This window comes from Portunus trituberculatus, chromosome 27 (assembly GCF_017591435.1).
Source record: "Portunus trituberculatus isolate SZX2019 chromosome 27, ASM1759143v1, whole genome shotgun sequence".
Classification (NCBI taxonomy): Eukaryota; Metazoa; Arthropoda; class Malacostraca; order Decapoda; family Portunidae; genus Portunus; species Portunus trituberculatus.
Genome location: NC_059281.1, coordinates 1,330,740 through 1,402,828, shown reverse-complemented (window position 1 = coordinate 1,402,828; position 72,089 = coordinate 1,330,740). Strand labels below are relative to the sequence as shown.

Genomic DNA, 72,089 nt, shown 5'->3' with positions numbered 1-72,089 from the left:
AATGCTTCACAGTGAGAAAAAGAAAAAAAAAAAAAAGAATTTTGCTTCCTCAATCTTTTCAGAATGTTTTGGAAATGAGTAAAACATGTCATTACATAAGACCAACGGGTCACACAAAAGAAATTTAACTGCATAATAAGCACAAAACACTAGTACAATCAAGAAATATTTCCATGGTGGAAAAAAAAGAAGTCACTGTGCCAAAAAGTGGCAGCATATCTGCATCTAAAGTCGCTTCCTTCTATGAAGTCCGTTTATGGTGAGACAATCAATCTTTGTATGTACATGTATCTCTCTTATTTCCCATCCATGTGCTGTTTGAAAGTGATATGTATTTCAAGAATGCTGTATATAGTAAGGGGAGTCACATAGTACAATGTGTCAATGTTTACAATTATAACAACAATTTATATAAATTTCATGACATGTGGCAGAGGTTTTTACCAATGTTGCCAGTGTGGTGGTGGTGGTGGTTGGTTTGTCCCATTGACTCCCTCAACTGGTTCAAGTCAAATCAAGTGTCATGGCTCACGCCTCACTTCCTCTCTGGCTGCCAAACAAGATCGAAGGTACAAGAACCCTGACTTTTACCTCATATAGGTGGTGTGGGAAAAGAAGTAAAGAATGAGTAATGAATTATATATATATATATATATATATATATATATATATATATATATATATATATATATATATATATATATATACAGTGGAGACTCAATACTCGAACGTCTAAATAGTCGAACGTAGAAGTTTAACTTAATACTCAAAAAAATACCTATTAGTCAAACGTCCATCCACGTGGCTGTAAACAAAGGGTCTCTCCCTTCCCGCCACCCCACGCGCCCCACCGGTCCACCACAGCCAGTTTATCCTTTGCTGTCGTAAGAATAACATTGTCCTGTGCTTTCTCTCCGTAGTTTTTTTTTTTTTTTATTTAAAAGCTTACAATGGCACCAAAGAAGTTTGTTAGTGGTGAGAATAAGCCTACAAGAAAGAATGTAGTGACAACCATCGAAAGGAAAAAGGAGATTATTGATAAATACGAGAAAAGAGGAAGAATAACCGATCTTGCACCTGAGTACTGTATGGCTAAATCTACAGTAGCCACAATACTGAAGAAGACAGCTCATTAAAAGAGCTGATGTGGCGATTGGTGTGAAAAGACAATTTAAGCAACCTGTGGCAGTGGAAGCAATGGAAAACATTGTTGACTGGATAAACCAAAGACAGATTCTTTGTCAGAGGGCATAATTTGTGCGAAGGTTAGGCTGCTGCATCGTGATCTTTTTTTTCTGATACTACATCTCACTCCAATGATGATTTTAAACTAAGTAAAGGGTGTTTTGTGAATTTCAAGAAAAGAACTGGAATTCATTCTGTTGTGAGGCACGGGGAGCCCCCAATGGAGGGTGGGAGCAACAGTGATTCACGGTGTCTGATTCCGCCACCTCTCCCACGCGCCTTACTTCGACACCTCAGATCTCTCGCCATATTGCGGGGAAACAACTTTTGAATGAGAGTGGTATCAGAAGGGCTTTAGAATTAACAGTTTCTACAATAATATAGAGCGAAGATAGTGATGTTCTGGGCTCTGATACGGATATAGGAGGTTCAACCACCGACAGGGAGGACATTCCACCACCACCACCAGCAACTCCTATTGTATGTATTTTAAATATGATTTTACAAAAAATATACAATATACACTTTGCGAACATTTTGAGAGAGAGAGAGAGAGAGAGAGAGAGAGAGAGAGAGAGAGAGAGAGAGAGAGAGAGAGAGAGAGAGAGAGAGAGAATCGCTTATCGCTTCAGGCTGCTGGACCTGATCGGACACAAGGCCACATACACCGATGATACCACCTCATTCAACCTGTAATATTTTGGTAATCATAGCATTTAGAGACTTCTGGCTTTTTGCACTGCAAAGAAGAAGAGTTGCTTGTGGGCAGAACATCATTTGTTCTCACTCGTTTATTGAATTTCCAAGTGTAATCAGTATGTGAATACAGGCTATTTTGTGTGTTTCTCGCCAAACCTCCCAAGTTAACGCCAGCTAAAAATCCCAACATCCCCGAGTTTTAGGGGTTAATTGTGATGAAACTGGCCTGTTTTGGAAAAAAAAAAAGTACCAAACATGATCTATATAACAAAGGAAGAGAAGTGTGTTTGCTTGGACAAAAAGCCCATGAAAGACAGCTAACCCTGCTTCTGTGCGCCAATGCTAGTGGCAACTGCAAAATTAAACCGCTGCTTTTTTTCTAAACTTGGGTTTGGCAATGGCTGGAACAAATTACCTGATTTATAGGTATCAATAGTCAAACTTTTTAATACTTGAATGGCCATTTGGAATTAATTAAGTTTGAATATTGAGGCTCCACTGTATATATTAATTGTAAGATTAAACGAGTACTTACCATGTATGAAGTTTGATCGTAATTTCACAAACATTCAACGACGTCACAGTGGTGTACAATGAGATGCTATACTACCATTCCACCGTCAGTCACTTTAGAGAGGAGGTTTGAGGAAGCAGTTACAAATTACTGCAAGGACCCTTCGCCCTAAAGTGAGGATCACAAAACAGACAGGGTAGGGAGGGAGGGCGTTGTACACCACTGACGTCGTTGAATATTCGTGAAATTACGATCAAACTTCATACTTGGTAAGTACTCATTTAATCTTACAATTTGACGTAACGAATTTCAACTGACGTCACAGCGGTAGCCAACGAGAGCTTTAGAGAGGTTCCTCAAACCTACTAAAATACAAAATCCAGGGAAAAAACGAAAAGCAATACTCAGAACGCTGGTAAGGAAATGACCAAAATAGCAAACATAAGACCCATCACATGTATTTCAGGACAGTATAACAAAAAATCCCAAGAACCTTCCACAGGGTACAGAACATTTTTTGTCCCTAAGTTTTATGCCACAACCAAGTACATATATTGTATATATATTTCTTGAACATTATGGGACCCAATCCCAGAAACTTACAGAAAAAATTCTTTCCCCACTTGCAAACCTAAGAAGGGGGTCACAAACCCTTACAAAATTTAACATGAGAAAAGAACAAATGCATTACGACAAAACTGCCCTAGCAAACTGGACCTGCTGGGCAAGAGGCTTCTGATAGTGTCAGGTAAAAGTAGACTCCCTCGCCCATCCAATGGTGGGGACTACTGTAGCAAGAGGCAACATCCGGGCTGCCTTACTGGAAGAGGCTGATCTAGTAGAATGGGGAGAGAAGACGGTAATGTCAATGCCAACAGCTCCCATCACATCTCTCACCCAACGACACAATGTATCCCGGGAGGCAAACTGAACCAGAGGTCGTGTAGTCAGGAAAAAACCCGTAAGTGACCCATGGATGGAGCTAGTCTTATCTAGATAATGCTTGATGGTGTCAACAACACACAAGCGGCTCTCATGTGGGTAGGCATAAAAAAAACAAGCCTGACATGTGGACCCCAGGACGAGAAGTTTTTAATAAGTCTCCAATCCCAAAAACAACCCAAGACTCTGTGACAGACATGTTTCTAAGATCTAGTAAATGTAAGGTCTGGCCGCAGTGGCCTGACAACAAAAGCATATGAATAACTAGTTTCCTTGACAACTGAAGAAGAGACAAGTCCACAGTAAGGCCAAGACCACAGATATAATCCAACACTACCTGAGGCTCCCAAGTTGTATGGGAGCATGGAAGAGAAGGTCTCTCTATGAAAACTGCCTTCATAAACCGCGAGACTAACGGATGTTGTCCTGCAGGATGACCATTAATAGTAGCAATAGCAGAGATGGCCGAACGGATTGTATTCATGGAGCTGTATCCCCGACCTGTGCTGTATTGATATTGTAACAAAAGGTGATCCAACAGGATACTCACAGGTGGCTGAAACAGATCAGTTTCCCTTCGGAGGCAAAACAACAACTAGCTGCTGATATGCGGCCTATATTGTGCCCTAGTACTAGCTCTCCAGGAACGAAGGAAAAACTGGGCAATCTCCTGCGAAAGGCCACGACGCATGAATGCTGCCCGGAGAGCACCATCGCTGTCAAAACCAACCTCCGAGCTCAATGGTGTGTTAGAGTTGGTTGTTGAGGGAGAAACAGAGGACAGTGCGGAAGCAAAATTAGATTGGCTGCCAACAACTGAAGGGCCGTTGGAAACCACACTTGTGTCGGCCAGAGTGGAAAAATCATCAGAGCTGTCGCTTTGTCGTCCTGTAGTTTCCGGAGAACTCTGGAGACAATGCTGAAAGGTGGAAATGCATATAAGCTCTTACCACCTCAATCCAAGGTGAAGGTATTAGTGCACATAGCAGATGGGTCTGGCTTCCAGGCAGGCAATTGAGCATTTAAGCAAGTGGCAAAAAGATCGATAGCTGGAGTATAAGGAAAGCTGACAAATTCTGTTAAAAATATCGGGTTGTAACATCCACTCACCATCCATCCTTCTAACTCTGGACTCCACGTCAGCTGTCACATTGTACAAACCCTGTATATGCTGTGCTGACAGGGTAATATTCCTAGATGCAGCCCACTAATAAATCTGCACTGTAAGGGCATGAAGATTAGGTCTTGTACTGCCACAACGATCTATACAAGCAACTGCAGTAGTGTTGTCAGAACGGAGTCGAATATGGGAGCCAGACCTATCCCTACACAGGGACTGCAAGCCCAACAGAATGGCCTTCAACTCTAGGATCTTTATATGATCCAGCTCTTCCTGGGCCCAATGACCTCCAGTTGTGACGTGTCCCATTGAAGCGCCCCAACCAGTCAGACAGGCATCTGTAAACAACTCACAATCTGGGGAAGAAGAGAGGAGAGACTTCTCCTGAAAGTCTATATTGGCCACCCACCAAGCGACCAAATGTTGGGCATGACAATCCAAAGTAATAAACCTGTCAAAATCACCACAGGACCAGGCGAGACCCTGGTCTCGAATCAACTCCAGATACCTGTAACGGAGAGGAGCTAACTCTACTGCAGGTGCAGAGGCCACTGTCAAACCAATAAAAGATGATAAGTCCCGTAAAGTGACATTACCCTTAAGTAGCAGCAAGCCTTGTTCCTTAATGCGCTCCTTCCTACGAGATGTTAAGGTGGTAGTCATGGCGACAGAGTCCAACACCACACCAAGGAACGTAACCTTCTTTGTAGGCTCCAGAACCGACTTCCGCACATTGACAGTGAGACCCAAGGAATCAAAGAAATGCAAGGCATAGCTGACCTGAGCCTGTAAAATCTCTACTGATGAAGCAATGAAAAGACAGTCATCCAAATAACATAACACGACCATCCCAAGGGATCGCAGGTGGGAAAAGACAGGTTTCATTAACTTTGTAAAATGCGAGGGCAGAAGATAACCCCTGCAGGAGGCAAGTAAATCTGTAATAACGGCCCTTCCACATAAACTGTAGCCATTTCCTGTCCTCAGGCCTAACATAAATGGAGTAATAAGCATCCTTAAAATCCACTGTAACAAAGAAACAGTTAGGGTAAATTAAAGGTATGACATCCTTCAATGTATCCATCTTAAAATGTAAGTAAGGTACATGAAAATTAAGGTATTTTAAATTTAGAATGACTCTTGCTGGGCCAACTGGCTTGATGATAGGAAAAACATTTGAAAAGAAACCATGAACATCAGGTAAACAAGGCTCCACAATTGACTGAATAAGGAAGTGATGTTAAGCATTGTCCAAAGCCCAATCATTGGCTTGAGACAGGGTTAGAGGACAAGGAGGTACAGTCTGAATAGGCAAAGACACAAAATGAAGAAATTTCCCCTTCACCACATCATAAATTCAGGAATCTTGAGTCAGAGACCTCCACATGGACTCAGCAGAAATAATCTTACCTCCTCTAAAATCATCAGTATTAACTAATTGTAGAATTGAGGAACTCACCAGAGGGGTGAGTGCTGGTGTAGTTTTGGCCCGTGCATCCCCCTCCCCTGGGGAGGCCACTGGCCGAAAAAAGGCCGGGTCTGAGAACGTGGGCGGGACTGGTAGTGAGCTTGAGAGGGACGGTGTGATGACCGTGAAGAGGAAGAAAACCTCTTGCCAGACGTCTTGGAGGCCGGCCCAACCGACCTGCCTTGTGGATCTCCTCACACTTGCGGGTCACATCAAAGGGAAATAACTCCTGCTGACCCACCTCACACTCCCATTTGCAGAGATCGACCATGGCCGAGTCACGGACATGGATTCGGGCCACATCCTTCCGCAACTGGTTGAGGTAATTCACTGCTGAAGTAAGAAGGCGCAAACAACTATTAAGGCCATCTAAATAACACGACAAGCTCTTACCCTTCTTTTGTCCAATATCATTAACACACACAGCAATGGGAACTATTGCCTTTGTCAACAGGCAGTTAGTCTGGAAAAGCTTGGCATCTACCAACCTTCCATTCACACTCATGGCCTTGGTTATAGCCGCGTTTGTCACAGGCATCGTGAGGTTCAGCACATTACTCGGGAGCTTGATCTTTGCACACGTTAACTTCACACTTTCGGACACAGGCCGTCGGCGAAGGCTGGCGTTGAGGATAGTGGCCAAGCTGTCGGCTAGCGGCTCTCCCTTCTCCTCCTCACCATGGAAGTGGCCAGAAAGGTCACCCAAAGCCCTCCGAAAATCTTCATCCACATCATCGTCACGGGTGAGGTGGTCTAAACCGTCAAGAGGGGTCCGGCTGGCTAGCAGGGGCAACCCCGCCTCGTCTTCAGACGACGAGAGGGCATGAAAACCACTAAAGTCATTCCCGGTGTCCATAGATGCATCCGGCGGTGCGGGGGTCCTGTTCAGCTTGTCAATAAGGCCCGACACTAGACCAGACAGCCTATCCAAGGCAACTGTCCTCAAACACAGCAGACTCTGACGTGGCGCCTGCCGAGCTTGGCCCCGGGAGTGACGGTGGTGAAGCGCAAGGCGGAGGAGTGGAATCATCCACTGAGCACCGTTTCCTTTTCTTCCCATCTGAAGACAACGAAAGGGAGGGGGACAGAGGAAAAGACTGCTCCGTGCCCGACATCACACTGCTCAATAAAAGAGACAGAGACAAGATGGTCATAATACACCATATGGCGTCACTGTAAGGCGGCATTAACCCCCGTACAAACTCCACACTGCTTGTCTATCAGAAAAATGTAGTCCATTGATGTGCTTTTCACCCACAGTCAACTTAGGACTGTATAGGAGAAAGCTTGGCCAATGAGACATTGCTTGGAGTAGAACGGAGCAGGAGCGGCTAGATGTGTGACTGCGAGGAGGTAGCAGCCGACTGACGGTGGAATGGTAGCATGGAATCTCGTTGGCTACCGCTGTGACATCAGTTGAAATTTGTGACGTGAAATGGATATCATATCTTAGTATTCATATGCTCATGCCATGAGGATAACCTCGACTCCGTGGCAATGAGTGATAGTGAATTACTAATGAAATACCACAGTATTTCATTAGTAATTCACTATCACTCAGTGCCACGGAGTCGAGGTTAACCTCATGGCATGAGAGTATATGAATACTAAGATATGATATCCATTATAGCAGGCAATAGAGGAGTGGAAATTTATATTTGTTATTTTTTGGTATTCCATGTAAGATTTCACTTTATGCATTACAAAACAATCCTTTCTTAGGGGCAAGGTTTGTAAAAAGCTAATAGAAATGTTTTGTGAACATAAATGCATATATAAGACAGTAACACCATCTTGAGAGGTGGTGTTCCCAGCAACCTCGTCACCGTCCCTCCAAGTGTTCATGGATGCCATTTTGCGGCAGAGGTTGCTCTGATGTTGATAAAGAATCTTGGATCCAGCTCCTGGTGCTGGTATTGGCTGGCTCTGTCTCACTCTCTCCCGCTCTGCAGTACAAAGAGGTTGACCTGTATTTCTGCTCCGCTTAACAACGTGTTTTCGCCGCTTAACACATTACCAGCGTTAGTGCAATATGCTAGACTCTGCCTCACCACGAAGAACTTTGATCCACTCTTGCACAAATTACAGTGGAACTATCAGTGAGAGAATTTGTATGTAGCTCCTCTAACTTCCAATGATTCATATAACATCATAAAAGTAGTGGTACACCGGTGGCCCAATATGCTGTTAAATGTGTGTATATATATATATATATATATATATATATATATATATATATATATATATATATATATATATATATATATACAGTAAGGTCCCGGGTTACGTCGGTCTCGAGTTACGTCAAACTCGCACTTACGTCAGTCCACTATAAGGCAATTTAAGATTTAAAAAATTGAAAATTTATGAATCGTAAAGCGCGGGGTTTATTGTTATTGTTGCCCGCCAGGCGTCACTATAGTCCGACTCAAATATGAAGGCCGCTGAGGTGGGGGGGGGGAGACCTAACGGGGATTCCCCGGCTGCGGCGTTGCCAAGCATCATAGCACATGTTTCGATCTCATTATTAACTTACATCTTAATGAACCGTTATAAAAGTGTATTCCTCTAAATTTCTAATAAGGATGTATAGAGAGCTTTGAATATTGTTTTAGTGTAATGAAGACAATGATTTTGTATAGATATCACAAAGTGTAGCACCACTGCTCTCCAGCGTTGCTACTTTTCAAAGTTGGACATGGGTGAGGTCAACCTCCCTGACCGCTGATAATCCCCAGGTCAAATCGAGTCACTCCTCCCCTCCCTGTCACTCAGGATGGAAGGTGAATATCTCGTCCGCGCTACTCGCCCTCGCAACCTTCAATGTCAAGAGAAATTGATTATTTACAGCGTCAACAAGTTCTGCTTAGAGGATTCTTTTATTATCAATGTGGAGGACACTTCTGACGAAGAACTGTCTGATTAAATAGCTGAGAGAGGATTATGCCTACAGGGTAAAACCTCTATAAAAAAAAAAACGCACCTTAACTCTGGGTGTGGTGTGGAAAAAGAATAAAATAAAACAACAAAAAAGATGCATGTCTACTTGTCTATTTTAGAGAGAGAGAGAGAGAGAGAGAGAGAGAGAGAGTGTGTGTGTGTATGCCGCGTCACAGGAGAAGCAATACGTAAACTGTTGAAAGACTCGCGCAAGTAGGATTACACACACACACACACATGCATGAGAGAACTATATAGTAATAAGAAACAGGAGAAAGTAGTAACAACCCACAGAGAGAGAGAGAGAGAGAGAGAGAGCGGGAGAGATGGGCGTTTCTCCACACCAGTGTTAATCCTATAATTGGGGCTGCGACGTTTGGCGACGCCGCAACCGGGGAATTCCCGATAGGTCTCCCCCATCAGCGGCCTTTATATTTGTGTCGGACTATAGTGGTTATCCGCCACACCGCCCACCTCACGCTTGAATACAATAACACTCTACATACCTCAGTTCCACCACACCGTCGCCCCTGGCAAGAGTGTTCCTACATCTGTGTTTGCTGACTATCTTAGTATCTTGCTCAATGGCACCAAAAAGAAAACTCCTGAGTGATAGCAGTGATGCTAAGAAAAGGAAAACCATTACGCTACAAGAAAAAGTGGACATAATTAAAAGACATGAGAAGGGAGGCAGCAGCTGTGTGTGAGGGAGTGAAGAAGAAAATGGGAAGCCCGTTACCATGACAATGGGGAAGTTGACGACCTTGAGGGCTCACACACCTATCACAACAATAACAACTCCGGAGCCTTCGCCTGGGCCACACGACACTTGCAGCTGACTTGCACCGTCTGCACCTGTCTGCTGATCCCTATTGCCCTTTCCTATTGCATTTCCTGCCCCGCTGCCCACGCTTCTACTCCCACCGCACTGCACTACGCTCCCAGCTGTCCGCCCTGGGCATCACAACATTCGACCTGCCCACCCTCCTGGCGGCCTCAGGCGTCCACCCCTCTGGCAACATGCAGTCCTTCGCGTTCGCGGCCCTAATCAACAACAAAAACAAGCTTGTGTTTCATATTCCTACATAGTTGTAAATAATGTACTAATATAACAATATAACCTTTTACTTACCTGAATAACCATAAAAAATTATTGGTTGAAAACTCGATAATATGCTTTGAAAGTACAAAAACTCGAGTTACGTACAAAATCGACTTATGTCATGTTTCAGGAACGTAACTCTGACATAACTCGGGACCTTATATATATATATATATATATATATATATATATATATATATATATATATATATATATATATATATTTTTTTTTTTTTTTTTTTTTACCCATGTGGTATGTTGAGGACCAGCCCAGATTGCACCCCCCCTATTTCCATTATTTCCTATGCGAAAATTACATCCGCTTAACGAATTTTCGTTCTACGAACAGCTTTGACACTCCCTTTCCTGTTTGTTAAGCGAGTATTGCTGTATAGCAAATCACGGAAATCATGAGATTCTGCAAAATGTTTGTTTGGGCTATCATATTGTCATCACAGCTGATTGCAGCACAGATCAGGACAACTGGTGATACATGATAAACATATTCAGGAAGGTCAGCGTGTGCTGTCTTTCTGTCAGTCACACGCCATTACTATAGCAAACATGAACCTTTGTTTTATTCCAGCTGATTCCAAGCCTCCCTTCCCATCCTACACCATCACCTAGGTGTGCCATGTAGCTTACCACCAAAAGGTAAATAACACCAATTTTACATAGTTAAATTTTTATTTATTTAGGTAAAAATTTAGTGTCTTGGAAGAGATTAAAATGATTTACATTGTTTCTTATGGAGAAAACTGTTTTGGACTTGGAACAATTTGGACATTGAACAGCCTTCTGGAATGAACTTTATATATATATATATATATATATATATATATATATATATATATATATATACAGTACCCTCCCGAGTTTAGCGCTATCCGAGTTTCGCGATCCTCGAGTTTGGCGCTTAGTCCTAAATTCTTACCATCCCGAGTTTGGCGCTGTATCGCCCCGAGTTTCGCGCTGCTTTGACAAGTATCGGTCGCGTTTACTTCCGGGCGGCGTCACGTATGCTGCCCCAAGACTCCTGTAGTTGGCTGACTGAGCTGACCACGTGTGCACGTGTCCTTAGCCCTCTTCCACCAGCATCTTGATAGTTCTTATATGCAAGCTAATTAATTGTGATGTCAGGAAATAAAGGAGGCACTACAGCATGTGGCTCAAGAAACCTACTGCAAAAGGAAGCAGGCCAGAGAGGCAGGGTAAGAAGAAAAGACTGTTAAACATGAAGGAAAAAGGCGAAGTGTTGGATAAGCTTGATGCTGGAATGGGACCTGTTGCCGTTGGAAACTTGTTCAACATTAGTGAGTCTACTGTTAGAGGAATAAGAGCGAAACGTGAGGAAATAAAACGTTTCCTGAAAGACGCCGAGGAGCTCTGTGATTCAAGTTGCTCACATCACGCATCCTACAAGCAAGTTGATGGTAACAACAGAACACTATTTGAAGAAATATATTGTTGACAAAATTACCGAAATGTGTGCATATCTTCTGGTAAGGTAAGACAGAAGGCAAGAGAAATATATGCTGCAGTGGCACGTAAGTTAAACATTGACAATCCTCCACCTTTCTCTGCTAGTAATGGCTGGTTCTCAAGGTTAAAAAGACACTGCTCAAGAGGGCACGATGTCTGGGTGAAGCAGCAGACGCATCTACAGAAGAGGTGGAAAGTTTCATTGGTGTCTTGAAACAGATGACTGAGGACGGCGGTTACGATCTCCATCAAATATTCAACGCCAATGAAACGAATTTGAAGGCTTTGCACTAGCGGACCATGCCCCAGAGTGAGATTATGTGCTGTTAGAGTTCTTATTATTTCTTTTCTCTTTTTGTTCTTTTCAATAAAGTGTGTATCCCAGTTTTTTTCATCTTAACAAGAGCATTCTTCACTGAAACTGAATACACCCACCAATTTATCGGTATTTTGAAATAAGGGAGTAAAGTGGGGAGGAAAAAAAATCAGCTTCGTCCGGGCCAGAATGAATAAGCGTTTTACATTGTTTTCAATACCCGAGTTTAGCGATCCTCGAGTTTGGCGCTATATCTTAAGAAGAAAGCAAGCGCTAAACTCGAGGGGTATATATATATATATATATATATATATATATATATATATATATATATATATATATATATATATATATATATATATATATATATATATATATATATATATATATATATATATATATATATATATATAATTCATTCCAGAAGGCTGTTCAATGTCAAAATTATTCCAAGTCCAAAACAGTTTTCCCCATAAGAAACAATGTAAATCATTTCAATCTGTTCCAAGACACTAGATTTATATATATATATATATATATATATATATATATATATATATATATATATATATATATATATATATATATATATAAACAGTGGAACCTCTAGCAGTGTACAATTTAGTTTGGTAATCATGTTCACATGTGATTTTCATATTACACGAGCAGTAGCTTCAGGAATGTATCCCTCACATAAATGTGTGTGTGTGTGTGTATTTACCTATTTACCTATTTGTGTATTACAGGGCCCGAGCTAAGCTCTCTGTGTTCTGTCTCCTGTGTGTGTGTGTGTGTGTGTGTGTGTGTGTGAGAGAGAGAGAGAGAGAGAGAGAGAGAGAGAGAGAGAGAGAGAGAGAGAGAGAGAGAGAGAGAGAGAGAGAGAGAGAGAGAGAGAGAGAGAGAGAGAGAGAGAGAGAGAGAGAGAGAGAGAGAGAGAGAGACTTGCATATAGGCTGGCAGGGATACAATCCTCCAATCTCAGATTACTTGAAGGCCAGGTTCTTGTATCTCAAGGTTCAACTCGTCTCTCTACATCTTAGGCCTATGTTGAGAAACACTCTGTTCTCACACCATGATTATTTTCAAAGGCCACAGAGATGATTAATCAGATTTCCAAGAGATCTATCAATACAATAAAAGTTCTGTCTTTTGGCATTTACCAAACTGAATATGTCAAGATATGATATGAATTTTATAAGCTAATAAACGAGAACATAGGCTATTTACATACATGTAGAAACCACAATTAATATATCCAAGGCATATTCATAAATGAATTACTAAAACTTTTCAGGGCACGTCCTAGGAAACAAACTAATTCAGCCTTGGCAAACTGATTTTTTTTATTTCCCTCACAAAACTTTCTCAAACTTTTTTCTCCTCACAACTTCTTTCATCTCCAAAAGCTGCAGCATTTCTCACATTTAAAATGATCTGCTGGTCAATCTGCTTCTCAACTATTACAAAGACAGTGAAAAGATAAACATAGTAATGTAATTTTTTTCTCATATATTTTTACTCTGTGCCTGTTACACTTTGCATCAGTAATATTCCTTTTCTCTCCTCCTTGGTCTCCTTCTCAGACCTTTGCTTTCATGTAGAAATGTTAATTTGTCACTAGAAACATTAAAACTTGTGTTACTTCAACTACAGCTTTTTAAAGGTAATGGAGGAGCCCTTAAATGTGTGCAAACCTAAATGTTAGGGACCCTTATGTAGGTACCTTCAGCAGCAGTGGATGCCTCACGCACACCCCACCCACGGATCATGACGGTTCTTTCTCATGACAAATTGAATCTTGCGGTTCATGTCCTCATTGTATATTGCTTTGGCCTTCTCATAGTTGATGCGCCGCCGAGTCTGAAAAAAATAATAAATAAATAAAGTTGTCTTCCCAAACAACAAAGCATCCTATTCATTCCGTAAAAAAACATAAACTCTATTTCCAAGTTTCTTGCTCCTCTCATATAAACTGCTAACAACTCAAATTTACATTTGGGATAATGTATTAACACATTAAGGTCCTATGCCAAATAATAATGCTACAATAATGCTATTTGGTACTAATGGTATTAATAATGAGGTTACTGATGTTCTCGTCTCTAAAAAGTTTATTGAAAATTACCAAGTATATATTCACTCACTATTTTTGATTCAATACTGAATTCCCTTTAGACTGCTTTGTAAAGAAAAGACCCAATGAGGAGCAAGTTTCTAAAGAAAAACAGACAAAAGGCATATCCAAAGTTAGAAATGTGTCTTGGGATCACTGTTTTTAAAGAATTCAAGTCACAGTATTATCATCACTTGATAATCTTTTCTCTTCTCTTTTACACTTATCTAAATTGTAAAGAGATTCTGTGAGGTTCCCAAAGTTTCTGCAGCACCACTTCCTCCTGTAAAATCACTTATTTCTGTCCTTATAAACATCTGATTGTGGGAAAAATGTGTCTGCACAGCCACTTTTTTTTTTTTTTTTTTTTTTTTTTTTTAATGTTATAGCCTATAGCACCTGTAGGTATATTTGAAGAGTATGGGAAGTGCTGTCCAGCTTCCACCCATTAGCAGCACAGGCAATTATATTTATAGTGGTACCCATATTAGAGCCCATATCACCACCTAAGCATATCTTTGGTAAAAGGCAATTACACTTTCATCTAAAACCTGGGTATCATGGTAATATGTACATAACTTTAAACCACTCAACAAATGACATGGTTCCAAGATGGCAAGTGGTGGGATTCGAACCTATGCATAGACATATGCCCGATCCCATGCTCACCACCTTATCCACTACACAACTGCCTCCCTAGTCTACAAATTTTTCTTTCTTTTTTTATGTAAGGGAGGAAAAACTTGTCAAGGGCAACAGAAACAGTGATAAAAAAAAAAAGGCCCATTTAGTTGCCAGCCCCCATGCAGGTCTCAGAGAGTTAGGCAAAAGAAATGGATAAATGTCTTAAAACCTCCCTCTTAATTTGATGACCCCAAATGCCTTGACACCTCCCTCAACTTTTTCTACATTAACTTCTGCAACATTCACGGTCTTAGATCTAATTTTCAATCTGTGGAACACCACCTCTCCTCTACTAAACCTCATCTTCTTTTCCTCACCGAAACACAGCTGTCTGAGGCAACTGACAGTAGCCCCTTCTCTGTCCCCTCTACTTTCTCTATTCTCATTTTCATTCCAAAGCTGGATGTTGCGTCTATGTGCGCAACAACTTAACTTGCTCTCGTGCCCACGCTCTTGAGTCTTCTGAATTTTCCACCATCTGGCTACGACTTAACAGTGACTCTCAAACTAAATTCATCTGTGCTGTTTATCTCTACCCTAACTCTTCTGACTATAGTAAATTCTTCGACTACTTAACTTCTAAAGTGGAACACATTCTGTCCCTCTACCCTTTCGCTTAGATTTCCATTCTTGGAGATTTCAATGTTCACCACCAGCTTTGGCTTTCCTCTCCCTTCACTGACCACCCTGGTGAACTAGCCTTCAACTTTGCTATCCTCCATGACCTAGAGCAACTGGTGCAACACCCTACTCGTATTCCTGACCATCTTGGAGACACGCCCAACATTCTTGATCTCTTCCTCACCTCTAACCTTTCTGCTTATGCTGTCACCCTTTCATCTCCGTTGGGCTCCTCCGATCACAATCCCATTTCTGTATCTTGTCCTATTTCTCTAATCCCTCCGCAGGATCCCCCAAAGCAAAGGTGCCTCTGGCGTTTTGCCTCTGCCAGTTGGGGGGACCTGAGGAGCTATTATGCTGATTTTCCCTGGAATGATTATTGCTTCTGTGTCAGAGACCCATCTCTTTGTGCTGAACGCATAACAGAGGTGTTAGTGTCTGGCATGGAGGTGTACATTCCTCATTCTTTTTCTCAACCTAAACCTTCTAAACCTTGGTTTAACTCAGCCTGTTCTCATGCTATACATCAGGGGCGGGCAACCTCCGGCCCGTGGGCCACATCCGGCCCTCGAAGGCTTAGCGTCCGGCCCGCCACCCTGCTAGGCTTTATTAATGCAATCCGCCCGGACCTCCCACTAAAAGTAGAGAAGAAACTCTAATAAATTTTAAGTTTTTAAATGAATAAATTATACTATTGAATTACTTTACATTTCATTATTATTATTATTATTATGATTATTATTATTAGTAGTAGTAGTAGTTGTAGTAGTAGTCGTGTGTGCATACGTTTTCTTTTATTACTATAGTATTCCATGCATTTGTCGTGAGATTTCGTTTTTCACTCCGGCCCGCGACCTCCATCCAAGAGTCTCATCTGGCACTCACTCTAAAAAGGTTGCCTGCCCCTGCTATACATGATAGAGAAGTTGCCCACAAAAGGTACTTGAGCCTTCCATCTCCTGAATCTCATGCACTTTATATCTCTGCCCAGAATTATGCCAAGTCTGTTCTTCAATTTGCCAAACACTCTTTCATAAATAGAAAATGTCAAAATCTTTCAAACTCAAACTCTCCTCGTGACTTCTGGCATCTAGCCAAAAACATCTCAAATAACTTCACTTCTTCATCTTTCCCTCCTTTATTTCATCCTGATGGCACCACTGCCATCTCTTCTGTCTCTATAGCTGAACTCTTTTCTCAAACCTTTGCTCACAACTCCACCTTGGACGATTCTGGGCTTGTCCCCCTCTCCTCCTCCCTCTAACTATTTCATGTCTACAATCAAAATTCTTCGTAATGATGTTTTCCATGCCCTCACTGGCCTAAACCCTCGGAAGGCTTATGGACCTGATGGGGTCCCTCCTATTGTTCTCAAAAACTGTGCTTCTGTGCTTGCACCTTGCCTGGCCAAACTCTTCCAACTTTGTCTATCAACTTCTACCTTTCCTTCCTGCTGGAAGCTCATCTACATTCAGCCTGTACCTAAAAAGGGTGACCGTTCTAACCCCTCAAACTACCGTCCTATAGCTTTAATCTCTTGCTTGTCTAAAGTTTTTGAAACTATCCTGAATAGGAAGATTCTCAAACATCTGTCACTTCACAATCTTCTTCCTATAGCTTTAATCTCTTGCTTGTCTAAAGTTTTTGAACCTATCCTGAATAGGAAGATTCTCAAACATCTGTCACTTCACAATCTTCTGTCTGATTGCCAGAATGGCTTCCATCAAGGTCACTCTACTGGTGATCTTCTGGCTTTCCTTACTGAGTCTTGGTCATCCTCTTTTAGAGATTTCGGTGAAACTTTTGGTGTTGCATTAGACATATCAAAAGCTTTTGATAGAGTCTGGCATAAAGCTTTGATTTCAAAACTGCCCTCCTATGGCTTCTATCCTTTTCTCTGCAACTTTATCTCAAGTTTCCTTTCCGACTGCTCTATTGCTGCTGTGGTAGACAGCTACTGTTCTTCTCCTAAACCTATTAATAGTGGTGTTCCTCAGGGTTCTGTCCTGTCACCCACTCTCTTTCTATTATTCATTAATGACCTTCTTAACCAAACTTCTTGCCCTATCCACTCCTACGCTGATGATACCACCCTACATCTTTCCACGTTCTTTCAGAGACGTCCAACCCTTCAGGAAGTCAACAGATCATGCGGGGACGCCACGGAACGCCTGACTTCCGATCTTTCTAAGATTTCCGATTGGGGCAGAGAAAATCTAGTAGTTTTCAATGCCTCAAAAACTCAATTCCTCCATCTATCAACTCGACACAACCTTCCAGACAACTATCCCCTCTTCTTCAATGACACTCAACTGTTTCCCTCTTCCACAATGAATATCCTCGGTCTGTCCTTTGCTCATAATCTTAACTGGAAACTTCACATCTCATCTCTTGCTAAAACAGCTTCTATGAAATTAGGTGTTCTGAGGTGTCTCCGACAGTTTTTCTCGCCCCTCCAACTGCTTACTCTGTATAAGGACCTTATCCGTCCCTGTATGGAGTACTCTTCGCATGTTTGGGAGGTTTCAGGTACACAGCTTTGCTTGATAGGGTGGAATCGAAAGCTCTTCGTCTCATCAACTCCCCTCCTCTGACTAACTGTCTTCAGTCTCTTTCTCACCGCCGAAATGTTGCATCCCTTTCTATATTTTATCGCTATTTTCACGATAACTGTTCTACTGATCTTGCCTCCCCTCCTCCTGCGGCCATGCTGCACAAGGCTTTCTTCTTCCTCTCATCCCTATTCTGTCCAACTCTAGATCTAATGCAAGAGTTAACCAGTACTCTCAATCATTCATCCCTCTCACTGGTAAACTCTGGAACTCCCTCCCTGCATCTGTATTTCTGAATTCCTAGAACTTGTCTTCTTTTAAGAGGGAGGTATCAAGGCATTTGCTCCCCTAATTCTGGCTGACGGTTTTGGCACTTTTTGCACTCTTTGGAGGGCCAGCGCTCAAGTGGGCCTTTTTTTTAACTTTCTTTTTGTTTGCCCTTGGCTGACCCTCTTCCCTACGAAAAAAAAAAAAAAAAAAAAAAAAGTTCAGGTCCTTGGAAAATGGAAATGCAGGAGCAAGTAGGGTCAGTTGGAAAGAAATCTTTTGGTTATTTGTGTGTTATAAAACCAACCGATATAATATTTGGAACACCTTTAGCCATTATCATGAAGAAAAGAGCAAAAAATATGGAAAAACAAGCTCAATAATATGTTCATTGGTCTTGGGTCTTGGATGTACCATCACCTTAGGACAAATATTATCTTTTCCTCTACATATATAACATTGCTTTATCCATTGAAGTTATACAGTTAACATATCCATATAAAAATCCTGATATACATGAAATGAAAAATCATGTATTGATGCAAAATCATAATGGAATACAGGTGAAGATTGCCTGATGACATTGTCTATAAACATCTTGTCTGTTTATATTTTGTATCCCAATGTCTTCTCTGAGTTGATGTATTTCTTCTTTAGAAATAGAACCAACCTTTTATACCTTGGTTATTCGTTCCTGATATGTTTGGGTATTCAACCACAACACATGCATAGACTAAGGCTTTACAAAAGCACTACAAACTCGAGTTTATTTGGTTATTTTACAGAAGTCACTGTGTCTGATATTCACTAGTTCTTTCATCTCCACAAGTCACAATATCCTCTCAGCACAAATAGTATTTGCCCAACCCATTTACGGATTTGTCAGATAAAAAAACTGGTCACTGTAAAGATCATTGGAAAACATTTCAAACAAAATATTTAGCAAGAGATTATAAATAAGTAATAAAACACTGAGAATCTAGTTGCGAGTATTTAGTTTATAACAACTGTTAAGTAGAATATGCATCACCAGACCCTGAAGATACTGCCATATAAACACATAGGATCAATGTTTTGTACCATTTGACACAGTGTATCAAGATGCAGCCTCTGGCTAGTACAATGATAATGCACTAACATGGCATTGCAAAGGTCGGCAGATCAAATCTCACTGGGGCTCATGAATTTAAGCTATTTACTGGGAGGTTATTGCTGTGGTTGGAGCATCAAAGCAGGGATCATTCAAAGTTACAGAAATGGATAATACTCTGGATATAATAGTGGCAATTCTACTCCCCAATTGGGAAGTGTACATCATCCTCTTGATAACTTCATTAAAAGTTTAGCATCCTTCACTTTCACTACATGCTCAAACCATCTTAACACATAATTTGCATGATCTCCAGCCAACTTGCTCAAACACCCTCCTCATTTCTCATTCTATCTATCCATTTTACTCTATACATACTACATAAGGGCTATATATTCATATGTAACAGATGACCCTTACAATAGCATTTTAGTTATTTTCATCTTGACAATCATGTTCTTGAATTTAATTAGTGATAACATTGATAAATTTCTTTCAATAGTATTCTACTTATCCTCAATAGGAAGATTCTTAAACATCTATCACTTCACAATCTTCTATCTGATTGTCAGTATGGCTCCTGGCTGTGTCTTGTTCAAACTCATATAGAGATTTTGGTGAAACTTTTGCTGTTGCCTTAGGCATATCAAAAGCTTTTGATAGTTTAGCATAAAGCTTTGATCTTCAAACTACCCTCCTATGGCTTCTATCCTTCTCTCTGCAACCTCATCTCAAGTTTCCTCTCCCATTGTTTTATTGCTGCTGTGATAAACACCCACTGTTCTTCTAAATCTATTAGTAGTGGTGTTCCTCAGATTCTGTTTTGTCACCCACTCTCTTCCTATTATTCATCAATGATCTTAATAAAACTACTTGTCCTATCCACCCTACACTTTTTAATAGACTTCTCATAGACAACTAACCCTTCAGGAAATCAACAGATCATGCAGGGATGCCACAGAACACCTGACTTCTGATCTCTCTAAAATTTCTGATTGGGGAAGAGCAAACTTAGTAGTGTTCAATGCCTCAAAACTCTATTTCTCCATCTATTAACTCAATATGAAGAACCTTTCAGACAACTGTCACCTCTTCTTCAATGACACTCAACTGTCATCCTCTTCTACACTGAGTATTCTCAGTCTGTCCTTCACTTATAATTTAAACTGGAAATTTCACATTTCTTCTCTAGCTAAAAACATTTTCTATGAAGTTATGTCTTGAGTTGTCCTTGCTAGGCTTTCTTATCCCCTCCAACTGTTAAATCTGTTCGGGGCCTTATCTGCCAAAATTTTATTAGATACAGGGAAATCAAAAGCTTTTCATCTCATCAACTGCCCTCCTCTGACTGACTTTCTTCAGCTTTTTTCTCACCGCTGGAATGTTGCATCACTATTTTTCATGCCAACTACTCTTCTGATCTTGTTAACTGCATGGTTCCTCTTCCCCTGTGGCCTTGCTGGACAAGACTTTCATCTTTCATCCTTATTCTGTCCACCTCTTTAATGCCATCCCTTTCTCTGGTAAACTCTGGAACTCCCTACCTGCTTCTGTATTTTCATCTTCCTTCGACTTGTAGTCAATTAAAAGGGAGGTTTCAAGACATTCTTTTAACTAAATCTCTCAGACCTTCTCAAGGACTGGCATTAAGTGGTCTTTTTTGTTTAATCATTTTTGTTGCTCATGGCTGTATTCCCTTCTTAAAAAAAATAAATAAATAAAAAATAAATAAACAAAAAAAAAATAGTGACCCGTACAATGCAATACACACACTTGTAGCTCTGTGTCCTATACCAAATCTAGAAACAGCACAGCTGGTCACACACATCCACAATATTGCACCATAGTATCTGAGATGTTAAATAACCCACAAGTGCAAGAGATCCTTATGCTTGATGTTGAATGGCAGAATGGGTTTTACAGAACACATGGCAAGCATTGTGAACCATTCTCTTTAGACTCAATTGAATGACTGATAGATATAAAAATGTAATACCCCACAACAACATTGCTATATAGTGCCAGCACAAAATTATAAAAGCAGCTAACTTATGCTTGATGTTGAATGGCAGAATGGGTTTTACAGAACACATGGCAAGCATTGTGAACCATTCTCTTTAGACTCAATTGAATGACTGATAGATATAAAAATGTAATACCCCACAACAACATTGCTATATAGTGCCAGCACAAAATTATAAAAGCAGCTAACTTCTGTAGAGTACAAATCTTGATAACAAAAAATAAAAGATTGAAATTCTTATAGGAAGATGAAGATCTGAATCAAACAAAAGTAGATTTTGAAGAATCCAACAGCATAATTTGTACTAAAGCAGAGCAGAAGTAGCACTCATCTCATCCCTTATTTAGACGACAACTTTGTAAATGTAGAAATTCTTACTCCTCATTTCATCACAGATATACTGAAAGCAACATTCAAAACAGTCTACATTAGGCATGTAATACAATCTTCAAGAAGTGATGGGCCAACTCAACACCTACAGCAATACTGCACTTTAACATTTTGAATCAAGTATTGGAATTTGTAACAAAACACTACAATGATTGTTATTTCCTAAGTTTAACTCTTTTACAACTATGGTCATCTTTCATTAGCCTTTATAGCTATTCAAAAATCTTTTGCTCAGCAACACCGGAGAGAAAAGAGAAAATAATTAATTGTTTTATTTGCTATGAAATCATTTCATAAATGTTTCAAAAGTTGTCACTATTGAAGCCTTCTCTGATAGGTAAAAACACTTGAAGAATAAATTTCATGGAGCTCAAAGACATCAAAATGTGTAACCTTTGAAATCAGTGACAAACATGATAAACTGACACATTAATAGTAGTCTGTCTATTCTTAACTGGTCTGGGAAGGAAATGCCTGTTGTCATATTTTGTGGAAAACAGAAGTCTTTCTTGTGATAATTGTGTTAATCAACAAAAAACAAGTATTATACACATAAAATGAATGATATCAATAAGCTACAATATATTTTGAACAGTAAGCCAAATGTCCACTCCTCACACCAAGACCAGGATCCAGCAAGTTTAGAATAGACAGACGATATATAACTCCTATCACTGATGCTGACTCTTAAGGCATATTACATTATAGCATACAGACAGCAAGGGGGTTGTGGGACCAGTGGAGGCACTATGGCATTGTAAAACAACTTAATACTTATGATATTGGTTAAATCTGCGATTGTCACTGTTATCTCAACCTACAAAAGGGACCATAAATGACTGATCTGATCTAGGTCAGTGGCAAGCTAGTTGTGTTGCACCCCAGGGGACCAGCATGTCAAAGATACAGGGGCAGCAATGCCACATAACTTAAATACAATGCCAAGTGTATATATTACCACTGCTCCATCTTCAAATTAAAAGCCATTAAAAATATATACATATACAGTGGAGCCTCCCATCTACAAACTAATTGGGTTGTCTGTTGATGTTGGGTGTATTAGTTAATTCCTTTATATATTGAAAATATAAAGGAAAAAAATTCACTAAGGTCTACAAATAACAAGTACAGTACTCAGTTCACAGCAACATAACTTTCAGCATCCCTACAGGAGTTACTGATACAAAGGCCTGGCTCAGGAGAAATCCTGTCATCTGTATGATCAAAACTGAGATCAAGATCATATTCAGTTTCTTCTCTATGCACACATCCACAACATCTTTATTTGTGTTGTGGTATTATTTCCGCTTTTTTGTGCTAAATTTTTACTTTATTTAAGCCCCTATGATGCCACCTAACCGTCCTACACCCTCTTAGCCTTTTGGCAGTGACTCCAAGTGCCAGAGGAAAAATTTTACAATAGCAGAAGTGAAACTCCTTGACATGCTAAAGGAATATTTAAAAAGTGTTTAAGAGTGTAGAAAAGATCTATTGATGTTTTCAAGAGTACTGCCACCTAGGTAGCAGACAATTACTGAAATACCAGACTCAGTTCACATCACCAGGGATTTTTTAACTTTTGTACCAGACAGTTTGGCTCATGGTCTATGTATTCTGACCAATAGAATGTGTCTGTTGCATCCAATATCCATTAATTCTGTGTCCATAGATGCAAGGTTCAACTGTATATAACGATTTTTTATTTTAGAATAATTCAGGCAAAGGATGAAAGATGAGTAAGATTATCATATGCTTGTTAACTGGAAACATGGCAACAAACCAGCTCAGGTACAATAAAGGTTCAGAAGTGGAAGCCATATACATGAAATAATATATATATATATATATATATATATATATATATATATATATATATATATATATATATATACACAGATAACTCTTAATTTACGCGAGATGCATTCCAAGAGGCCTCGCATATATAAAAATTTGCATAAAACAAACATTTAATTCTTGTAAGAAACAACAGATAATAGGGGAGATGAGGGATGTGGTCCAAAAAAATTCATACAAAATAGGTACTCTATTTATTTGGCTAAATTAACATGTTTTTATTATTTACCATTCTAAATACTAGAAGTCTATTTAAAGTAAAGGGAAAAACTAGAAACAATAAGAGAAAGCAAAAAATAATAAGAGAAAACAACAAAACAAAGAATACATAAACAAATCACTCACTGCATCACTGCTTTCACCACTCACACCACAGTCGGTCACCATCTTCCTCTGAGCTTTACCACTTTATCAAAAAATCCACTTATCAAAAATAACCCCACATGCAGAAGATGAAGGACGTTTTGGGCCCATCTTGGTGAATTATAGGCAGATTGAAGAGATTCCGTCTGTACTCAGTGTTGGTAGACTGCAAATAGGGCACGAGAAGAGTGGGAGCTGATTCCAAGAAACTTTAACAACGTCACCTTGTCCCCAAGAAAGGATTGTTTTGTAATGCATAAAGTGAAATCTTACATGGAATACCAAAAAATAAAGCAGAGATGAGATTGGCCATAGATGAGGCAGAGACTCGCGGCGACTCGGCCGCTTCTTCTTCTTCTTGTGACCCTTTTAGCTTGCGTGTTGCTTTCACTACGATATTTATGTTTCCACTCCTCTATTGCCTGCTATAATGGATATCATATCTTAGTATTCATATACGCTCATGCACCTCGACTCCGTGGTACTAAGTGATAGGGAATTATTAATGAAATACCGCGATATTTCATTAGTTATTCACTATCCCTCAATGCCACTGAGTCGAGGTTATCCTCATGGCATGAGCGTATATGAATACTAAGATATGATATCCATTATAGCAGGTAATAGAGGAGTGGAAACATAAATATCATAGTGAAAGCAACACGCAAGCTAAAAGGGTCACAAGAAGAAGAAGAAGCGGCCAAGTCGCCACGAGTCTCTGCCTCATCTATGGCCAATCTCATCTCTGCTTCATTTTTTGGTATTCCATGTAAGATTTCACTTTATGCAATACAAAACAATCCTTACTTGGGGGCAAGGTTTGTAAAAAGCTAATAGAAATGTTGTCTTGTGAACATACATGCATATATAAGACAGTAACACTACCTGGAGAGGGAGTGTTCCCAGAAACCTGATAGCAGCCTCGTTACCGTCCCTCCAAGTGTTCATGGATGCCATTTCGCGGCAGGAGGTTGCTCTGATGTTAAAATTTCTTGGATCCAGCTCCTGGCAGCCAATGAGCACTTTTAGGCGGGCTACCAACCTCCATCTGCCAACAGCAACGAATATTTGTGGATGCTTTTTTACGAAGGTTGGTATGTAAGCAGGAGGTTGCTATGGAGACTGTCTGTACCAACATAGACAACAACCTGCTTCTTGGATCCGGCCCCGGAGCCCCCACCTATTGGCCAATGGCAGAACTCTCTGGCGCGCACTTTGAAATTGCGTCTGGCACTCAGTTTGAAAAAGTGGTTGAGCCAAATTGCGTATAAGCAAACTGATCGTGCAAATTAAATTAATTATGATATTTTTTCGGTAGTGTTATAACAAAAACGCATAAATCAAACACGCACAAATTGAGTTACTTGTATATGTATATGTATGTATATATATATATATATATATATATATATATATATATATATATATATATATATATATATATATATATATATATATATATATATATATATATATATATATATATATATATATTGTGAGGGCACTGCATTATTTCCCGTTTATTTGATTATATTATATGCGTAGCCTATGGCCTCCCCAGCGCGGGCCCCTCGGGCTGTTCTGTTGAGCAGACAACCCGCCTTCCTCTCCCTGCTTCTCGTTGTCTGGCGAGCGAGTCAGTACCGGCCAGTCTTCAGCGGAGTTAACACGTACGCTCTGGGCACAGTGTAGAAACAACGTGTGGCTGGACTGTGTGTTAGAGGTACTCATTAGTCATCGGTCTGGGAGTTGTGCCCTCCCTTGAGTAGCTGGCTTGTTACTCGGTAGACCGTGGCTGTGTAGGACAATGGGCTGGGTGTCCTAAGGAAAGTGTGGCCAGTTGGGTCTGCATTTCCTGTCTGCCGTTCGTCCACTCGGGTGTGGCGGCGCAGAGAGACACGTTATTGTCTCGTCCTGTTTGTCGTTGTGGTGGCCGTGGTCACCAGTGTGTTTGGTGGACGGCTGTGTGCCCCCATCATCTTTTGTGTAGTATCAGTAGTATACTGTTTATAGTACCGGCCAGTCTTCAGCTGAGGTAACATGTGCGCTCTGGGCACAGGAAGAGACGCGTGTGCTGGACTGTGCGTTAGAAGTACTCACTAGACATCGGTCTGGGAGTTGTGCCCTCCTGTTTGAGTAGCTGGCTTGCTACTGGGTAGACCGTGACTGTTAGAGCAACGGGCTTGTTGCTCTAGGAGAAGTGTAGTTAGTTCGGCTGCATTTCTCGTGCGTTTGTCCACTCGGGTGTGGCGACGGGGAAGGACGCGTTATTGTCTTGTCCTGTTTGTCGTTGTGGTGGCCGTGGTCACCAGTGAGGTTTGGTGGGCGGCTGTGTGTCCCACCATCTTCTGTATAGTTTCAGTAGTATACTGTGTTGTAGTGGTTGTAGCCACGCACACTAGTGAAAGCTGAGAAGCTTCGTACTGTCGGCCAGTTTGTACGTAGTTCTCGTCCGTCAGACTTGTCTGTGACGAGTATATGGACTCTGTGTGGCTGTTGTTACCCGTAGGTGGTGTCTGGGCTTGTGTGTACACCACCGGATGTGGTGTACACATCATATATGTTGTAGTAGTCGTAGGCTAGGGGTGTTAGTCTGACAGGTGTTAGGAAGCACTTGTCGTAGTAGGATAGTATAGTAATATACCGCACGTGTTGTCCCAGCCTGTGATTTATCACAGTCTGTGGGCAAGGCGTGTGGAGAGGCATTAATACTTCATAGAGAAGTGGGTGGAATTGTCCTTGTGGGCGGTTTCTCTAGGGGGTATTAAGGCCTCGCCCTGTTACACATAACATCTACCATTTATAAATTCTACTTGGTTGGGTACAGGAGGAGAAGGAGTTGCTAAGGAGATTCCCTTACAGTGGGGGAAGTTATACACTGTTGGCGACCTTGAAAGAACCTGAGTGTTACGGCTGCTGTGATTTATAGTAGTGGGGACTCTGTGGAGTGTTATATTCCCCACTGTACTGACCGTGACAAAGTGGCGACCTCGCCAGGATAACACTCTAGTGAGCTGTTGCAGTTAACCGTAGCCGTGACCGCAACAATATATATATATATATATATATATATATATATATATATATATATATATATATATATATATATATATATATACAGTAAAGTCCCAGGTTACGTTGGTCTCGAGTTACGTCAAACTCGTAGTTACGTCAGTCTACTATAAGGCAATTTAAGATTAAAAAAATTGAAAATTTATAAATCATAAAGTGCGGGATTTATTGTTATTGTTGGTGGTTGCCCGCCAAACCGCCCGCCTCATGCTTAAATACAATAACACCCTGCCTCAGTTCCACCACACCATCGCCCCTGGGAAGAGTGTTATCCTACTTCTGCGTTTACTGACTCAAGTTCTTAGTATCTTGCTCAATGACACCAAAGAGAAAACTTCTTAGTGACAGCAGTGATGCTAAGAAAAGGAAAACCATTACGCTACAAGAAAAAAGAGGACATAATTAAAAGACATGAGAAGGGAGGCAGCAGCTGTGTGTGAGAGAGGGAAGAAGAAAATGGGAAGCCCGTTACCATGACAACGGGGAGGTTGACGACCTTGAGGGCTCGCACACCCATCACAACAATAATAACTCCGGAGCCTTCGCCTGGGCTACACGACACTCGCAGCTGACTTGCACCATCTGCGCCTGTCTGCTGATCCCTATTGCCCTTTCCTATTGCATTTCCTGCCCCACTGCCCACGCTTCTACTCCCACCACACTGCACTACGCTCCCAGCTGTCCACCCTGGGCGTCACAACATTCGACCTGCCCACCCTTCTGGCGGCCTCAGGCATCCACCCCTCTCTGCAACCTGTAGTCCTTCGCGTTCGTGGCCCTAATCAACAACAAAAACAAGCTTGTGTTTCATATTCCTACATACTTGTAAATAATATAACAATATAACCTTTAACTTACCTGAATGACCATACACAATGATTGGTTGAAAACTCCATAATATGCTTTGAAATGTACGGAAACTCGAGTTACGTACAAAATCGACTTATGTCATGTTTCAGGAACATAACTCTGACATAAACTGAGACCTTACTATATATATATATATATATATATATATATATATATATATATATATATATATATATATATATATATATATATATATATATATATATATATATATATATATATATATATATATATATATATATATATATATATATATATATATATATATATATATATATATATATATATATATATATATATATATATATATATATATATATATATATATATATATATATATATATATATATATATATATATATATATATATATATATATATATATATATATATATATATATATATATATATATATATATATATATATATATATATATATATATATATATATATATATATATATATATATATATATATATATATATATATATATATATATATATATATATATATATATATTATATATATATATATATATATATATATATATATATATATATACAGGTATCCCTTGGTTAACGATAGGGTTACGTTTCCCAAAAACAGATCGCTAACCGAAACGATCGCTAACTGAGGGATTTGAAATTATCAACTACATACATGTATTTCGCGATGCGTAAATAAACGACACTTTCTATGTTGTTAGTTGTTATTTACACCTTTAGAATTGGTAGTACTTACCTTGAGGAGTGGATGTGATATGCGTAGTGTGTTGTTTTGTGCCCCGAGGGACACAGGGCCTTGGAGGATTAAATCTCATCATGCCCACACCGACCCAAACTCGGTCAGCTGCTTCAAACCCTTCAAATTCTTGAGAGAATACGTTTTCCAGTGGGGGTGGGTCATCCAGGCTCTCCTCATCGTCACTCAAGGTTACGGTGGATGTGAAGGATAGATTGGATGTGGGTGGAGTTGTTTTGGAGGTGGATGGAGTTGTTTTGGAAGTGGGTGGAGTTTTTTTCGAGGTAGCAGGACGAACTTTGAAGTACGACGAGATGACTCCTATGGAAGTAGATGGGATTGCTTTTGAGGTGGATGGGGTAGCTTGGGAGGTGGATGGAGTTGCTTGATCGGTAGATGGGGTTGCTTGGGATGTGGATGGGGTTGCTTGGGCGGTGAGTGGTTTGAAGAAAGATGAGATGACTGTCTGTTTTGCCATCCTTTTCTTTGCCTCAAATAGTTCTTTATACACTTTCATGTCATTTTCTATAGCATTAGTCACGCCATTACTTCGGTTTGGGTTGGGGTCATTCTCCTGGAGAAGATGTATGGCCTGGTTAATATGATTAAAAATCTCCTCGAAAATCTTGACGGAGAGGGTTCTTTCAGGCTCCTTGTCCTCCTCCATTTCCTCCAAAGTATTTTGTTTCTCCAACTCCATGAGGTCGTCGTTGGAGAGAGGCTCAGAATGACTGTCCAGCAGTTCTTGTACGTCATTCTCGTCCACCTCATTGAAGCCTGCCTTATGGGAGATATGAACGATGTCTTTCCTTACTGCTGTAACATCGACAGGGACTTCCTGTTTACGTTCCACGCACTCAGGCCACAAATTACGCCAACATCCATTCATTGCCGACTTGGACACCTCCTTCCATGACTCGTCGATGTTGTCGATCCCCTTTTTAATGTTATAATCCTTCCAAAATTGTTTCATGGTCGGCTTGTCAGGGGTGTCAATGCAGGCCAACAGCTGTTTCATGGTGCGCCGCTGGTAATAGGCCTTGAAAGTAGCGATGACTCCTTGGTCCATCGGCTGGATGAGGGCAGTTGTGTTTGGGGCATAAACATGACCTCAATATTATCTGCCCAGTCATTCATGCTCTCTGGGTGGCTGGGGCGTTGTCACACAGCAAGAGAAATCTGTTAGCAATGTTGTTTTGGGCAGCATATTCTTTTAGGAATTTGGAGAGGTATCCTGTCACGTAACTTTGCATGATAACAGTCGTCATCCACCCTTTTGTTTGCCTTCCATACTACGGGCAAATATTCCTTAATATAGCCAGACAGAGCTCTTGGGTTTTGGGAATGGTAAATAAGGCATGGTTTAAGCTTAAGATCACCAGCGCATTCCCCCACCAATAATGTTAACCTGTCTTTAGATGCCTTGAATCCTGGTGCCGACTTCTCCTCCTTTGCTATAAACGTTCTCGATGACATCTTCTTCCAATACAGGCCTGTCTCGTCAAAGTTTAGAACCTGCTTGGCTGAATAACCTCCTTCCTCGATGCGCTCTTTAAGCAAAGGCTTGAAGGCGTTTGCAGCGGTTGATCCGAACTCGCTGCCTCCCCACTAACCTTGAGGTTGTGTAGACTCCCACGATGTTTGAAACGTTCAAACCACCCCTTACTGGCCTTGAAGGACACTGTCTCGCCTATGTTGAATTCTGGTTTCAGGTCCTCCCACAGGCTCAGTGCCTTAGTAGTAACGAGTTGGGTAGAAAGAGGCATGCGGCGGTGTGTGTGGTCTTCAATCCATAGCCTCAGCAAACGTTCCAATTTTTCCATAATCGGTTCCCTGTTACGAGTTGTTGTGTGTTTGTGCAGGTTTGTGACTTGGTTGGCCTGCTGCTTCACTTGTACTTTTTCTGGAGAACTGTTGATACAGTTGATTGAGATAAACCAAGGGCACGAGCAATAGAGTTTACCCCTTCACCACCCTCATGACGAGTCACAATGTTCAACTTAATATCAAGGCCAATGCTCTTTCTCGATTTTTAGCCTTATCTCCCGGTGGAGAACAATCGTTGGGTCGCTTGGAAGCCATCACTAAGTTCACTTGATCACAAATAAGCACAAAAAGAAGTTTAGAGCGAGCGTGATAGAGTTGTTGTTGCACAATCAAAACAGCGGGAAAGACTGTGGTGTGTTTACTGCACGGGCCGCGGGTGGATGGAGGCGCTGCGATCGCGATTGCGATCGCGATTGCGATTGGTCAATCCGATCGTTAACCGAATTTTGGCGATCGTTAACCAAAAAATAGGGATTAATTTGGAGGGATCGTATGAGCGAAATATCGTTAAGTAGTCGATCGTTAACCGAGGGACACCTGTATATATATATATATATATATATATATATATATATATATATATATATATATATATATATATATATATATATATATTAGCTTCTGAATACAAATGTAATTGATATTCACTGAAGCCAGAGGTGGAAGACATATGGTGATACACTGTGTCTGAAGAAATTAAACTGTTACTCACCTGGTATGGTTTCTCATAGAACCTTGTTAATCTGTACCGCTCAAATAAGCCTTCTTTTGACATTATCCTGTAATGGAGAAAAGGAATAATAGAGAAGGTATTAACTGAAGAAAGTCCATCAAGATTACATTTGCAAAAATTCATTTTTATGGAAAGTTGAGAATACATTTTAGTCATCTTAAATAAGAAGAAACAATTTATTTTCAAATTTTTGGCAGAAGATAAAATTTCTCCAGCAAACAGACAATGAAACCTAGATGAGCTAAATTACAGTAAATTATAAACAATCAAATTAAATAAATGTAAGTAAGTAGAGTGATGTCAAGTAATACCATACAAGAGGGTAGACCATATACCCACCATTAAAAAGAGAGAACATATAGCAGAGCATGTTGGCAACACTAAGTGGACATGGTGAAAGTGAGCAATATGTCTGCTTCTGTTTCTCATGGGATACAACATGCAAATAGGAGATCAGATTTTCTTTGGTTTTTGTGGCATTTTATGTAACTTCAGACATTCATATTGTGTTTCATAACACTAAATGCAGCAAGGCATTTTATTTATTGAATATTAATATTAGGTGTATGTATATGATCTATTAAATAATATACTTAACTTTTATCTAACATTGTTGGTGTGATACTGGTTTGTGGGCAAAATGGTTTGAAGACAACAGACTAGGGAACATACTAGGGAACCTGGTGGGAAAGTAGGATTTACGGGAGGAGAACACAAAATTTGGCCACCAAGAAAAGTAGAGTTAAAATATTATTTTAGTTTTTTTAAACTAAACCTACTGAACCTAATGTAATCTACTGAACCTAACATGCCCTATTGTTAATAGCATTTTCCAGTTACCACCTGTAGTAATTATTGAACAATGAAGTTAATGCAGCTCTGATGTTTGCTACATGAAAATTTGTTGATGTGGAGGAGCCTCTCCTGGCTGTTCAAGGCATCTGTGCAAAGAAGGTCTGTGATGGCCAACTGGAGGGGTTGACCCTACTCCAAGTTCTGGGTCTCTAGGCACCAATCCAGGACCCACTGGCTGCTGGAGTCCCAGCTGACAGGATGATCATCTGTCACCGATAATCTGTCCTACTGCTGGTTGAGTTGGATTTGTAGAAGGCACATTCTCCTCCTCAACCCCAGCACCAGATGAATGAGATAGGACAAGTGCCTGAGAAGTCTCATCCAGTCCCTTGCAGGAAAGAGAGTGTGGTGTTGGGTAGCTGTCGGGACAGTACAGCCACGAAGGTGAAGGTTCTTCATAGAAACACGTACTAACTGTAGTAGGTGTATTCAGGCAGAGGAACACAGAGAAAGCCTTGGAAGGACCCCCGTACGCGTGCCTGCCTTGGAGACGCCAGCCAGACTGAGGCTTATGGTGGGTTGCCAGGCGTACAATAATCAGAGGTACAGGGAATACATATGATACATTACATTATATATCCACACCTCCCTCCCCCTTCACGCTCGTAGCACTGTCTCGAGCGGAACTCTTTTCCATGAGCCGCTGGGAACGACGTGGAACAACTCGAGGAGCAAGTAAAGCAGACGGACTTTTCTCGTCTGACCAAGGGACCACAGGGATATGGTGGGGAGGATCATCACCATGGGGCGGCACTGGGCGCAGGAGACGGCGGTTGCGTCGCCAGACACGTCCGCTGGGGAGACGAACATCATATTCCCTGTTCCTGCTGCAGCCCATGACCACACCGACCTTATCCCAGCGGAGAGACACAGGGTCCTGGATACGGACTGTGGCTCCAATGCACAGCTTGGGGAGGGGCCTGGTGTGCTGGTCATAGTGAGCCTGCACCTGTTCAGCTCGGGCGGCAGCGCGGCGGTCGCATTCCTCCGTCTTGGTCTGTCAGTTTGCGGAGAAGGACTCTGGGTGGGCAGGGACGCAGGACTGAAGAGGGTGGCCATAGAGGTGTTGCGAAGGGGACCGTCCTGTATAGTTGGGAGAGTTACGCAGCTCCAGGAGACTTCTGGCAAACTCCTCCGTATCAATGTTGCCGGAGGGGGCTGTCTTCAAGATGAGATGCTTCACCGACTTGACAGCCGCCTCAGCATGGCCATTAGACTGGGGATAGTGCGGCGAAGTCACTATGTGGTGAACACCCCAGCGCTCCATGAATTCTGGAAGTCTGCACTGGCAAACTGGGGCCCGCCATCAGTGCGGAGACGGAGGGGACACCCACTTCCCGGAAATAGCGGCAGAACATCTGGATGGTGCGTGTGGCTGTGGTGTCCGCACCACATGGGACGACCACAGGCCATCCCGAGAGTCTGTCCGCAATGACAAGAAAGGACTTGCCAGCGACTGTGAAGAAGTCTGCGGAGACGGACTCAAAGGGCCTGGATGGGTTGTCGTCGCACATCAGGGGTTCCTGTTGTTGGCTCGGCTGGAGGACTTGACATGGTTCACAGGCACGAACAGTATTGGCGATGTCAGAGTCAATGCCAGGCCAGAAAACAGTCTGCCTCGCCCGACGGCGAGTGGCTTCCACACCGCGGTGGCTGTCATGGAGACGAGCAAGGGTGCGGCGGCGGAGAGCTACAGGAACCACGATCCTCTGGCCATAGAGGACAAGCTCCCCATCTGCGTAGAGGTGATCGCGGAGCTTCCAGTAGGGAAGTAGGGAACTGTGGAGCTCGTACTGGTTGGACGGGAAACCAGACATCACACAGGCAGTGATGTGGGCATATGACAGGTCTGCCCTTGCTGCTGCTCTGAATTCCTGGAGCGTCCGATCGGCGTCATGGTGTGGTGTGTGTTGGTCGGAGCGTTCAGGGTTGGCAGCTACAACACGCCGCAGGTGGGCAGTGGCAGCAGTGCACGCCATCTCGTCTTCAGATGTGGGGTGGCTGACTGGGGCTCTCGACAGAGCATCTGGGATGCGTAGCAACTTCCCGGAGCGCCACACGGCTGTGAAGAGGTAGGGCGAGATTTTCTCCTTCAGACGTTGGAGACGGGAATTCTCGATCGCGTCCAACGTCAGTGAGCGTCAGTGAGGAAGCGTGAGCCACACTGAACTAGTCGTGTGCATCCTAGGCCGTGATCTTGCAGGAGAGCGTACCCAATCCCATGAAGGCAGGAAGCATCTGTCTGGAGGACGACTGGTAGCGCTGGATCAAAGTGGGCCAGAACAGGCAGCTGGAGAAGCACGTGGTTGAAGGCTTCATCATGGTCCGCTGTCCAAGTGAAGGTCCATTTAGGGCTCAAGAGAGGGCGAAGAAGCTGGGCTGCGGCTGCTATGTGAACTCTGACAGCTGGTTCACTAGGGCCATAAAGGAGCGGAGGTCAGTCAAGTTCGCGGGCGTAGGAAAGTCCCGGATTGCACTGACGCGGTCTTCGCCTGCAGAGATGCCAGAGGGGGAGAGGTTGTAGCCACAGAATCGGACCTGAGGCTCGGCAACTGCAAACTTGTCCTTGTTGAGGGTGATCCCGTGCTCTCTGCATCTGCTGAGCATCTGATGAATCCTCTGCAAGTGTGTGGGGAAGTCATCATCAAAGAGAAGAATGTCGTCCACCACCTTGACACAATTCTCCAACCCTTGGAGTGCCAAGTCGCCGCGGTGGCAGTAGGCGTCACCAGTAGCTGCGAAGCCCATGGGGCCTCGGCAATGCCTAAACCGGCCGAACGGGGTGATGAAAGTTGTGAGGTGGCGATCCTTCTCGTCAAGTACCAACTGCCAGTACCCGCACAGAGCATCTGCTGTCGTGAAGAAGCGGGATGACGGAGTGACTCTGCGGACAGCAGCATAAGGCGTTGGTGCTGGGTGAGCTGGGTGAGAAACCTGGCTATTGAGCTTTGTGAGGTCCACCGTGATGCGAACTCCCTTGTCCTTAGCCACGACGACCAAAAGGGTGACACCAGGCAGACGGCTCATCGCCGGCAGGCTCAATTATCCCTTGATGCACCATGGAGTCCAGCTCATTCTTGACTTGCTGCTGGAATGCGAAAGGGATCTGTCGTGGTGTGTGAATGGCGAACGGTGTAGCGCCCTTCTTCAGGTGGATCTGCATGGGCTGTGCGACCATGGGCTTCAGGGGAGCCTTCCTCAGATCCTCTTTGGAGAGAAGTACATCTGAAAACTCACGAAGGAAGTATTCCTTTGCAACAGATGGAGACTAGATGTCAGGGAGGGGCCTCTCGCTGCACCGGTTAACATGCTTGACCTTGAGAATCGGCTTCGGGAACTCCGGTGAGATGATGGCCAGTTCCTTCCAGTGGCCATAGGAGAGTAGTGGGGTCTGGACGCCATCATGAACTTGGATCTAGGCGATGCAAGACTTTTGCCCGAGCCGGCAAGGCGACGCCATTGCCTGAACATCTGGTAGGCGGCGTCGGCTTGCAGGATGGGCGGACTCTGAGCCACAGGTTTGCCCGTGGGGGGACCTGCTGTAGACGTAGGAGTTGCAGTCACGGTGGCGGATGGTGCAGCGGCTGTAACGGCAGTCACAGCGGGTGGTGGCAGGGTGGCAACTGTTGGAGCAGCTGTCATGAGAGCAGGCAGGGCGGCGACTGTTGGAGCAGCTGTCACGGTAGGCAAGGCAGTGACAGGAGTAGCACCCGCTGCAACAGGTGTAGTCCCCCACGAGACCAATGACTGTAGGCTGATAGGCTGGGGCGAAAGGGCTGAGTGTTGGTAAGGGAACAGGTAAGTGGGCTGGAGATGGCTGGTGTTGGGCTGGCGGTGCCTGAACTGACAACAGTTGTAGCAGTGCCATGAGACGATCATTGTCATTCCTGCGTCTCGCTTCCTCTGCTTCCCTTCTTGACTCCTCTGCTCGCCGCCTTTCCTCATCCTCCTGTCTTCTATGCAAATCAGCTGACAGACGTGATTCCTCCAAGTATTTGATGAGGTGAAGAACAGTACCATCTTGATGTGCGGGAGGAGGCTGGTGGGGTTGAGGCAAAGAGTGGGGTAGGTGGGGGGTGAGTAGCGGCAGGCCCAAGGGTGAGCCACCCAGATTCCCCTGGGGACTGGCTTCGTCGTCTGAAAACTGAAGAGTTTCCTGCAGGTGTTCGGTGTCACTGCACTCGGGCGAAGGACACGGGAGCGACATGATGAACAAGGGGAACCCATGAACAGATAGGAAGCGTCCCCACAATCAATAGAGAAACCCATGAACAGCTGGGTTTTATACAAAGTTAATGCAAGGGAGTGCGTGTGTGTGTGTGTGTGTGTGTGTGTGTGTGTGTGTGTGTGTGTGTGTGTGTGTGTGTGTGTGTGTGGCAGTATCCGGCAACTCAGTCGTCGGCAGCGTGTGTGTCGCACCCCGCAAGGCACCGCCACTTCAGTTACCCACTGCGCGCTGGACGAGGAGGATGTGATGCTGCGAGGTCTGTCTCCCGCCAAGGGTATAGCGTCCCTTGTGAGTGGCAAGGGAAGACTAGAACGCAAAACACTGCACGCACTGGCACGACACCGCACACATTGTCACAACACTGCACACACAACACTAGGCACTGCACGCACTGTCATAAGAGTCACTGTAGCTCCGTAAAACCCAGGGAAGGGCGTGAAGAGGCAGTGGAGTCCCTGCTGGCACAGCGGCAATGGTGTCGAGAAGACTCGCTATCCTACTCACTGCGCCATGTGGTGTTGGGTAGCTGTCGGGACAGTACAGCCACGAAGGTGAAGGTTCTTCATAGAAACACGTACTAACTGTAGTAGGTGTATTCAGGCAGAGGAACACAGAGAAAGCCTTGGAAGGACCCCTGTACGTGTGCCTGCCTTGGAGACGCCTGCCAGACTGAGGCTTACGGTGGGCTGCCAGGCGTACAATAATCAGAGGTACAGGGAATACATATGGTACATTACATTACATATCCACAGAGAGGATTGTGTTTTGCAGGTTTTGTATCCTCCCCTGCATCAGGGAAACCTTCAAAAGAGGGGAGCAAATCACCATCCTGAGGAAGGTCTTTCTTGTTCTGAAGTCAGGGAGGACTTTCCCCAATTTATGCCAATCCCCAAGGAAAAACACATGTTGATGAGACAAGCAGTGGCTCTTCAAGCTTCATCTGCCAACAAAGACAGGACCAACCAATTGTTCAGATAACAGAGGATGTAAAATCCCTGACGATGGAACTTTGCAGAGATGGGAGCCAAGAGACAGGTGTGGTGGTAGAAAGGCTGAAGCAGAGCACCTCAAACTGAAAGTGGTAGCCCTCCCAGGTAAAGCATAGGGAGCCCTTACTGTCCAGGTGGATGAGAACCTGAAGGTATGCATCTTCCAGAACCACAAACACCATCTGATCCTTCTGCTTATGCTATTACCCTATCATCTCCATTGCGCTCCTCTGATCACAATCTCAGTTCTGTATCTTGTCCTATTTCTCTAATCTCTCTTCAAGATCCCCTAAATGGAGGTGCATCTGGCATTTTGCTTCTGCCAGTTGGGGGAACCTGAGGAGGTATTATGCTAATTTTCCCTGGAATGGTTACTGTTTCCATGTCAGAGACCCATCTATGTGTCCTGAATGCATAACAGAGGTGACAGTGTCTGGCATGGAGGCACACTATCCTCATTCTTTTTCTCAACTTAAACCTTGGTTTAATCCAGCCTGTTTTTGTGCTATACATGATAGAGAGGTTGCCCACAAAAGGTACTTGAGCCTTCCATCTCCTGAATCTCATACACTTCATGTTTCTGCCTAGAATCATGCCAAGTCTGTTTTTCAACTTACCAAACATTCCTTCATAAATAGAAAATGTCAAAATCTTTCAAACTCCAACTCCCCTTCACACTTTGACATTGTGTCAAAAACGTCTTTAATAACTTTACTTCATCATTTATTTCATCCTGATGGCACCACTGCCATCTCATCTGTCTCTTAAGCTGAACTCTTCTCTCAAACGTTTGCTAACAACTCCACCTTGGATTATTCTGAGCTTGTCCCTCCCTCTCCTCCTTCCTCAGACTACTTCATACCTTCAATTAAGTTCTTTGTAATGATGTTTTCCATGCTCCCCTGGCCTAAACCCTTGGAAGGCTTATGGACCTGATGGAGTCCCTCTTATTGTTCTCAAAAACTGTGCTTCCATGCTTACACCTTGCCTCGCCAAACTCTTTCAACTATGCCTATCGATTTCTACCTTTCCTTTGTGCTGTAAGTTTGCCTACATTCAGTCTGTTCCTAAAAGGGTGACTGTTCTAACCCCTCAAACTACTGCCCTACAGCTTTAATGTCTTGCTTGTCTAAAGTTTTTGAATCTATCCTCAATAGTAAGATTCTTAACCCCTTTATTACCTTGATATGTTTCCATATTCATTCTGCTTATTGTTTGGTGACTTCTAACAGCTTTAGAAGCTCATGTGGAGGATTAGAATAGTAAAGACTGTGGCCATTAATCTTCTGACCTACACAGACCCTTCCAAATAATAAAATGGTCTAATCATACATAAATCTCTAAATAAAAGTGTGTCCCAGCATTGAAGGGGTTAAAAATGTCACTTCATAATCTTCTATCTGATTGCCAGTATGGCTTCCATCAAGGTCACTCTACTAGTGATCTTCTGGCCTTCCTTACTAAGTCTTGCTTATCCTCTTTTAGAGATTTTTATGAAACTTTTGCTGTTCCACTGGACATAATTATCAAAAGCTTTTGATAGAGTCTGGCACAGAGCTTTGATTTCAAAACTGCCTCCTACAGTTTCTGTCCTTCTCTCTGCCACTTTATCTCAAGTTTCCTTTCCAACCATTCTATTCCAGCCGTGATAGAAAGCCACTTTTCTTTTAAATATCTTTTTTTTTTATGCAGGAGGGACAACTGGCCAGGGGCAACAAAATATGGAAAAAAAAGACCCACCAAGTTGCCAGTCCCCTTAAGGGTGAAGTTCGGTTTAGAGACCGAAAAAATATGAAAAATAATGTTTCTTGAAGGAAAAAAAATATGTGGTAGGTATACATGTTAGCTATAATTTCATAAAGTTTTCTGGTGAAACACGCACTGGTTTCTGTTTAAATGCCATTTAAAGGTCCCGTACTCAACCACGTGTGTTTGTTTACATCAGCAGAATTAGTTTTTTTTTTTTATCCTCAAAAATTACGAAAAAAGGCAAAAATATTAACTTTTTTGGTGGACATAACACTGAAAGTCAATGGAGCGTCCCAACAACAACACCACTCTCCACCAACTCCAACACAGCTCTGCCCTCTACCCGCGCGCAGCCCACACAAGCCGCCAACGGTGCACAGAAACCCTCTCAAAACATTCCCAAAACCACCACAACAATAACCAAATAAACCACATCTCCACATGATCTTAAGATCACAAAAACCAAATACACCCATCAACACCTCAACAGAATATTAAAAAACCTGAGAACAAACTTAATTAACGAAATATGCCATTCATGCGGGAGGCCTCTTATTCCTTACTGGACGAGGCTCTGGCACTGAACGAGGCTCAACAGACACAGAGTCTCCCTCTCCCTCCCGAAGACTCTCCTCCTAGTCATCGCCAGAACACTCCGCAGGTGGGTGTACTACTGGCCAGACATCCAACACATGCCTCGGCATACCATTAACAACATGATTATTTGGAGAATTCATCTGTGTAACAGTCCCTTTTCCCCACTGAGTAGTACACCTAGCACCAGCAGGTTTCACCCACACCTCATCTCCAATATGTACAGACAACTTCTCGCTGCTCTGTCCCCCAACTTAAGGGTTTTTCACCCACAGGTATCTCCACTCGTAAGTATAGACTGAGCGCTGCGGTACCGATAACTCATCCTGCTCATATCTTGGTGTGCTGTTATACCAATACACAGCTTCCAAGGGAGAGATACCTTCTCTTTCAGCAATTGCCTTTACCGTCCTGTGATGTCTCTCAACAATCCCATTCCCTGACAGTCTGTATGCAGCTCTAAATACCCCATCTATATTCCAGCCTCGCAACATATCAGCCAAATGTTGAGACCGAAAAGCCGTGCCACTGTCCATCAACAACTCGTCTATTGGGCCCCTCTCCAAGAAAATGCTATTCAGTTCATCAGCTATGCAATGCGCATCCTCTCTCACTAACTTTCTCCAAATAGCAAAACGACCTGGGCCACAGTCCACCACAGATAAATACGGCACCCCTCTGTAATGGGTCACATCAACAGCCAATCACTGCCAGTTAAACTTGGTACATATTTCTCCCTTTTGATGTGTTATAGGTGCAGGATCAATTGATTGACACCTCTCACAACCTTGTACAACCCTCTTCACATCATTCCTTGCCACAGTCTGGTCAACCTTTTTTACCAAGTACAGGCAACCCCCGTTTAACGAAGGGGTTACGTTCCTAAAAAACACTTCGTTAAGCGAAACTTCGTTAAGCGAACCAATTATAACAAGTATAACCCGATTTGAACTTCCAATGAGAGTAAGCAAAGTGAGAGTGCATCATAGTACAGTAAAAGGTTTAATGAAAGTAAAAATTATGAAGTTAAATATCTAGGTAGTTTAATTTAAGTCATTATAATGTACACTAATGTATGTATGTACGTAACTTTATAATGTTGATGATCTTAACTTTATGAAGGGAGGGAGAGTGAAACAGGAAATACACTAACCGGCAACCTGTGGAATGTAAACAAAGTGCGCATCATGGTACTGCATACAAAACTTATGTACCACATTTCCACGAGGCTTTCCATTTTATCCATTGTAGAGTCACGAGTTCTGGTGGTTCTTTTAGCTTGCAAGGAAGATGAGGTCTCACTAGCCTTCTTAATAGAGTCTCTTGACTTGAAAATAGTAGACAGTAAATGGAGTCAAGCCATGGTGGGAAGCAATGTTATTAGTTTTCTGGCCTCTCTCTTGTCTGTGAATAATACCCAGCTTCACTTCAAGAGTAAGACACTTCCTGGTCTTCTTAGGAACGTTAGGCCACATAGCAGGGTGTTTTGGTGTTAAGTTGAACTAAGGAAGATGAGCTGCTGGTGACGCTGTTATGTTTTGACTGGGCAGTTAGTGGTGTGTGTGATCTTGATCTTGATCTTGATGCTACAGGTGACACAGAATTTCTTCTGAGTCAGGCCTTTGTATTGGCAGAGCCTGTGTTGTCCACGAAAGGCTTGATCTTGATCTTTATTCTATACGTGTCTCAGGATTCCTCCTGAGGCAGGCCTTAGTACCAGCAGCTCCTGATGTATTCAAAAGCCTGTCAGCTTGCATGATACAGTGGGGCTTTCAAATTTGGAAAAAAATTACCTGGATAAAACTTCGTTAAAGCGAGTTTGGTGTTCATTAAACGAGCAGATGGCAGTAAAATGAAACCTTCGTTATAGCGAAATTTCGTTGTGTGAACCTTCGTTAAACGGGGGTTGCCTGTACCAAGTTCGATCTACTCCCACATGATGCCTATTGTGAACTGCACGCAAATCTGCTATTACTCCTGAGCACATATGTTCACTTTGTACATTCTCAACGGTCGAGGCAGCTCCCAGCCAGCTCTTCTTCACACGAGTTAACATATCAGCCTAATTCCAATCTGATGGCACCAACAATACCTCAATCTTCAACCCAAATTCTTCAATTAATTCTCTCAGATTTCCCAACCTGCGCTTAATGAGCATTTCTGCTGCTCCCTTCGTGTGCACTCGCTTTTCTGTACTTATCACACTTTTTAACCATGCCACAACAGTAGCAGAATCAACCTTCAACTCTAACGAAGTTATGCCCCACTTCAATGCCAGATTCATTCTCTTTAAAACAGCCTCCAGTTCCGCAACATTAATATGGTTAAAATCATCATTCTTTCTCAACCAGGCAGCATCCTCGACTGTTCTTCCCTCGATCTCCAACACTGTTCCAATTGCGATTTAACTTGCATCCGTCCAAACTACTCCATGAGTACTCTGAGGCACCAAACAGCTCTCCCTCAAGGGATCCTCCCTAGCAACTCTATCCATAACCTCCTTGATCATACACATAGTCTGGTCACCAACGAGATCCTCCCAATGAAATCCTTCTGTTGTCGCTTAATGTAGCTACAGGCAACCCGCAACCATCCCGCAACAGGGTAATGCCCCACAAGCATCCCACATACTGAAAATAGCTCCCGCCTGGTAAGGGTGTCACCAATCTCTGGCAATGTTTTTCCTCTCCGAAAAACCAACTCGTCTCCTGATTTCGACAACTTCAATCCCAACACTGCAGTTCCCTCTCCAACTGCTTCCGGAGGTTTCATAACAAGCCTGTATTTATTCAAATGTTTGATCACATCCTGCACTGACACCCTACTTTCATCGACCGCAATGTCATCTATATATGAAATAGTTGCTGCCCCGATAACAGTATCCAAACTCAGCACGTATTTTAACACTTTTGACATTATACGAGGAGCTGAATTTAAACCAAAACCCAATCTAGTGAGACAGAATGTTTGACCTTTATAATTAACAAGTTGGTATGGCCACAATTCTTTATCGATCTTCAATTGAAGATAAGCCGATTTCAAGTCCACTAGAGATACACGCTTACCAATTTGGTGCCACTACCTCAATTTCTCACTGCAAATACTGACATCATCATCACCTGTGTGACACTTAACCAAAGTATTCAACTCACGAAAATCGAGCACTGGCCTCACTTTATTCTTTGTAAGTTGTTCCACTGCCATGAGAGCAATAATACCTGTATCAACATTCTCCCGCCAAGGCACCAGTATTCCCTCCTCGATCCATCTATCTACTTCCTTCTCAAACTCCAACTGCTTTTCGCTAGCCATATTTTTGTCGTAGCATGACACTATTTTTGAGTTGAACAGGATGCTCAGACTTCCATGTCCATTTTATTGTCCAATGCTGCCCATCAAACTTAGCATGAAAATCAGTGTCATTTATTTCCAGAACACTGTCACCGTTAAAAGACTCGTCAACTTTATTAGCAGGCTGCTCATCTCCTTGCACTACAGCCACAGCTGGCTGACCTTCGACATGAACTTTGGAGTCTCCAAATTTAATTGTACCCCGACCAATGGTAACTCCGCTCAATTGATCAATAACATCAACTCTGACAACCACATCCACACCAAAAACCAGCTGATCGAACACCAGCGCCCTATAAACAATAACAACTTTATCTTCAAACACCAATTCAAGACCAGTCACAGTTCGGCACGTTACTATAGTCAAACCACGCTCTGGAGTCACTTTGGGTGGTATCGGAAAAGGGGACTTCCCAGCTACAGCGTTGCCAAATCTCTCCCAGTACTAGGGCAATTAAAAAGGATTAGAGATCGCCTGACCCTTTTAAGCCTACACCACCCCACCACCTCTCTCTCTCTCTCTCTCTGCATAATTTTGTAGAAAAGGGTAAAGAAAACTCCCAAAAAAACTTTCTAAATAATATAACATACCTATTCTGCTTTCAACTTATTTTCCACACCACCACTGAGGTATAAGTCAAGGTTCTAAGAAGTAGTTATATACGTTGTATATAAGTTCCTTCTCTCGGCTGTGTATTGGTCCACCACGATTCATGACGCTTCCTTCCATCTTGCTGGGTGGGTGGCCAGGTGATGAATGAATGACCCTGACCCACCTTAATCCCCAACCCCTGACCTGCCTGCCTTCCCAGACCTACCTGACAACCCCGCAAAATAGCATTGCCACGTGTCGTGCTATTTATGTATGTATACTAATTGATATTATCTATATTACAATACTACAGTGCATTCATAACACTACAAACACTTATTGAATCTAAAAAAGTATTTAATGGGCAATAAAACATAAGAATAATTAGTAAATAGGTGACAAATGACACGAAGTGATGTGTTGGGGCTGATTTGGCATAGTGGCGAGCCGGGGATTTACCGCAGCGTCCACACCCAAAGTGACTCCAGAGCGTGGTTTGACTATAGCCAGCCATCAAAAGCACAAACACGAGCTTCACCATTACTGCTTCGAACAAACTACAGTTGTAGTACAACCAGTATCTATTAATGCTCTCCCAACATTGACAATGGGTAAACAACCTATACAACGCGCCTTTCCAATGACAGAGTAACTTCCAGCGCTGAAATCACTCCTTTCTAGTTTTCCGAAATATGTTCTTGGCACCTGCTAGCGACATGTCCAAGTTTTCCACACCTAAAACACCTCACCTGTTCTTTACAATCTCTGATCATGTGTGGGCCTGAACAACAGAAACATTTACCTGAAAATTGATTGGCAGTATTTACCCGTCTAGGCCCTCTTACTGTCTCCTTAAACTCCCTGGTCACAGCAGATAACTCCACTTGTGGCTTGGCTGTCAGGATTCTAGCTCGACTAATTAAATCCCCTATCTCAAGTTTCAGAACATTGGGTAATTGCTGCAAAGATACTTCTACATGATCGGGAAACCCATTCACAAATGTTGATTTAATAATATTCTCCAATCCTTCACCTGTAAATTGAGCCAACCCTACCAATCTCCTAATTTCGTTTGCATAGACATCGACAGGCTCCCCTGTCCACTGCTTCTGAACCAACTTTGCAAACGAGGTAAAGGCATCATCAGTGAACGCTACTCGTAACTTCTCTTGAAGAATCTTTGCGTCCGTTTGCTCCGCATTGGTTAACTCCAAGTACAACGCTAATGCGTCTCCCTCCAAATACAATGGTATGAAACTGGCCACATCAGTAATCTTTTGCAACTTGGCCACCAGAGTAACTTTCTTCAACCATGACACTACATCACCCTCACCAGTAAATGGCTTTATCATGTCCATTGTTATTTTGGATGCAGCCATAATGAATGCCTAGATAGCTTGTAGTACAAGTGCAACAACAAGAGCAAGAACAAGACAACAAACTGAGTAAAACAAGAGCAAACAACAAAACTATGTCGGTGACAACAGAGCGTCCCAACAACAATACCACCCTCCACCAACTCCAACACAGCTCTGCCCTATACCCGCGCGCAGCCCACACAAGCTGCCAACGGTGTGCCGAAACCCTCTCGAAACATTCCCAAAACCACCACAACAATAACCAAATAAACCACACTCAAAAACTCAATTCCTCCATCTATCAACTTGACACAACCTTTCAGACAACTATCCTCTCTTCTTCAATGACACTCAACTGTCTCCCTCTTTTACACTAAATATCCTCAGTCTGTCCTTTACTCATAATCCAAACTGAAAACTTGACATCTCATCTCTTGCTAAAACAGCTTCTATGAAGTTAGGGATTCCGAGGTGTCTCTGCCAGTTTTTCTCGACCCTCCAACTGCTAACTTTGTACAAGGGCCTTATCCGTCCTTGTATGGAGTACTCTTCACACACTGACAGTTTTATTAGATAGGGTAGATTCAAAAGCTTTTTTGTCTCATCAACTCCCCTCCTCTGACTGACTGTCTTTAGCCTCTTTCGCACTGCCAAAATGTTGTATCTCTTACTATCTTTTATCACCATTTTCATGCTAACTGCTCTACTGATCTTGCTAACTGCATGCCTCTCCTCCTCTAGCAGCCTCGGTGCACAAGACTTTTGTTTCAGTCATTTGGCTAATTCTATTTTAATCTTTAAGAGAAGTGGCATTTTAAGTGGGCCTTTTTTTAATCTTTTGTTGCCCTTGGCAAGCTTCCCCTCCTGCATAAAGAAAAAAAAAAAAAAACTAACAGCTTAAAAGAGCTCTTCTTCTATGTCTAAGAGAGGAGAGGGAAAGGTTGCATGTAGTAAGCAAGTAGAGGGTCCCTAAGCAACAAAAGGAGTAGTTGAGGGCATCCCTAGACCTGGCAACCACTCCCTCCATCCTGGCCACTTCTGGGAGTTCATGAGTGACGCGTTGCTCTTGGGCACCAGAGTTTAAAGCGTTATGGAGGTCAGGACTTAAAAAAGCAACTTTCCCAGACACCTCCTCCTAACCTGCCATGTTATAGATTTTAGCAAACAAGCCCAAAGGATAGCCAACCAAGGAAGGCTTCTTTTCATTGGTCTATAAATAAGCCCCATTAGCTTACCCCATAAAAAACTGGACAGGCAGTGCCCTTCCAAGGAGGAAGGGATCCCTCATGCAGATGAAGTGTTAGTACCTGGTGCGACAGGACATTCCAAGTCGATCCTCTGGCCCAATGCATCCTAGTGATTTAGTTCATCATGAAATGGTACATGGAGGCAGTGTGGGGCAGGGACTTGTGCCCCTCACCCCTCCTCCAGTCATGGTGGTACCCAGTCCTGTTTCTCCAACCTGAGATGTGTTCAGTCAGGCCCTTGAGACATCAGGGCCCCTGAGCCCTGCCACCCAGAACACGAAGGGTGGGGTGAATCGAACATGGCCCCACAATCATCCTTATTGGGGAGGAAAAGATCATCTCTGAGGAGACAGCTGCTAAGAGTGCATCAGGTGGGCCCTGGGGGACGCCACAGGAGCAAGAATAGAGGCAACATGGCTGCCGTAAAGCTTTGATCGAAAGTGGGTCTGTCCACCCTCAGGCCAAAGGCAGTATGTTTGCTGGGCCATGGAGGGGTCATGTGACACTGAGCCCCTGTTGGCTAAAAGGACAAAGGTGACAGCTCATGGTGGGAGGGGGGATGAGCATGAATATGCCACCCTGTGGGCAGAGGAATGAGGCAAGGCGTCTAGCGTCATCCCCGGCCAGACCTTCATCCAAGGTCCTGGGGGAGGGACTAGGCTTGCTGCTCTAAACCACCTCCCCCTTATCACAAGCCACCAGCTGGTCTTGGGAATGAGCCTGGTCACCAGTCACCACTGAGGTGGGGCGAGACTTCTTTATCCTTCTAATGTCATCCTGTGGTGGGTGTGAATGCTTACGAGGAATCTCTATTCCCCAGACAGTTCCCCCTGGCCCCAAGACTTGTGTGACTACACACACCTTTTTGTGTAAAGACTCTGGAGGGACAGAACACTGAACTGCATCAGGTCCAGATCTGAGGACAAGGGCAAGGTTGAAAGATGGGAGTCAGTATACTATAACAAGAACTTTTAATCTATAAATTAAAAGTTAGTAAATTATGAGTGTGCAGATGATGACCGAGATATGAGGCTATGACCTTCAATATGCTATATCTTTTCAACCAATAAAGATATCCTGATGATTTTTGTTTTTCCAAATGTAGTAGAAAACATGTGTCTTAAACTAACTTCTTGTGTAATAATGTGAATAACATGGGAAAAAAAAACTAAAATAGTTTGACAGCCTTCCAGTGTGAGAGTAAACAAACCATCTGATGCTCATTGGTGAAGTCTTCATGACTCTGGCACTCTTACTGGCTGCTTGGCTCTTCAAGGGATGTGTCGAATGCTGTGACTGGTCAGCACTTCAGCATGTGGCTACCTGGCTCTCAAGACCTTCTTATCACTAAATTGGATTTACTGACATCTATCAGATGATAGAGATGTGTTTTTGCATGAATACATTTGGAATATCAATCTAAATGTCAATGGAATACTTGTGCCTCATGTTACTTTTCAAGGTTCAGGACCTGGTGAAGACTGTGTTAAGCCATAAGGACTTTCTAAATTAACTATTTAGAGGAGAATGGACCTAATAATCACAAACCAGTACTTGCACCTTCATTGACAATACAGGTGTTTGGCAGTGTGGCCAGCCAGTTCCCTTTATACAATGGGAATTTTTAACCTTGTTGATATGAATTTTCCACTCAATTCATTGTTATATTGTTAGAAAAAGGAATGATGTACATGACTCAAAAGTGGACACTGTGGCAGGCAAGACTACCATTCAACACCTAATGTGACCAATGACGTGATGATAAAAAACTCATAAATTCTGTGAGCTATGATGGTTAGCTATGACTGGTCATGACCTCTATACAAAATGTATCCCTATACTGAAAGACTTCTATAAACTAAAATAAATATATCAGGTGTCCATTTCCTCTAATTTTTTGTCAGAATAAAAGACATCTATCATTCTCTTAAGTAAGGAAGCAAGTATTGTACAGAACACCTCACAAATGACCAGATTATTATATCTACAGATATTAGACATAGGTCTAATCCAGGGGTGTCCAACTCATGGCCAAAATGATGGTCTTAAGTGGCACATGAGGTGACGAGATTTTTCAACTCAAGTTACTATAATCGTTAGAACTGAAGAAAATGTAACTAATCTTTTAAGTCTAAGATGACACATAATAGCTTTTACTTTTCAATCATATGATAATGATTTATTTCATATTATAATTGCTAGGAATAATGCTCTTTTATTGCAAATTCTAATAAATGAACATAACCATAACTGTTACAGTTTCATTTATTTCTTAAAAACTTGCAATAAATTGTAACTTTCAGTCTTGCCAATAAGGCATTTCGAAATCTTAGATGGCTTTCAAGACCATAGCCAAGAATATAATTGGACCTCAAAAGGATTTGAGTTTGACACCCCCGGCCCAATCCAATACCAGTACCTTTGATAAGAGGTAGTTGAAGGAATGGTTCACTAACAACAATTTCACTTACTGATATGGTGTCAGAAACCTAACCCTGTCGTTAAGTGAAAACAATCAGTAAGTGGATTACTTATCTCTGTCACTGTATGACTTCCTTTACTAGATCAGTTACAAGACAATAACTTCTGATAAGTTGCATGTTGCTAAGTTCATTCCATACATCCATTCTAGTTAAATAATTTATGACCTGAAGACATGGAGTGACCATATTGGCTAAGGATGTGTCCGTCATTAGCCGCTAAGAGAAGGAGGACAGACTAATCCATTTTATATTGATTCCTATGGGGGAAAATGATTTGGTTTCTGAACAGCATTCAGGAACAAATTGGGTTCAAGAATTGCAGTTCTGCTGTAAGTGCTTTTCATTAAATCCCAATAAGCAGAGCAACAAGGCATCACATGTATAGCAAGGGTCTCCTCACCTGTTGATGACACGCATGCCTTCATCAACATTGTTGTTTTTCACCAGCACTGTCCGAGCCAAAAACTGTGCATGTGTTCTGAACCCCATGGTTGTTGCTGTTGCTGAACAACACCTCACCGACACACCACACACAGCTAGTCCTCACAATGCTATCTGTCAAACAATACTTGTGTAAGTGGTTGTCACTGAGGGATTATAGAAATCTTATATAGCCTAGCCTATGGATAGAAATGATAATGTGATTTTAATACTATTCTTAGGGAATTATAGAAATAACTCAAGCCTACTATATGTCAGACAAATTACAATGCTTTATTAAATCATGTTCTAATCAATGAAGAGATCAACAGTGGAATTAGTATAACACTTAACCCTATTGTCTGTGGAACAGGTAATTTATGGTCTGCCCTGGGGGATTTCTCAAATGAAAAAAATCTAAACATAAGAGAAGTTTAAGAAATTATTCTTACTAAGTTAATCAGAATTTGATATGGAATGACTATGTAAAAAAAATCTGCAAAAATAAAAACTATCAAATCTATGATATTCTAAATTACTTTTCTTTGAGCTTTCTGAGAAACAATAAGACAACAGACAAAAATTGGTGATCTGTGAATGAGACCTTTAAATCAATATTTAACCTCTTCACTCTGGGCGACAGAAGATGGCTCCTGGCACCACATCCGGGGTGGGTGGGGTGAACTCAGAGGCAGCTCTCTCTCTCTCTCTCTCTCTCTCTCTCTCTCTCTCTCTCTCTCCACTATAGAAATAATGATGATGGTAAGTGACTTTTCACAAAAGGTATGTAAAATAAAAAATAAACCTACACAAAATTTTAAGAAAAAAAATTATAGCCTTCTCAAGGCCATTTTCTGAGTATAATGAACGAGAGAAAATGTCATTTTTTATGGTAAACTAATCTATTGGTACCATAAAAAAATATAAAAAATAAAACAACTATTTCCAGCATGGTGAATCAGTACTTTATCCTGATATAATAGTCATACACCTAATGATGAAAGTTAACTATGCCATTGTATCATATACAACCTACATTCTGAGAGATCTCATACAGTATCTGGGATAAAAACACAGAGAGCAGCCATGACACAATATTTGCATCATCAGATATGTCACAAGTGACTTAAAATACATGTTATCATGTTGAAGGGTTAATGAAGAAGGAGATTTCATAGAATCAAACAACCAAGCAACACAGAAATGATAAAGAAATGTTGTGGTGCATAAACAGAAAATTGTGTTAGCCAGCTCCACAAATGATACTCAGACATCATGTTTAAATAATAATATGTATATGTAGATAGCCTTGTGGTTAGACATTCTCCTTTCTCACACCAGCCTTGCTTACATTAGCAATATTACCATTGTTCTTTACAAATTATCACAACAAAACTTGATGTAACTACAAAGAAATCTAAATTTCAAGTACTACAAAAGTCTCAACTTCCATATCTTCAGTTAAAATAAAGTTCTCTTTCAGTACCAAACCTCATGGTTGATTTACATGAGGTTACCGAAAGATATTGCAGCTGCTGTTTGAAACTTGTCATTGGTTTTGGTGGGAAACTTAGTCATTGGTTTTAGTGGGAAACTTAGTCATTGGTTTTAGTGGGAAACTTAGTCATTGGTTTTGGTGGAAAACCCAGTGGTCCACTTTGCACCAGTGGTCCACTTTACCCCACTTTCCCCCATATCACGGTAGACAATCAAGTAAAAACATGAAACAATGCCAATGGTTTCAAAATATACTTTGACTTGAAAATGAAGTGTTTCATGGAAATCACAAATAAATAATTCCAATAATGACATTTTAATCAATGATCATTATCAAGAAAAATTTGATTCTGATTTGATTATTATTATCACTTCAGAGTAAATTTTGAATTTGATTTGATTATGATTACATAAATTTTACGTTTTTTTATTATGATTATGTAATGACAGCCATAAATTATGATTTTTTATTAAAAAATCATAATCATGCCCAAGTCCAATTTTGAAAGGAGAAATGACTTGCTTAGAAGGATAGAAGAAATAATTATTTAACAAAAAAGTAGATGGCTGAAAAACCTAGTGAATGGACTGAAAAAAAGGCTAGAATACAGAGTGAAAGCATAAAGGAGTTATCAAAAGATGAAACAAAGAAAAAGAGTAAGAGAGTGGGATGAAATAGAATGGAAAGAAGGAATTAATGAAAAATCTAGTACGAAGATCCAGAGAATGGATAAAAGGCATTAGAGGGCAAGAGAAGACAAACAGACAAAGCTCAGAAATATCATTCAACTGTAAAAAATAACCTCAGCCTGGATGATTGAAATAGATTTAGAAACAATGAAACTAAATGTGACCTGCGTGGGGAAGATTTTGAAGATAATGTGGTGCCCAGCATACAGCTAGGAAAGAAGAAAAAGCATAGGACTACAGCAGCTGTATGAAGTAGTGGGAAGATACTTATTTGACAGTGTAAATGTAGAAAACTAAAAACAAAAACTTCTGTAATCTATTTCTGGATTAAGAGAAAAGAAAAAGAAAGGCCATCTAGATTTGGTTAATAACCCTTAGGAAACTCCATTGGTAGCCATCGCCCATGCATAGATTTTAATGTCAGGGCTTGTTTATTAGTCCTTGTAGTGGTTCTAGGATGCACCCTCCAATTCCCTGACTAGGTTATAATGTTGGATTTGATTAGTCAGCTATTGGTGTTTTCATAAAGTGTTGTGGATACAGCCAGAAACATACCGAATCACTGGCAACACTATTCAACAATAACAAAAGCATTGCTCACTGGGGCCACAACCAGCCACTGCCTCCACCATCAAAGTATTTTCAAAGATTTTGTTTATATCATTTTGTTGATTTTGCAGTGCACATTACTTGGTTTAATGCTCCCCCACCAAAAACCTTGATTTCCCACTGATCCTATACGATCTTTGGAAATGAGAGATGGGCGTAAGCTGTTGGCAGTTATAAAAGAAATCATAATTAGAAGAATATTAATTTGCAACAGAAATGACGTAGCCTATTATACCATCAATTAATTCACTACATATCTCATTAGAAAAATATGTCACATGAGAGATTCTATAGATGGTGAAAGCTGTAGGTATTATTTCACCTTTACACCAACAGCAAATTGGCTTTCGTTACCCTTCTCATCTGATCAATTTGAACTAATACATACCCGTCGCAAATTGTTATTTATTATCTTTTTTAAGATTAAACTCACTGCTGTGTCAATGGCGGGAGGCAATGCACCACAATGTGCGATGGACAGGCGGGCACTGAGGAACGCCATTTTGGTGTGTGTGTTCATGTGTGCGCATGTTACATTATCAGTGCAAGCGCAAGATATTATGACGGTGATTGGTTCTTTTGTTTCAACATGAAACCGGAAGCTAATAGAAAAATCTGAATTAATTCAGCCAATCATAGCATCATATTTCAACATGTGGCGAGAGAAACAGTTCAATTTGAAATGTCTGAATCAGTCTTAGGAAGATGTCACCGTGTATTGAGTGTAGCATACACTACTTTCATGCTATTCAACAGTTTCTTGAAAATGACAAAAAAGTACAATTCCTAAGGAAGCACTATATTTTTTTTTCCTAATGCAGTGGAGTGCCCCAAGTGCCACAAACCCTGGAAACTAAGGAAAACCCTGTAAACTAAGAGAAAGAAAGATTTGGAGGTGCACAGCTACTTTTTACATCCCCAAAACTAAAAAAAAAAAAATAAAGTAAGAAACACTGTACTTAAAGCTCAAGTGACTGTAAAGGCACATTTTTACAAAACATTCACTCGGAAAGTTATTCTGTTTGCCAACAACTGGTAGAGTTCATGGCGGGACCACAACACAGTTATGCAGTGTTTGGAAACATCACCTCGCAAATCTACCAATTTCTGAATATGCATTCTATTCTAAATCTACCAAAAAAAAAATTTAATCCAGAAGTGAGTTATTAGTGTCAATGTAAAAATTTACCGAAACTGCAAATTGTCCAAAAAGAAAAAGTTTTAGTGAATAATAGAGAAGGAATAGACTGGAGAATGTTTTTTGGAAAAATCATTGGTTGCGCTGACGCTCGAGTTCGTGGACTGCTTGTCTAGTGCGAAGCAAGTCACTCCGGCCTCTCGTTGCTCCGGCCCTGGTCACTCCGGCCTCCCTGGCTGCACGCACATGTGTGTGTGTGTGTTTCACCATGGCTTCCTGGCATTGTGCAATAGGATTACCCACACATGGTTCACCCCATTCTTTCAAGTTGTTCTTCATATAGTCTCTCTCTCTCTCTCTCTCTTACATGTGTAATAGTTTCAGGTTTCGAAACCAAAAATTACTTCCTGATCAGCAGATATCAAACTTTGGTCCATTAGATCGTAAGTCAGCTTCATTGCTCCCTGAGCTACTGTAGACCCCATGGATCGACACTATTATGCCTAATCATTTCAGGTTTTGAAACACAAAACGACTTTTCTTGTTAGCAAAACCCTGCATACAGTTCATTCTAACCATGCCTTCCTTTCCATGTGTTGCCTGTTCTGAGGAAGTCCGTCCACGCCAGCACACTTTTAAGTGTAATGAGTGTGACCAGTGACAACACCGGAAGTGTAACACTGGCATTAGTCAGGATGATTACCGTCGTATCATACGTGGGGAACTTATGGACAACGAACCATGGTTGCGTACAAAGTGGTCTTTGTCAGAACCCACAGGTACATCAGTATACCAAGTACTATCTTCCATTTTTGACATATCCTGGTGGTATAGTGAAAAATCTCCCCTCCGTCCTTCCTTTCTTACCTCCGTTTTTTTCTGTTATCATACTTGCATTATTTCATAACTTCTACAGAAATGTATGGGGAAGACATGGCATGTGATTCTCACCTTGATGTCCCTATGGCTGAGAGCACACAACTTCAACCTGCCTCTTACGATGGTACCCTGGAGATTTATCAAGAAGAGGTTTTATCTGTTCCTGACATTAGCACACGACCACCATTTCCAGATCAATATGAAGAGGACGTAATAGCTGATGACTCTATTAAGGAAGTTCCTGGTGTAGGTGAAGAGCTTCAAATCTCTTATAAACTAGTTGAGGGTGCCACGAGAGGAGGAAAGACCCTTATGGTTGATTCTTTAGGCTTTTCATACACGAAAAAGGCTTTAGGAAGGAAGAAAACTCAGCGTGATGGCAAGTGCACTTGGCGGTGCAGCGTAAGAAGTAAGGTGCTATACTGTCTACTAGGATGGTTATGTTTTCACTCATGGATACCGTCCTCATCTTCATCAAGGTAAGCCAGGAGCCACTGTTACGGCAGCAGTCACTGCTGCTGCAAAGTCCCTCGCCAGAGAGAAAGACAATATCTTCACATCTGCTACTACCCTAGTTGACCGTGTCATGATGCAGACAGAAGGAAGTGATACTGCTTGTGTAAATCCAGTCTATTTAGTTCGTAATGTTAACCGCATAAGACAGAAAGATAGACCTGTTGAACCTAATTCATTGGATTTTGAACTGATAGATGATCACATCCCGAAGGAATTCCTCCAAAAAGATATTATTTTAGATCAGTGGTTCCCAAAGTGGGCGGTACCGCCCCCCTGGGGGCGGTGGAAAGATCTGGGGGGTCGGTGAGGAAGAAGGGGGCGGTAGGGGGGCGGCAGGGTGGTATGAAGAACAATTATTATTAACTTTGCTAATGTCCCTGCACCAAGCACATCCATCCCATTAATATTAAGTGTGAGACAATGAAGGATACTGGTGGAATGTTTATTTACCATTCCAACATATGTTGCTGAAACAGTTAAAACTGCTAAAAAATAAATTGGTTTACTAAATTGGGTTTTATTTGTGAAATACACATTTGTGTTTAACCTTTCTCTTTTCAAATTGCAGCATACCAAATATCAAGAAAGAGGTGTTTGTTTCCATATGTGTCTGTGTGTGTGGGGGGGGGCGCTAGGAATTCACCGGGGAGCCAAGGGGGCGCCAGCCTGCAAAAGTTTGGGAACCACTGTAAATTTAGATAATGCAAGGCACTTGGTATTTGCCACTGCAGACCAACTTGCCTTGTTCAAGAATGCAAGGACATGGTATTTAGATGCAACACTTCGTGTAGTACGGGCCCCGTTTCAACAGCTGTTTGGAGTCCATGCCTTTATTAAGGGGAGCGAAGGTAATGTAAAACAAGTAGTTACCCTTAACATTCATCCTTATGTCAGGGAAAAGAAAGAGAGACTACAGAAAGGTACTGAAATCTATTTTAACAATAATTCAGGAGTGTAAAGTGGAAAAAATCGTGATGGACTTCGAAATGGCTTTGTGGTCAGTTGTCAGGCAATTATTCCCAGTTGCAAAGTTGGAAGGCTGTGCATTTCATTGTAACCAGGCAGTCTGGAGGAAGATTCAGTTGTTAGGATTGGCAGTTTCATACTTGAATCATTGTCCCACTCAGGATTACATAAAAAGAAGTTGATGGCACTTCCCTTCCTCCCACATGAACATATTGCATCAACATTTGATCACCTTGAATCACGCGTTCTTGCTAGCCCAATTAAAGATTTAACAATGTACATAAGAGAAACATGGATAAGTGGGTTTTGGTCACCGAGTGAGTGGACAGTGTTTGGCCAGAGTATTCGCACGAATAATGATGTTGAAGGTTACCATAGACGTCTAAATGGTAGTGCAGGCAACTCCCATATTCCTTTTTATGTGCTGGTTTTCCCCTACTCTTCAAAGAAGCCAAAAATGTACAGGTTCAAGTGCGTCTGATCAAGGACAGCAAACTTGCTCGTTGTCAGAGACGAAAATACCGATCTCTACAAGGACGAATATTTGCATTATGGAACAAGTATGAACAGCATGACCTTACCACTGACCAATTATTAAAAGCATGTTCCAGGCTAAGTGGACCTAGTGTTTAGTTTGCAATATGATCGAGTGTGTTTTTTACTTATACATATACATATATTTTAGTATCAGTAGGCTGCCTGATTTTTTTTTTTTTTTTACTTAGACGCATACTTTTGTATACACATATATTTTAGTACCAGTAGGCAGCCTAATTTCTTCTTTTTTTTTTTTACTTAGACGCATACTTATGTATACAGGTATATTTTAGTATCAGTATAGGTTACTTGAATTTTTCACATGAGTTATAATATATATATATATATATATATATATATATATATATATATATATATATATATATATATATAAATAAATAAATAAATATATATATATATATATATATATATATATATATATATATATATATATAATACTGACATTGTACTAAAATTATTATATCGTACTATATTATTATATTTTATGTTATGTTAATAGCAATGTAATTAAAAAGTAAAGAGAAGTCAAAACTAATTTGTTGCTATATAATTATCAAAGAGCTTTGAACTACGGAGGCGAGGTGTTGTTTACATCAAGATGAAGCCATTAAGCGTTCCCATATTGTTGTGGGCAGGGTGTGGTGAGCCTTGTTTGGTTATTTGTATGCATTCATTTATTTTATTGTGGTTTCAGTAATATTATTTATCCATTTTTATGAGCAATTTACATGCATACATATTTGGATTAAGCTAGTTGTAGTTATTGTTTATATATATGACTCTACTACGTAATCATTTAATAAAAGAGAAAGCCTGTTACTATATTCCTTTCTAGATTACATAGTATAATTGGTGGGCCAGAGTGACCAGGGTGGTAGGCCGGGGTGACTAGGGTGGTAGGCCGGAGTTACTAGGGTTGGGGGCCGGTGGAACTAGGGGCCGAAGTGACTGTAAATCGTCTAGTGTGCGCTCGATTTGTCCCGCTACCCAACCAGGGACCATCGGTCGCCACTAGTGCCGAAAAAAATTGCTTCAGAGGCTTGTGGCTAATATGTTTTTAATTGTTAATTTGAGATATTTTCGTAAATTGTCCTTTGTCCTGTTTCTCTTTATACATAAATAACTTTAGCATTCAGTTTGGTTGATAGATATTTATTTTGATGGCTGGAAGATGCAGCAGCGAGGAGACAAAGACTCTCATAAAGCTGATTATGGTGTAGGCTTTACAGAATATTTACCTTATGCATAACAACTGTTGTTGTTGTTGATGTTAGGCCAGCGAAGATCTACAGATCCTTAAGAGCCCTGGGGTAGTCCAGTGTGGGTATTACAGGCACAGAAGCTGGCCGGTTTTTCTTAAGAAAACACAGGTAATCTTAATCTTGATTTTGATGATCTCGATCTTGATGCTACAGGTGATGCAGAATTTCTTCTGATTCAGGCCTAGATGCAGGAACTAGTGGTGTGAAAGATGGTGATTGCCCTCTTTGTTGTTTGTGTGTTTTTTTTTCTTATTTTCCCTACAGGCGCTGCCGATAGTCTTTGTCTCCTCGCTGCTGCATCTTCCAGCCATCAAAATAAATATCTATCAACCAAACTGAATGCTAAATTTATTTATGTATAAAGAGAAACAGGACAAAGGACAATTTACAAAAATATCTCAAATTAACAATTAAAAACATATTAGCCACAAGCCTCTGAAGCAATTTTTTTCGGCACTAGTGGCGACCGATGGTCCCTGGTTGGGTAGCGGGGCAGCGCCTGTAGGGAAAATAAGAAAAAAAAAAACACAAACAACAAAGAGGGCAATCACCATCTTTCACACCACTAGTTCCTGCATCTAGCACGCCACATTCTCTCCAGGAACTCTTTCACAGCCTCAATCATATTTTCATTCGTCTCCCCACAGAGTCCCAGCAGCACCACCATCCATTCCTTTCCTGTCATCTCCACTCTGTCATGCCCCAGCTCCCTCAGCACCACTTGCATCATCTCATACCTGTCTCTGGCATACTTCACACACTCCAGCACCACATGCTCCACCGTCTCATCCTCTCCCATGTCACACATTTGGCACACTTTGCTGCGGGACTCAGACCATCTATAATTCCTTGCATTCACATCCATGCACTGTGCCCTAGCTCGGAAGAGAAGGTCCCCACCCAGGCTTCCATCATACCACTTTTCATACATTGGGGCCTCTTTCTCTCTATACCATTCCAAGGTACTCTTTTGCTCAATCCTATTCCTCCAGTCACTCAGTCCCACACCTTTCACTACTCTTTCTATCTCACTCCTCCACTTCCTTACACCTCATTCTCTACCCTCTCCATTTCTAACAATCATACTCCAGTCCTTCTCTAAATGCCTTCCTTCTACCTGCTGAAAAGCCCAACTAGCTATTAGACTACTCTTCACCACCATCCTGACACACTTTTCCCCCCACTTGCTACTCCTGACATTCCACAGAAACACTTTTCTCACTATTCTAGCATCATTCTTTCGCTCTAACCTAGCCTTATACCTTAGGGTCGCTTTTACATACCTTTCTCTAAAAGTGCTCCAACCCATGTCTCCCCTAATAGCCTCTACTGCTGCATATCTAGGTGCATTAAGTGCCATTCTTGCAACTCTATTCTGCCCTATTTCTAACTTTTCTAGTTCACTCTCATTCCATGCAATCACATCCATACCATACATGATGCTCGGAACAGCCACGCTCTTCCAAACTTCTCGCAGCACGTCATATTTACTCGCTCTCATCCTTGCTGCACTTCCTAGCCGACCTACCCACTGACTCACCATGCTTATCTTCTCATTCTTTGTCTTCACGCAGCCAACCGGACTCATCCACATCCCCAGGTACTTGTATTCATCTGTCTGTTGCATCTCGTTCTCACCTAGTCTCCACACTGAGTTCCTCTCATCCTCTGACCCATTCACAACCATTACCTTGCTCTTTTCACTGCTAAACCTCACTCCAAAGTCTCTTCCATACCCATCTACAACATCAAACAAACTCTGAAGCTCTTCTGCCGACTCACTCATAACAACATCATCTGCATACAAGAGCACACATATCTTATCATTACCCACATTTACACCTGCATTCATTCTCCTCAATCTAGCAGCCAGTTCCTCTGTATATAAGCTAAAGAGGGTTGGTGATAATATGCAACCCTGCCTAACTCCTCTTTCACTCTTCACCCAGTCTGTCTCTACATCTCCTAGTTTATACTTAGCTCTTGTATCCACATACATACTTCGCACTATGTTAACTATCTTTGCACTTAACCCAATCTTTTCTAGCACTCTACCTAGGATTTCTCTGTTCACCCTATCATATGCTTTCTCTATGTCTAGAAAACCTAAGTATAATTTGCTACCATCTTTCTTCTTTCTCTCAAGCAATTCATTCACCACAAACATATTGTCTTCAGCTCTCCTGTCCACACGGAACCCATTCTGCTCTTCACCTAACACTCCAACTCTCTCAATCCATTTACACAATCTCTCATTCAAGACCGCACTGAACACTTTTCCTACTGTGTTAACTAACGCAATCTGCCTGTAGTTTTTAACTCATTCTTACTCTTGTATCCTCCCTTATGCAACAAAGTCACCCTGCATTCATTCCACATTCTCGGCACTCTCCTCCTCCCACACCTGGTTAAACAATTAACTCAAGTCATCCTATCAATCACAACCTCTCCTCCATTTTTGTACAATTCATAAGGTATCTCATCCGGCCCTGCTGCCTTCCCATTCTTCTGCTTCTTCACACATTTGTCCACCTCCTCCCTGCTGATCCTTTCATTCAACTCGTCTGCATCCTTTCTCTCCAGTGTCACACGCCCTTCACCCACATCAAAGACCTCACCTACACCTCCAATCTCTTCCCAAAACTCTTTTATTGCCCTTCTCATTTCTTCCTTATCAGTCACCACTGCCCCATTCACCTTCAGGCTCTCCACATTCTCACTGTCAGGCATCCCCTCACCCCTCAGGAATCTGTACCATTCACGACCACCTTCCACACCTTTCTCTCTAAGGGACTGAATCACACTTTTCTCACATTTAACTTTAGCATTCATTATCTTTCGCTTCGTCACTCGCTGCTGACTCACATACGCTGTCCATGCATTCAGGTACTCACTTTCAGCCTCCTCACTCTCATGTCTCCTCTTTCTTAACTGTCTGCACACCCTATTCAGTCTCTTCCTTTCCTTCCTAGCATCTCTAATCTCATCATTCCACCACGGCCTACTTCTATGCTTTCTAGCACTTGTTCTTACATACCCTATCTGACTGGCTGCTGCGTTCTTCACATTCTCTACAAATCTGTCATTCAGTTCATCCACACCATTCAGGCTCTCATCCTCCCATCTTCTCTCGCTCAAGTCCACCTGGAAATTTTCCCATCCTGCATCTCTCAACCTCCACTTTTTCCTCTTGACCTTGGCATTTGTTCCGTCTCTTCCATTCAACTTACATTCTAGCACCAGCATGTTATGGTCTGAGACTATGTCAATCATCCCATCTTCATCTATCCACACACGGTCAACAATTTCACGTATTCTCCCATTCACTAGCATGTAGTCAATCGCAGACTCCTGGTTCCTCGCACACCAAGTCACTCGTCCTTAAGCCAGGGTCTCATTCAGATTCTCCAGGTTTATGTCATTCACAAACTCATCCAGCATCTCACCATTCCTATTCATTTGTTCACCTAACATACCTACGTGAGCATTCATGTCTCCCATAACAATCACTCTCTCTCCAGCATAATCTCTTGCAATCTTTTTCAAAACACTGTATTTTCTACTATTCTCCCTAACTGCTCTATCGCCTTCCACTGTCATAGTTTTTCTCGCCCCTCCAACTGCTTACTCTGTATAAGGGCCTTATTCGTCCCTGTATGGAGTACTCTTCGCATGTTTGGGGGGGTTCCAGTCACACAACTTTGCTTGATAAGGTGGAATCGAAAGCTCTTCGTCTCATCAACTCCCCTCCTCTGACTAACTGTCTTCACTCTCTTTCTCACCGCCGAAATGTTGCATCCCTTTCTATATTTTATCGCTATTTTCATGGTAACTGTTCTACTGATCTTGCTAACTGCATGCCTCCCCTCCTCCTGCGGCCACGCTGCACAAGGCTTTCTTCTTCCTCTCATCCCTATTCTGTCCAACTCTTTAATGCAAGACTTAACCAGTACGCTCAATCATTCATCCCTTTCACTGGTAAACTCTGGAACTCCCTCCCTGCATCTGTATTTTCAAAATCCTACAACTTGTCTTCTTTTAAGAGGGAGGTATCGAGGCATTTGCTCCCCTAATTCTGGCTGACGGTTTTGGCACTTTTTCTAGTCTTTGGAGAGCCAGCGCTCAAGTGGGCTTTTTTCTAACTTTCTTTTTTTTGCCCTTGGCTGGCCCTCTTCCCTACGTAAAAAAAAAAAAAATTTACACTACCACTACGACTTTCCTCTCAGCTCTGCCACTCTCATTCCTATCCTCCACTCGAACAGCTAACACGTCCTCACTCTCAGCACTGTCTCCTATGTCCAGCTCTTCCACTCTCAGATTCCTCGCCTTCCTGTGGAGCAAGGCTACGCCTCCTCCTAGCTTCTCCTGTTTCTTGCGTCCTTTTCCTAACGTCACAAACTCATTTCCCTCTATCTGCATCGCATCCCGCAGCTGAGTTTCAGTAATATCTACCACATCTAGGCTCCATTCATTCAACTCTTTGCATATTGTAGGATATGTTGGGCCTCCAGGCAGGCAGCATGCCAAGCGCGGGGCAGACACTGTATTCGCCAGTTGGCGCCAAGCACCAGTAAAGAGGAGAAGCATACCTCGGTCTGTCACTTGCCCCTCGTACATGGCGCAGTGAGTAGGATCTTTGACCGTGCACCATGGCTGGCAGACCCCGTTACACAGCCCAGACCCCACGGTCTAGTCGTCGGCCCACACAGACGCCTTCGTACCTGGCGCAAGCTCAGCAGTTGCTCCAGGCGCAGACGGAGGCTCTCGCGGCATTGCAACTCCAGATGGCCACGTTACCCAGTCATGCACCCTCAGCTCCTCGGACCTCAGCCCCTGAGAAGTGCGACCTTGGGACACCCACTGCGGCTTTTCGGTCCTGGAGACGCTCCATGGAATGCTGGCTGGGGCTCAGCCACTTCCCACCTGCCGAGGCGGTGCTGCATATCCGCCTCCAGTGTACACCGGCATTGCAGCGCTCCTTGGACTCGAGATACACCATGGCTCAGTGGCAGGCTCTTTCTACTGCAGAGGCTCTGGATGCTATCAGTCGTGTAGCTCTCCAGACAACCAACCAGGCAGCAGATTGGTGCAAGTTTTTCGCCACGACTCAAGGGCCTAGTGAGTCAATCTGTGAGTACTTTACACGCTGTTCCCAATGTGCTGCAGACTGTGAGTTTAAGTGTCCCCACTGTGCAGGCAGTCTGTCGGAGTACATGCTACTCCGGAAGCTAGTGTGTGGGCTTAGAAGTGTAGCATTGAAGGAGGAGGTGTTTCGTCAGTGCCAGACATTCGGTGATGTGGATGTGCTTCGCAAGTTTTGTGTGGCCTTTGAGGCTGCGCATAAGGACGCCCGCCAAGGTGATGTTGGCGGGAATCCTGGGCGGCGGCGGCTGGGGTGACGCCGCTGCCTGGCGCACAAGAGGCTCTCCCGCCCCAAACCGCAGGAATCCGTCAAACACAGCCTACGTTCAAACGCTGTGGCAACTGTGGTCTGAAGCACAAGCCAGGGAAAGGATCGTGTCACGCAGAGACGCTGACTTGTCACAACTGCGGTAAGACTGGGCACGTTATGAAGATGTGTAGGAGCAAGGGGAAGCAAGTTGCAGCAACCGCTGACATGGAGGCCTCCGGCATCGTCATCGCAGCCGCAGGTGCAGCACAGAGGCAGCCACGCATCGAGGTGACTGTCAGCCACGCTCAGGGAGATGGAACGTCAGTCAAGATCCAAGCTGTGCCCGACACAGGGGCACAGGTGTGTGTCGCTGGCCCGGACTTGCTGACAGCACTCGGTGTTAAGCCAGCCTCGCTTACGCGCCGAGGGATTCTGCGGGACGTGGCGAACCTGAGCCTGCAGCCTTCAGGCTCGTTTCCTTGTCGGGTGCAGTATGGCAGCAGGGCAACAGTGCAAGAGGTCTTCGTCATGCAGTCGGCCACCCGATGCTACCTCTCTCTGCAGGCATGCAGGGATCTCGGATTAGTACCCATGGATTTCCCCGCACCACGCCACTATCGCGGGTGCGACAGTCTCCGATGTTGGCAACACTGCAACAGACAGCACACCGCCACGCCCAACTTCGCTCCCATTTCCCCCGCTGGAGGAGAATGTGTCCCGACTGGAGGAGTGGCTTCTCTGTCACTTCTCAGGATCCACGTTCGACACGAACAGAAGCCCCCTGCGAGTGATGGCGGGTGAACCACACGTCATCCACCTGCTTCCGGAGGCTAAGCCGTACGCCTGCCACACACCAGCCTCGGTGCCGAGGCACTGGGAAGCGGAAGTCAAGAGACAACTGGACGAGGATGTCAAGATGGGAGTTCTGGAGCCAGTACCGGTAGGTGAAGCTACGGAGTGGTGCGCGAGGATGGTGGTTGTGGCCAAAAAGTCTGGCCAGCCAAGGCGCACAATCGACTTCCAGAAACTGAACGCTGCATGCAGAAGGGAAACGCACCACACTTCTACACCTTTTGACATGGTATCCGGCATCCCGCGGCACAGCTTCAAGACCACTGCAGATGCGCACTGGGGCTTCCATCAAGTTGAGCTGCATGAGGAAAGCAGAAGGCTCACAACCTTCATAACACCGTGGGGCCGCTTCAGATACCGCAGAACCCCCATGGGCCACTGTGCTGCGCCCGATGCATATACCAGGAGGTTTGATGATGCTATCGTGGGGATTCCAAGGAAGATAAAGTGTGTGGACGACACGTTAATGTTTGATGCCAATGCGGAAGACGCCTTCTGGCATGTGTATGATTTTTTGGAAACCTGTGCCACGAAAGGAGTGACTCTCAAACCTGAGAAGTTTACCTTCTGCAGGAGGGAGGTGGATTTTGTGGGGTTCCATGTGGGCTGGGAAGAATACCACCCCACTGAGGAGAGGCTGGCTGCCATCAGACACTTTAACATGCCCGCAGAACCATCTCTGACAGACATCCGCTCCTGGCATGGGTTCGTGAATCAGCTGGCACCCTTCCTTGCCACCGCTCCAGTCATGGAGCCATTTCGCGAGTTGCTGAAAAAACCCCAAGGCAAGAAAGTGTATTGGGATGAAAATCTACAAAAGAAATTCCAGCATGCTCAAGAGGTGGTTTGCAGCCTCGCTAAGGAGGGCCTCACGTTTTATGATAAGAACAGACCCACTATTGTGATCACTGATTGGAGTAAGGTGGGCATAGGATTTGTGGTGCTGCAACAATATTGCCGATGCTCGATGCAAGAAAGCCCGTTCTGCTGCAAGAGTGGGTGGCGTCTCGCGCTTTGTGGCAGCCGTCACCTCACACCCGCTGAGGCTGGCTACGCGCCGGTGGAGGGCGAAGCATTAGCGGTCGCATGGTGTCTCCGCAAGGCCCGCCTCTTTCTGCTCGGGTGCCCAAACCTGCTTGTCATCACTGACCACCGCCCGCTTGTCAAGCTCTTGGGTGACAGAGAGCTAAAGGACATTGTAGACCCAAGGTTGTTTGCTCTAAAGGAAAAAACGCTTCAGTTTAGATTCCTGATTAAGTATCTCCCCGGAAAACGTAACTCCGCCGCGGACTTCCTGTCACGCTACCCAACATTGTGTGCGACACCAGACGTCATGGATGAAGAACAGGCTTGTCACATAGAAATGGCAGTGGCGTCTGCGACTGTTGCCGCACTTGAAGACGGAAATTGCATTGTGCTTGACAATACGGCGGTGGTGCAGGCAGCTGCTTCTGGCCAGAGTGACGGCGGGTGACTGGCATCCGCACCGTGCCCAAGAGTTATCCTGTCTCCGTCAGTATTATGGAGTAAGGGACAGGCTGGCTGTGTCACAAGGGCTGGTGACATACACATATGACCAGGGGCATGTCCGCCTGGTCATCCCAGAGTCTCTCCGCCAGCACGTAACTGCTAATGATGGGCAGGTGTACATGGCTTACGCAGACAGGCTTACGGGGTGGCTTGAGCTGGCACACTTCCCTAATGGGGCTACTTCAGGCAAGCTGTCATCGGTATTCCGCCAGTACTTCCAGAGGTGGGGGGCACCAGAATCAGTCTCAACGGATGGCGGAACAAATCTCATCAGTGCAGAGATGTGTGAATTCTTCAGGAGGTGGGGGGTGGAGCAGCGAGTCGCGTCCGCTCACTTCCCTCAATCCAACGGCCGGGCTGAAGCAGCAGTGAAGTCTGCTAAGAGGCTGCTGCGTGACAACACAGGCCCCGGGGGCGGCCTTGACGTGGACAAGGCGTCGGTGGCGCTGCTGCAATATCTAAACACACCCCTGCGTGGTGTAGATAAGTCCCTGGCGCAGTTGGCCATGGGCAGGCAGTTGCGGGATGGCGTCCCAGTACATAAGCAGCATTACAAGGTGGATGTACTTTGGCAGCAGGCTTTGCGCGCAAGGGAGCTCGAGGCAGCAAGGCAGCAGGAAAATTGGATCGTGAAGCAAGGAACACCCAAGACCCTTCCCCCGTTGGTATCAGGCACCAAAGTGTGGGTGCAAAATCAGGCTACCAAGGTCTGGGATAAGCGAGGTGTGGTCACAGAAGTGTGTCCATTCCGGAAGTACTTGGTGAAGATGGATGGCAGTGGACGCATCACATCACGCAACCGCAGGCATCTCCGCCCCGTCAGATGCCCCGTCACACCTACGTCACCGACCCCCGCAAATTCCCTGCCGCCCTCGCCTCTGGTAGAGACACCTGCTCTGCTCCCTCAGCAACTACAGCCTGTGACCCGCCCTAAGAGATGTATGAAGCAGCCTTTGTGGCTGTCAGATTATGTAGTAGATTAGTGTTCATGTGAATTGTTCTTGTGTAACTTGCTTAAGTGCTGAGTTTTCATACATACTGTGTGGGGTCATATTCGTTTTTTGCCTCTCAGGCATGTTGTAAGCAATTTGTTTTGTTATGTTGTTTCGTCCCGTGGGTACAATGCATTTTCATATTTATGTTTCTTGTACTACATGTACGTAGTACATCAACAGCTTGGGGAGGGGGATGTAGGATATGTTGGGCCTCCGGGCAGGCAGCATGCCAAGCGCGGGGCAGACACTGTATTCGCCAGTTGGCGCCAAGCACCAGTAAAGAGGAGAAACATACCTCGGTCTGTCACTTGCCCCTCGTACACATATATTCTGAAATTTACCAATGCCCCATCCTCTTACATTCAAACAACCAAATTTCATACATGACCTTGCCTGTTTGTTGTCCCCTCTTCCTTGTTTCGGTGCACATCCATTCCTCATTCAGGCCGCATCTACACACACCGTAGACCTTGCGCACCCACTCACGCAGCCGTCCGCACATCCTCTTGTTGCCGGTCTCACTGAGGTGCACCCCGTCCGGCAGGAAGTCTATGCCTTCCCTCAAGACGGGGTCCAGGTCGATGAAGCTGACGCTGCCCGTCTTCTTCAACCAGTCCAGCTTCAGCTTCAACACTTCTTCCTGGATCTTGGCATTCGTCCTCCTCCTCAGCCGCTCATACCTCTCTCCCTCTCTTGGCCGACGCATCACACCCACCACTGCCACACACATCTTGGCTTCAGCAGCCTTCACTGCCTCCACCACCTCCTTCACTGTCTCTTCTTCGCCGGCCCTCTTCAGGTCGTTGCCGCCGCCCTGGATCACCAGCAGGCCGTTTTCTACTGTCTCAGTCTTCTCAATTACCTTCTTCTTGATGTCCTGAATCTTGGCTCCCCTCAGGCACTCCTGTGAGGCTCCACTCATATTGCTCCTGAGGAGGGCATCCGTATTTTTTATCATACTGTCCCCAACGATGCAGATTGGGGACTTCTTCACTATCATCTTCTTGGTCGGTCCTCTTCTTTGCTGCTGCTGCTCACTCACTCTCTCGGTCTGCATGGCCTTGTTCTGCTGGGGTTTTGGGGCGTGCACAGTCTGAGTGCCCCCAGCCTGGGCATCCTTGGTCTGTGTGTCCTTGCTGCTGGTCTCACTTGCCTCTGTTTGTGACGCCCTATCAGTCTTGTCCTTCCTGTCCTTCATCCACTCCTAGGTGTCCTCTATACACTCATCGCACAAAAACACGAAGTTCTTGTGATTGAGCATCTTGGAGGACGCCTTCAGCAGCCCCACACAGGCTGTGTGAAGCCACCGGTCGCACACCTCGCACACCACACCACTGCACGTAGCAGAAACACTCTCCAAACACACCTTGCAAAAAGCAGGAGCGGAGTCACACACGTCCTCTCTTCGCGGCGTCAGTTAGTTTGGCATGGGGTAGATACAGACTAAGGAACATAGAAACAGACTGGGTAAAGAGTGAGAGAGGAGTCAGGCAGGGTTGTATTTTGTCACCAACCCTTTGCAGTTTATATACAGAGGAATTGGCTGCCAGAATGAGAAGGATGAATGCAGGAGTAAAGGTGGGAAATGATAGGGAATGTGTGCTCTTGTATGCAGATAATGTGGTAGTCATGAGTGAATCAGCACTAGTTCAGGGAGGTGATGTGAATTTCCCATTAAAGCTAGTTGTGATCTCGCTGAATGTTTCCCTTTGTGTCTAGTAACTCAAGTGAGCAGTCACAGCCTGCCCTCTAAAGACAACTATCCTTCTTTTTACAAAACTACATGCACTTGCCACACACACACACCCTTCACTGAATACAAAATAAAAAATGCCAACTCTAAATCCAGCCTCGGCGTTCCCTTCTGGGGAGGGGACCAGAAATGTCCCCAGGTTGGACTGTTCTCTCGGTGGCAACCCAAATGTCTTGACACTTCTCTCAACTATTCTTCATTAACTTCTGCAACATTTGCGGTCTTAGATCTAATTTTCAATCTGTAGAACATCACCCCTCCTCTACTAAACCTCATCTTCTCTTCCTCACTGAAACACAGCTGTCTGAAGCAATTGAAAGTATAGCTCCTTCTCTGTTCCCTTCTGCTTTCTCTATCATCAATTTCATTCCAAAGTTGGATGTTGCATCTGTGTGTGCAACGACTTAACGTACTTGCTGATCGTGCCTACGCTCTTGAATCTTCTGAGTTTTCCACCATCTGGCTTAGACTCAATAGTCACTCTCTAACTAAATTTATTTGTGCTGTCTATCTCTCCTCTAAATCCTCTGACTATAGTAAATTCTTTGATTATTTAACTTCCAAAGTGGAGACAAATCTATCCATCTATCCTTTTGCGGAAATCTCTATCCTTGGAGATTTCAATGTTCACCACCAGCTTTGGCTTTCCTCTCCCTTCACTGAACATCCTGGTGAACTAACCTCCAACTTTGCTATCCTCAATGACTTTGAGCAATTGATGCAACACCCTACTCGTATTCCTGACCGTCTTGGAGATGCCTCTAACATTCTTGATCTTTTTCTTACCTCTATTTTGCTTATGCTATTACCCTATCTTTTCCGTTGGGCTCCTCCGATCACAATCTCATTTCTGTATCTTGACTCTGACTCTGACTCCCCACGTGACTTCTGGCATCTGGCCAAAAACATCTCCAATAACTTTACTTCTTCCTCCTTCCCTCCTTTAATTCATCTTGATTGCACCACTGCCATCTCCTCTGTCTCTAGAGCTGAATTTTTCTTTCAAAACTTTGCTAACTACTCCACCTTGAATGATACTGGGATTGTCCCTCTCTCTCTTCCTCCCTCTGCCTATTTCATGCCTTCAATCAAAGTTCTTCGTAATGATGTTTTCCATGGCCTCGCTGACCTATATCCTAGGAAGGCTTATGGACCTGACGGGGTTTCTCCTATTGCTTTCAAAAATATTGCTTCCATGCTTGCACCTTGCTTGGCTAAACTCTTTTAACTATGTCTATCAACTTCTATCTTTTTTTCTTGCTTGAAGTTTGCCTACATTCAGACTGCTCTTCGAAAAAGTGACCGTTCTAGTCCCTCAAACTAACTTTAATCTCTTGCTTGTCTAAAGTTTTTTAATCTAACCTCAATAGGAAGATTCTCAAGCATCTGTTACTTCACAATTTTCTATCTGAACACAAATGCTGAGTATTGGTCATCTATTTTCTAGAGATTTCGGTGAAACTTTTGCTGTCGCATTAGGATATATGAAAAGCTTTTGATAGAGTCTGGCACAAAGCTTTGATTTCAAAACTGTCCTCCTACGGTTTCTATCCTTCTCTCTGCAATTTTATCTCAAGTTTCTTCTCTGACCGTTCTATTGCAGCCATGATAGATGGCCACTTTTCTTCTCCTAAATCTATTAAGAGTGGTGTTTCTGAGGGTTCTTTCCTGTCACACACTCTCTTTCTATTATTCATTTATGATCTTAACCAAACTACTTGCCCTATCCACTCCTGTGCTGATGATATCACGTCCTTTCAGAGATGACCAACCCTTCAGAAAGTCAACTAATCATGCAGGTAGGCCACAGAACGCCCAACGTCTTATTTTTCTTAGATTTCTGACTGGAGCAGAGAAAACTTAATACTTTTTTAATGCCTCAAAAACTCAATTCCTCTATCTATCAATTCGATGCAACCTTCCAGACAACTATTCCCTCTTCTTCAATGAAACTCAACTGTCTCCCTCTTCAACACTGAATATTCTCGGTCTGTTTTTAACTCATAATTTTAACTGGAAACTTTACATCTCATCTTTTACTAAAACAGCTTGTATGAATTTAGGCATTCTGAGGCGTCTCATCCAGTTTTTCCCGCCCCTCCAACTGTAAACTTTATACAAGGGCCTTATCCGTCTTGGTATGGGTACCTACTCTTCGCATGTTTGGGGATTCCACTGACATAGTTTCATTACATAGAGTAGAATCAAAAGCTTTTCGTCTCATCAATTCCCCTCCTCTGACTGACTGTGTTCAGCCTCTTTCTCACCGTCGAAATGTTGCATCTATTTCTATCTTTTATCGCTATTTTCATACTAACTGCTCTACTGATCTTGCTAACTGCATGTCTCACCTCCTCCTGCGGCCTTGCTACACAAGGTTTTCTTCTTCCTGTCATCCCTATTCTGTCCTGCTTTCTAATACAAGAGTTAAGCAGTATTCTCAATCATTCATACCTTTTTCTGGTAAACTCTGGAACTACCTGCATGCTTCTGAATTTCCATCTTATTTCGACTTGGGAGGGAGGTTTCAAGACATTTATCTCAGACTTTTGATTACTTCTTAGGGTGCTTGCATTCAAGTGGACCTTTTTTTTAATGTTTTGTTGCTCTTTGGTAAGTTTCTCTTTTGCATAAAAAAAAAACCATGGGCACACCACTCCTCAACGATCTCTCGCAGTTCCTGCAGAGCACAGGCACTGTACTCTTTCATCTCTTCCTTAACACTGTCACATTTCACGTCTGTTTATTGCTTACTCTCGTCCTGTACGGTCTGCATTTCATTTACCACCTGGTAAAATTGCTGTTTCATTCTTTCTTTCAGATACGACAGTTGTGCCATTTCCCATGATAGCTGTTCCAACTACTGACTATCCCTTTACCTCCTGGCTCAGCTGCTGTGACTGTTCCTTCATCTCCTGTGACTGCTCCTTCATCTCCTGTGACTGCTCCTTCATCTGCTGTGACTGTTCCTTCGTTTGTATGAACAGGTCAAGCTTGTCTTGGGTGAAGGAGGCAGCCCAACTGATACTCATTGACACAGCACCCTCTTCCGAGATGGGGGAGACAGCCCAACTCCTACTGGCTGCTACCGCATTCCCTTCTGCTCAGCTCACTAAGTTGTTCGCCATCTCACTTCTTCTCATCTCATGGCAGACAACCTACAGGTGCATCCCAAACTCCTGACACCACTGTTACATCACCGCCCCCTTCACTGCTGTACCCCACATATGTGGCAAGGCAAAGGAGGTCGGGGAGAGCACACGCAACACTACACCTGTGTGAGCCACACAGAAGCTCGAGACAGGATATACCTCGGGTCCTCCTGTAGGCTGCCAGTGAGGAAACACTTCGGTCGAAGCGCCTGATAGAGACCAGTGCCCCTTTACCTTGCTGTATCCTTACAGCGGGTGGGGCAGGCAGTGTGCAGCTTTGTCTCTGGCGACTCCATAAGCTAGTAGACAGCGCAGACCAGATTACACAACTCCAGCAGTATAAGCTTTTCTTAGGAGCTTATGTCTCTCTAACTCAGGTAACAAGGCCAGGTTTCTTTCGTTATCCTCCCTATGTGATTCATTTTCCAAATTCAGTCCTGAGCGGTATCTAGTCCCTTAAGGCTATGATGAGCTATGAGGGGATCAGAGAAAACCAAGCCTTGTCCAAGTCTGTTTATTACAAAGACAATTTGATATATTCATGGCGGAAGTAAACGTCTCCTATTACCTTCTCACATGTACAGTGCCAACTGGCACTTCCTCTCCCCCCTCGCTCTTTAGAACATATATTATACATTAAATATGACAGGATATACCTCGGGTCCTCCTGTAGGCTGCCAGTGAGGAAACACTTCGGTCGAAGCGCCTGATAGAGACCAGTGCCCCTTTACCTTGCTGTATCCTTACAGCGGGTGGGGCAGGCAGTGTGCAGCTTTGTCTCTGGCGACTCCATAAGCTAGTAGACAGCGCAGACCAGATTACACAACTCCAGCAGTATAAGCTTTTCTTAGGAGCTTATGTCTCTCTAACTCAGGTAACAAGGCCAGGTTTCTTTCGTTATCCTCCCTATGTGATTCATTTTCCAAATTCAGTCCTGAGCGGTATCTAGTCCCTTAAGGCTATGATGAGCTATGAGGGGATCAGAGAAAACCAAGCCTTGTCCAAGTCTGTTTATTACAAAGACAATTTGATATATTCATGGCGGAAGTAAACGTCTCCTATTACCTTCTCACATGTACAGTGCCAACTGGCACTTCCTCTCCCCCCTCGCTCTTTAGAACATATATTATACATTAAATATGATGACAATACTGAGCCAGAAGTTTATTCATTGGTACTACATTTTCCAATACAAGCAATCAAAGAAACTTGCATAAGATAACCAAATAAGTACGACTGGAGAGCGCAAGCTTGAGCTTCAGTAAGGAATAGGAGCAGAAAGTGCAAGTGGAGCAGAGAATGCAAGTGCGAGCGGAGAGCACAGGTGAGAACGGAGAACGGAAGTGCGAGCGGAGAGCGCAGGTGAGAACGGAAAGCGGAAGTGCGAGCGAAGAGAGGAAGCCTGAGTGGAAGTATGAATGCAAACACTTCGGTCCCTCCCCAAAAATGAGCGGATGAGCGGTAGCG

The 72,089-nt window shown here is 43.1% G+C and overlaps 1 protein-coding gene across 8 annotated transcripts; it reads right to left on the bottom strand.

Moving 5' to 3' along the window:
- Positions 1 to 13,260: 13,260 nt before the first annotated feature.
- LOC123509818 (28S ribosomal protein S21, mitochondrial-like) lies at positions 13,261 to 57,164 on the bottom strand. 8 transcript variants are annotated; one of them, XM_045264376.1, is made up of 5 exons: positions 56,925 to 57,097; positions 49,438 to 49,575; positions 48,814 to 48,968; positions 30,947 to 31,013; positions 13,261 to 13,628 (listed from the first exon to the last, which is right to left on the bottom strand). In XM_045264376.1, the coding sequence occupies exons 3-5, from the start codon at positions 48,900 to 48,902 to the stop codon at positions 13,512 to 13,514; spliced, it is 273 nt and encodes a 90-aa protein (XP_045120311.1). In that variant the 5' UTR covers positions 48,903 to 48,968; positions 49,438 to 49,575; positions 56,925 to 57,097; the 3' UTR covers positions 13,261 to 13,511. The 8 variants fall into 8 exon arrangements, with proteins under 8 accessions (XP_045120311.1, XP_045120310.1, XP_045120308.1 ...); XM_045264375.1 differs by having other exon boundaries at positions 49,457 to 49,575; XM_045264373.1 differs by lacking the exons at positions 49,438 to 49,575; positions 56,925 to 57,097 and adding exons at positions 24,611 to 24,773; positions 46,792 to 46,846 and having other exon boundaries at positions 48,814 to 48,952.
- Between the last annotated feature and the right edge of the window lie 14,925 nt (positions 57,165 to 72,089).

What these genes read in the sequence shown, in the direction of transcription:
- LOC123509818 (XM_045264371.1), bottom strand. An exon ending in TGGGAACACTCCCTCTCCAG is followed by an intron (nt 13,629 to 24,610) that starts GTAGTGTTACTG and finishes TATTTTTTTCAG; the next exon opens with ACTCGGCGGCGCATCAACTA.